A 69,631-nucleotide genomic window follows, 5' to 3' on the forward strand; every position below is an offset into this window, starting at 1 on the left:
ACAGGGCTGTCCCACGTGCCACCGTGGTGTGAGTGGATCCTCGGCGTGAAAGATGAGCCAGTGCAGGGCAAAGAGGTACCTCTGGAATGGACTGAGACATCTGGGGGACTCTTGGAATGGTGGTACGACCATGAAATTCCTCTCGCCTTTCCTGTTGAGAGTGCCTTCCCTTGAGATGCGACGGGAACGCCGGGAATTCGTTCCCGTTGAAAGCAGGGAAAGGATCCCTCATCTCGAGCTACGAGGGGGAAACGGGGCTCCTCTGGATGTGGGCGGGACCATCGTGCTTCCTCTCGAGTGGAGACGGGTATGGCGTTGAACTTCTTGAGTTGCAGCAAGGGTGTGAAAGACCCTTTCGAAGTTCCAGAGGTTAGGTGTCATTAGTCTCCAGACGCCTCATCGGAAATAGGCCTCATCTCGCCTGGAAGGGAGAACTTCCTGGATTTTCTCGAGTTGCGTCAGGTGTTGTCGACTTACGACGGGGACCTCAGGTACCCGCCCTGGTGGCCTCAGGAGAGGCCAGTCCCCATGCGAGTTGCTAGGGGGCCTCTCGGGATTCCTCTCCCGTCGATACCCGGGCCAAAAACCTTGTGTGGAGTCAGGGCCGGAACCGAGGATTCCTCTCAAGGGCTGACATGGATCTTTGGGTACTTGTGGAGTTTCCCCAGGGGAGTCAGGCCTCGTCTCCAGTGGGGGCATGCACGTGTGCTTTCCTTCCAGGCTGTAGCAGCAATGTCACGCTTCCCGTCGCGTGGATCAAAGGATCTGTGGTTTTCCCTCAAGGCTTTCCCTCGAGGCTTTCCCACAGGGCTGTCCCACGTGCCACCGTGGTGTGAGTCGATCCTCGGCGTGAAAGATGAGCCAGTGCAGGGCATAGAGTTTCCTCTGGAATGGACTGAGACATCTGGGGGACTCTTGGAATGGTGGTACGACCATGGAGTTCCTCTCGCCCTTCCTGATGAGAGTGCCTCCTCTTGAGATGCGACGGGAACGCCGGGAATTCTTTCCCGTTGAAAGCAGGGAAAGGATCCCCCTTCTCGAGCTCCGAGGGGGAAACGGGGCTCCTCTGGATGTGGGCGGGACCATCGTGCTTCCTCTCGAGTGGAGACGGGTATGGCGGTGAACTTCTTGAGTTGCAGCAAGGGTGTGAAAGACCCTTTTGAAGTTCCAAAGCTTAGGTGGCATTAGTCTCCAGACTCCTCATCGGAAATAGGCCTCATCTCGCCTGGAAGGGAGAACTTCCTGGATTTTCTCGAGTTGCGGCAGGTGTTCTCGAGTTACGACGGGGACCTCAGGGACCCGCCCTGGTGGCCTCAGGAACGGCCAGTCCCCATGCGAGTTGCTAGGGGGCCTCTCGGGATTCCTCTCCCGTCGATAACGGGGCCAAAAACCATGTGTGGAGTCAGGGCCGGAACCGAGGATTCCTCTCAGGGGCTGACATGGATCTTTGGGTACTTGTGGAGTCACCCCAGGGGAGTCAGGCCTCGTCTCGAGTGGGGGCAAGCACGTGCGCTTTCCTTCCAGGCTGTAGCAGCAATGGCACGCTTCCCGTCGCGTGGATCAAAGGATCTGTGGTTTTCCCTCGAGGCTTTCCCACGATGCTTTCCCACAGGGCTGTCCAACGTGCCACCGTGGTGTGAGTCGATCCTCGGCGTGAAAGATGAGCCAGTGCAGGGCAAAGAGCTTCCTCTGGAATGGACTGAGACATCTGGGGGACTCTTGGAATGGTGGTACGACCATGGAGTTCCTCTCGCCTTTCCTGTTGAGAGTGCCTCCTCTTGAGATGCGACGGGAATGCCAGGAATTCGTTCCCGTTGAAAGCAGGGAAAGAATCCCTCATCTCGAGCTACGAGGGGGAAACGGGGCTCCTCTGGATGTGGGCGGGACCATCGTGCTTCCTCTCGAGTGGAGACGGGTATGGCGGTGAACTTCTTGAGTTGCAGCAAGGGTGTGAAAGACCCTTTCGAAGTTCCAGATGTTAGGTGGCATTAGTCTCCAGACACCTCATCGGAAATAGGCCTCATCTCGCCTGGAAGGGAGAACTTCCTGGATTTTCTCGAGTTGCGGCAGGTGTTCTCGAGTTACGACGGGGACCTCAGGGACCCGCCCTGGTGGCCTCAGGAACGGCCAGTCCCCATGCGAGTTGCTAGGGGGCCTCACGGGATTCCTCTCCCGTCGATAACGGGGCCAAAAACCATGTGTGGCGTCAGGGCCGGAACCGAGGATTCCTCTCAGGGGCTGACATGGATCTTTGGGTACTTGTGGAGTCACCCCAGGGGAGTCAGGCCTCGTCTCGAGTGGGGGCATGCACGTGCGCTTTCCTTCCAGGCTGTAGCAGCAATGGCACGCTTCCCGTCACGTGGATCAAAGGATCTATGGTTTTCCCTCGAGGCTTTCCCTCGAGGCTTTCCCACAGGGCTGTCCCACGTGCCACCGTGGTGTGAGTCGATCCTCGGCGTGAAAGATGAGCCAGTGCAGGGCAAAGAGGTTCCTCTGGAATGGATTGAGACATCTGGGGGAGTCTTGGAATGGTCGTACGACCATGGAGTTCCTCTCGCCTTTCCTGTTGAGAGTGCCTCCTCTTGAGATGCGACGGGAACGCCGGGAATTCTTTCCCGTTGAAAACAGGGAAAGGATCCCTCATCTCGAGCTACGAGGGGTAAACAGGGCTCCTCTGGATGTGGGCGGGACCATCGTGCTTCCTCTCGAGTGGAGACGGGTATGGCGGTGAACTTCTTGAGTTGCAGCAAGGGTGTGAAAGACCCTTTCGACGTTCCAGAGGTTAGGTGGCATTAGTCTCCAGACGCCTCATCGGAAAAAGACCTCATCTCGCCTGGAAGGGAGAACTTCCTGGATTTTCTCGTGTTGCGGCAGGTGTTCTCGAGTTACGACGGGGACCTCAGGAACCCGCCCTGGTGGCCTCAGGAGAGGCTAGTCCCCATGCGAGTTATTAGGGGGCCTCTCGGGATTCCTCTCCCATCGATACCGGGGCCAAAAACCTTGTGTGGAGTCAGGGCCGGAACCGAGGATTCCTCTCAGGGGCTGACATGGATCTTTGGGTACTTCTGGAGTCTCCCCAGGGGAGTCAGGCCTCGTCTCGAGTGGGGGCATGCACGTGCGCTTTCCTTCCAGGCTGTAGCAGCTATGTCACGCTTCCCGTCGCGTGGATCAAAGGATCTGTGGTTTTCCCTCGAGGCTTTCCCTCGAGGCTTTCCCACAGGGCTGTCCCACGTGACACCATGGTGTGAGTCGATCCTCGGCGTGAAAGATGAGCCAGTACAGGGCAAAGAGCTTCCTCTGGAATGGACTGAGACATCTGGGGGACTCTTGGAATGGTGGTACGACCATGGAGTTCCTCTCGCCTTTCCTGTTGAGAGTGCCTCCTCTTGAGATGCGACGGGAACGCCGGGAATTCTTTCCCGTTGAAAGCAGGGAACGGATCCCCCATTTCGAGCTCCAAGGGGGAAACGGGGATCCTCTGGATGTGGGCGGGACCATCGTGCTTCCTCTCGAGTGGAGACGGGTATGGCGGTGAACTTCTTGAGTTGCAGCAAGGGTGTGAAAGACCCTTTCGAAGTTCCAGAGGTTAGGTGTCATTAGTCTCCAGACGCCTCATCGGAAATAGGCCTCATCTCGCCTGGAAGGGAGAACTTCCTGGATTTTCTCGAGTTGCGGCAGGTGTTCTCGAGTTACGACGGGGACCTCAGGGACCCGCCCTGGTGGCCTCAGGAGAGGCCATTCCCCATGCGAGGTGCTAGGGGGCCTCTCGGGATTCCTTTCCGGTAGATACCGGGGCCAAAAACCTTGTGTGGAGTCAGGGCCGGAACCGAGGATTCCTCTCAGGGGCTGACATGGATCTTTGGGTACTTCTGGAGTCTCCCCAGGGGAGTCAGGCCTCGTCTCGAGTGGGGGCATGCACGTGCGCTTTCCTTCCAGGCTGTAGCAGCAATGGCACGCTTCCCGTCGCGTGGATCAAAGGATCTGTGGTTTTCCCTCGAGGCTTTCCTTCGAGGCTTTCCCACAGGGCTGTCCCACGTGCCACCGTGGTGTGAGTCGATCCTCGGCGTGAAAGATGAGCCAGTGCAGGGCAAAGAGGTTTCTCTGGAATGGATTGAGACATCTGGGGGAGTCTTGGATTGGTCGTACGACCATGGAGTTCCTCTCGCCTTTCCTGTTGAGAGTGCCTTCTCTTGAGATGCGACGGGAACGCCGGGAATTCTTTCCCGTTGACAGCAGGGAAAGGATCCCACATCTCGAGCTACGAGGGGGAAACAGGGCTCCTCTGGATGTGGGCGGGACCATCGTGTTTCCTCTCGAGTGGAGACGGGTATGGCGGTGAAATTCTTGAGTTGCAGTAAGGGTGTGAAAGACCCTTTCGAAGTTCCAGAGGTTAGGTGTCATTACTCTCCAGACGCCTCATCGGAAATAGGCCTCATCTCGCCTGGAAGGGAGAACTTCCTGGATTTTCTCGAGTTGCGGCAGGTGTTCTCGAGTTACGACGGGGACCTCAGGGACCCGCCCTGGTGGCCTCAGGAACGGCCAGTCCCCATGCTAGTTGCTAGGGGGCCTCTCGGGATTCCTCTCCCGTCGATACCGGGGCCAAAAACCTTGTGTGGAGTCAGGGCCGGAACCGAGGATTCCTCTCAGGGGCTGACATGGATCTTTGGGTACTTGTGGAGTCTCCCCAGGGGAGTCAGGCCTCGTCTCGAGTGGGGGCATGCACGTGCGCTTTCCTTCCAGGCTGTAGCAGCAATGGCAGGCTTCCCGTCGCGTGGATCAAAGGATCTGTGGTTTTCCCTCGAGGCTTTCCCTCGAGGCTTTCCCACAGGGCTGTCCCACGTGCCACCGTGGTGTGAGTCGATCCTCGGCCTGAAAGATGAGCCAGTGCAGGGCAAAGAGGTTCCTCTGGAATGGATTGAGACATCTGGGGGAGTCTTGGAATGGTGGTACGACCATGGAGTTCCTCTCGCCTTTCCTGTTGAGAGTGCCTTCTCTTGATATGCGACGGGAACGCCGGGAATTCTTTCCCGTTGAAAGCAGGGAAAGGATCCCACATCTCGAGCTACGTGGGGAAACAGGGCTCCTCTGGATGTGGGCGGGACCATCGTGCTTCCTCTCGAGTGGAGACGGGTATGGCGGTGAAATTCTTGAGTTGCAGCAAGGGTGTGAAAGACCCTTTCGACGTTCCAGAGGTTAGGTGGCATTAGTCTCCAGACGCCTCATCGGAAATAGACCTCATCTCGCCTGGAAGGGAGAACTTCCTGGATTTTCTCGAGTTGCGGCAGGTGTTCTCGAGTTAAGACGGGGACCTCAGGGACCCGCCCTGGTGGCCTCAGGAACGGCCAGTCCCCATGCGAGTTGCTAGGGGGCCTCTCAGGATTCCTCTCCCGTCGATACCGGGGCCAAAAACCTTGTGTGGAGTCAGGGCCGGAACCGAGGATTCCTCTCAGGGGCTCACATGGATCTTCGGGTACTTCTGGAGTCTCCCCAGGGGAATCAGGCCTCGTCTCGAGTGGGGGCATGCACGTGCGCTTTTCTTCCAGGCTGTAGCAGCTATGTCACGCTTCCCTTCGCGTGGATCAAAGGATCTGTGGTTTTCCCTCGAGGCTTTCCCTCGAGGCTTTCCCACAGGGCTGTCCCACGTGACACCGTGGTGTGAGTGGATCCTCGGAGTGAAAGATGAGCCAGTGCAGGGCAAAGAGGTTCCTCTGGAATGGACTGAGACATCTGGGGGACTCTTGGAATGGTGGTACGACCATGAAATTCCTCTCGCCTTTCCTGTTGAGAGTGCCTTCCCTTGAGATGCGACGGGAACGCCGGGAATTCGTTCCCGTTGAAAGCAGGGAAAGGATCCCTCATCTCGAGCTACGAGGGGGAAACGGGGCTCCTCTGGATGTGGGCGGGACCATCGTGCTTCCTCTCGAGTGGAGACGGGTATGGCGGTGAACTTCTTGAGTTGCAGCAAGGGTGTGAAAGACCCTTTCGAAGTTCCAGAGGTTACGTGTCATTAGTCTCCAGACGCCTCATCGGAAATAGGCCTCATCTCGCCTGGAAGGGAGAACTTCCTGGATTTTCTCGAGTTGCGGCAGGTGTTCTCGAGTTACGTCGGGGACCTCAGGGACCCGCCCTGGTGGCCTCAGGAGAGGCCAGTCCCCATGCGAGTTGCTAGGGGGCCTCTCGGCATTCCTCTCCCGTCGATACCGGGGCCAAAAACCTTGTGTGGAGTCAGGGCCGGAACCGAGGATTCCTCTCAGGGGCTGACATGGATCTTTGGGTACTTGTGGAGTCTCCCCAGGGGAGTCAGGCCTCGTCTCGAGTGGGGGCATGCACGTGCGCTTTCCTTCCAGGCTGTAGCAGCAATTTCACGCTTCCCTTCGCGTGGATCAAAGGATCAGTGGTTTTCCCTCGAGGCTTTCCCTCGAGGCTTTCCCACAGGGCTGTCCCACGTGCCACCATGGTGTGAGTCGATCCTCGGCCTGAAAGATGAGCCAGTGCAGGGCAAAGAGGTTCCTCTGGAATGGATTGAGACATCTGGGGGAGTCTTGGAATGGTGGTACGACCATGGAGTTCCTCTCGCCTTTCCTGTTGAGAGTGCCTTCTCTTGATATGCGATGGGAACGCCGGGAATTCTTTCCCGTTGAAAGCAGGGAAAGGATCCCACATCTCGAGCTACGAGGGGAAAACAGGGCTCCTCTGGATGTGGGCGGGACCATCGTGCTTCCTCTCGAGTGGAGACGGGTATGGCGGTGAAATTCTTGAGTTGCAGCAAGGGTGTGAAAGACCCTTTCGACGTTCCAGAGGTTAGGTGGCATTAGTCTCCAGACGCCTCATCGGAAATAGACCTCATCTCGCCTGGAAGGGAGAACTTCCTGGATTTTCTCGAGTTGCGGCAGGTGTTCTCGAGTTACGACGGGGACCTCAGGGACCCGCCCTGGTGGCCTCAGGAACGGCCAGTCCCCATGCGAGTTGCTAGGGGGCCTCTCAGGATTCCTCTCCCGTCGATACCGGGGCCAAAAACCTTGTGTGGAGTCAGGGCCGGAACCGAGGATTCCTCTCAGGGGCTGACATGGATCTTTGGGTAATTCTGGAGTCTCCCCAGGGGAGTCAGGCCTCGTCTCGAGTTGGGGCATGCACGTGCGCTTTTCTTCCAGGCTGTAGCAGCTATGTCACGCTTCCCTTCGCGTGGATCAAAGGATCTGTGGTTTTCCCTCGAGGCTTTCCCTCGAGGCTTTCCCACAGGGCTGTCCCACGTGCCACCGTGGTGTGAGTGGATCCTCGGCGTGAAAGATGAGCCAGTGCAGGGCAAAGAGGTTCCTCTGGAATGGACTGAGACATCTGGGGGACTCTTGGAATGGTGGTACGACCATGAAATTCCTCTCGCCTTTCCTGTTGAGAGTGCCTTCCCTTGAGATGCGACGGGAACGCCGGGAATTCGTTCCCGTTGAAAGCAGGGAAAGGATCCCTCATCTCGAGCTACGAGGGGGAAACGGGGCTCCTCTGGATGTGGGCGGGACCATCGTGCTTCCTCTCGAGTGGAGACGGGTATGGCGGTGAACTTCTTGAGTTGCAGCAAGGGTGTGAAAGACCCTTTCGAAGTTCCAGAGGTTACGTGTCATTAGTCTCCAGACGCCTCATCGGAAATAGGCCTCATCTCGCCTGGAAGGGAGAACTTCCTGGATTTTCTCGAGTTGCGGCAGGTGTTCTCGAGTTACGACGGGGACCTCAGGGACCCGCCCTGGTGGCCTCAGGAGAGGCCAGTCCCCATGCGAGTTGCTAGGGGGCCTCTCGGCATTCCTCTCCCGTCGATACCGGGGCCAAAAACCTTGTGTGGAGTCAGGGCCGGAACCGAGGATTCCTCTCAGGGGCTGACATGGATCTTTGGGTACTTGTGGAGTCTCCCCAGGGGAGTCAGGCCTCGTCTCGAGTGGGGGCATGCACGTGCGCTTTCCTTCCAGGCTGTAGCAGCAATGTCACGCTTCCCTTCGCATGGATCAAAGGATCAGTGGTTTTCCCTCGAGGATTTCCCTCGAGGCTTTCCCACAGTGCTGTCCCACGTGCCACCGTGGTGTGAGTCGATCCTCGGCGTGAAAGATGAGCCAGTGCAGGGCATAGAGTTTCCTCTGGAATGGACTGAGACATCTGGGGGACTCTTGGAATGGTGGTACGACCATGGAGTTCCTCTCGCCTTTCCTGTTGAGAGTGCCTCCTCTTGAGATGCGACGGGAACGCCGGAAATTCTTTCCCGTTGAAAGCAGGGAAAGGATCCCTCATCTCGAGCTCCGAGGGGGAAACGGGGCTCCTCTGGATGTGGGCGGGACCATCGTGCTTCCTCTCGAGTGGAGAAGGGTATGGCGTTGAACTTCTTGAGTTGCAGCAAGGGTGTGAAAGACCCTTTCGAAGTTCCAGAGGTTAGGTGTCATTAGTCTCCAGACGCCTCATCGGAAATAGGCCTCATCTCGCCTGGAAGGGAGAACTTCCTGGATTTTCTCGAGTTGCGTCAGGTGTTGTCGACTTACGACGGGGACCTCAGGTACCCGCCCTGGTGGCCTCAGGAGAGGCCAGTCACCATGCGAGTTGCTAGGGGGCCTCTCGGGATTCCTCTCCCGTCGATACCCGGGCAAAAAACCTTGTGTGGAGTCAGGGCCGGAACCGAGGATTCCTCTCAAGGGCTGACATGGATCTTTGGGTACTTGTGGAGTCTCCCCAGGGGAGTCAGGCCTCGTCTCCAGTGGGGGCATGCACGTGTGCTTTCCTTCCAGGCTGTAGCAGCAATGTCACGCTTCCCGTCGCGTGGATCAAAGGATCTGTGGTTTTCCCTCAAGGCTTTCCCTCGAGGCTTTCCCACAGAGCTGTCCCACGTGCCACCGTGGTGTGAGTCAATCCTCGGCGTGAAAGATGAGCCAGTGCAGGGCATAGAGTTTCCTCTGGAATGGACTGAGACATCTGGGGGACTCTTGGAATGGTGGTACGACCATGGAGTTCCTCTCGCCCTTCCTGTTGAGAGTGCCTCCTCTTGAGATGCGACGGGAACGCCGGGAATTCTTTCCCGTTGAAAGCAGGGAAAGGATCCCCCTTCTCGAGCTCCGAGGGGGAAACGGGGCTCCTCTGGATGTGGGCGGGACCATCGTGCTTCCTCTCGAGTGGAGACGGGTATGGCGGTGAACTTCTTGAGTTGCTGCAAGGGTGTGAAAGACCCTTTCGAAGTTCCAAAGCTTAGGTGGCATTAGTCTCCAGACTCCTCATCGGAAATAGGCCTCATCTCGCCTGGAAGGGAGAACTTCCTGGATTTTCTCGAGTTGCGGCAGGTGTTCTCGAGTTACGACGGGGACCTCAGGGACCCGCCCTGGTGGCCTCAGGAACGGCCAGTCCCCATGCGAGTTGCTAGGGGGCCTCTCGGGATTCCTCTCCCGTCGATAACGGGGCCAAAAACCATGTGTGGAGTCAGGGCCGGAACCGAGGATTCCTCTCAGGGGCTGACATGGATCTTTGGGTACTTGTGGAGTCACCCCAGGGGAGTCAGGCCTCGTCTCGAGTGGGGGCATGCACGTGCGCTTTCCTTCCAGGCTGTAGCAGCAATGGCACGCTTCCCGTCGCGTGGATCAAAGGATCTGAGGTTTTCCCTCGAGGCTTTCCCTCGAGGCTTTCCCACAGGGTTGTCCCACGTGCCACCGTGGTGTGAGTCGATCCTCGGCGTGAAAGATGAGCCAGTGCAGGGCAAAGAGGTTCCTCTGGAATGGATTGAGACATTTGGGGGAGTCTTGGAATGGTCGTACGACCATGGAGTTCCTCTCGCCTTTCCTGTTGAGAGTGCCTTCTCTTGAGATGCGACGGGAACGCCGGGAATTCTTTCCCGTTGAAAGCAGGGAAAGGATCCCTCATCTCGAGCTACAAGGGGTAAACAGGGGTCCTCTGGATGTGGGCGGGACCATCGTGCTTCCTCTCGAGTGGAGACGGGTATGGCGGTGAACTTCTTGAGTTTCAGCAAGGGTGTGAAAGACCCTTTCGACGTTCCAGAGGTTAGGTGGCATTAGTCTCCAGACGCCTCATCGGAAATAGACCTCATCTCGCCTGGAAGGGAGAACTTCCTGGATTTTCTCGTGTTGCGGCAGGTGTTCTCGAGTTACGACGGGGACCTCAGGAACCCGCCCTGGTGGCCTCAGGAGAGGCCAGTCCCCATGCGAGTTATTAGGGGGCCTCTCGGGATTCCTCTCCCGTCGATACCGGGGCCAAAAACCTTGTGTGGAGTCAGGGCCGGAACCGAGGATTCCTCTCAGGTGCTGACATGGATCTTTGGGTACTTCTGGAGTCTCCCCAGGGGAGTCAGGCCTCGTCTCGAGTGGGGGCATGCACGTGCGCTTTCCTTCCAGGCTGTAGCAGCTATGTCACGCTTCCCGTCGCGTGGATCAAAGGATCTGTGGTTTTCCCTCGAGGCTTTCCCTCGAGGCTTTCCCACAGGGCTGTCCCACGTGCCACCATGGTGTGAGTCGATCCTCGGCGTGAAAGATGAGCCAGTGCAGGGCAAAGAGCTTCCTCTGGAATGGACTGAGACATCTGGGGGACTCTTGGAATGGTGGTACGACCATGGAGTTCCTCTCGCCTTTCCTGTTGAGAGTGCCTCCTCTTGAGATGCGACGGGAACGCCGGGAATTCTTTCCCGTTGAAAGCAGGGAAAGGATCCCCCATCTCGAGCTCCGAGGGGGAAACGGGGCTCCTCTGGATGTGGGCGGGACCATCGTGCTTCCTCTCGAGTGGAGACGGGTATGGCGGTGAACTTCTTGAGTTGCAGCAAGGGTGTGAAAGACCCTTTCGAAGTTCCAGAGGTTAGGTGGCATTAGTCTCCAGACGCCTCATCGGAAATAGGCCTCATCTCGCCTGGAAGGGAGAACTTCCTGGATTTTCTCGAGTTGCGGCAGGTGTTCTCGAGTTACGACGGGGACCTCAGGGACCCGCCCTGGTGGCCTCAGGAGAGGCCAGTCCCCATGCGAGTTGCCAGGGGCCTCTCGGGATTCCTCTCCCGTCGATACCGGGGCCAAAAACCTTGTGTGGAGTCAGGGCCGGAACCGAGGATTCCTCTCAGGGGCTGACATGGATCTTTGGGTACTTCTGGTGTCTCCCCAGGGGAGTCAGGCCTCGTCTCGAGTGGGGGCATGCACGTGCGCTTTCCTTCCAGGCTGTAGCAGCAATGTCACGCTTCCCTTCGCGTGGATCAAAGGATCTGTGGTTTTCCCTCGAGGCTTTCCCTCGAGGCTTTCCCACAGGGCTGTCCCACGTGCCACCGTGGTGTGAGTCGATCCTCGGCGTGAAAGATGAGCCAGTGCAGGGCAAAGAGGTTTCTCTGGAATGGATTGAGACATCTGGGGGAGTCTTGGATTGGTCGTACGACCATGGAGTTCCTCTCGCCTTTCCTGTTGAGAGTGCCTTCTCTTGAGATGCGACGGGAACTCCGGGAATTCTTTCCCGTTGAAAGCAGGGAAAGGATCCCACATCTCGAGCTATGAGGGGGAAACAGGGCTCCTCTGGATGTGGGCGGGACCATCGTGCTTCCTCTCGAGTGGAGACGGGTATGGCGGTGAACTTCTTGAGTTGCAGCAAGGGTGTGAAAGACCCTTTCGAAGTTCCAGAGGTTAGGTGTCATTAGTCTCCAGACGCCTCATCGGAAATAGGCCTCATCTCGCCTGGAAGGGAGAACTTCCTGGATTTTCTCGTGTTGCGGCAGGTGTTCTCGAGTTACGACGGGGACCTCAGGGACCCGCCCTGGTGGCCTCAGGAACGGCCAGTCCCCATGCGAGTTGCTAGGGGGCCTCTCGGGATTCCTCTCCCGTCGATACCGGGGCCAAAAACCTTGTGTGGAGTCAGGGCCGGAACCGAGGATTCCTCTCAGGGGCTGACATGGATCTTTGGGTACTTGTGGAGTCTCCCCAGGGGAGTCAGGTATCGTCTCGAGTGGGGGCATGCACGTGCGCTTTCCTTCCAGGCTGTAGCAGCAATGGCAGGCTTCCCGTTGCGTGGATCAAAGGATCTGTGGTTTTCCCTCGAGGCTTTCCCTCGAGGCTTTCCCACAGGGCTGTCCCACGTGCCACCGTGGTGTGAGTAGATCCTCGGCGTGAAAGATGAGCCAGTGCAGGGCAAAGAGGTTCCTCTGGAATGGATTGAGACATCTGGGGGAGTCTTGGATTGGTCGTACGACCATGGAGTTCCTCTCGCCTTTCCTGTTGAGAGTGCCTTCTCTTGAGATGCGACGGGAACGCCGGGAATTCTTTCCCGTTGAAAGCAGGGAAAGGATCCCACATCTCGAGCTACGAGGGGGAAACAGGGCTCCTCTGGATGTGGGCGGGACCATCGTGATTCCTCTCGAGTGGAGACGGGTATGGCGGTGAACTTCTTGAGTTGCAGCAAGGGTGTGAAAGACCCTTTCGACGTTCCAGAGGTTAGGTGGCATTAGTCTCCAGACGCCTCATCGGAAATAGACCTCATCTCGCCTGGAAGGGAGAACTTCCTGGATTTTCTCGTGTTGCGGCAGGTGTTCTCGAGTTACGACGGGGATCTCAGGAACCCGCCCTGGTGGCCTCAGGAGAGGCCAGTCCCCATGCGAGTTATTAGGGGTCCTCTCGGGATTCCTCTCCCGTCAATACCGGGGCCAAAAACCTTGTGTGGAGTCAGGGCCAGAACCGAGGATTCCTCTCAGGGGCTGACATGGATCTTTGGGTACTTCTGGAGTCTCCCCAGGGGAGTCAGGCCTCGTCTCGAGTGGGGGCATGCACGTGCGCTTTCCTTCCAGGCTGTAGCAGCTATGTCACGCTTCCCGTCGCGTGGATCAAAGGATCTGTGGTTTTCCCTCGAGGCTTTCCCTCGAAGCTTTCCCACAGGGCTGTCCCACGTGCCACCATGGTGTGAGTCGATCCTCGGCGTGAAAGATGAGCCAGTGCAGGGCAAAGAGGTTCCTCTGGAATGGACTGAGACATCTGGGGGACTCTTGGAATGGTGGTACGACCATGGAGTTCCTCTCGCCTTTCCTGTTGAGAGTGCCTCCTCTTGAGATGCGACGGGAACGCCGGGAATTCTTTCCCGTTGAAAGCAGGGAAAGTTTCCCCCATCTCGAGCTCCGAGGGGGAAACGGGGCTCCTCTGGATGTGGGCGGGACCATCGTGCTTCCTCTCGAGTGGAGACGGGTATGGCGGTGAACTTCTTGAGTTGCAGCAAGGGTGTGAAAGACCCTTTCGAAGTTCCAGAGGTTAGGTGTCATTAGTCTCCAGACGCCTCATCGGAAATAGGCCTCATCTCGCCTGGAAGGGAGAACTTCCTGGATTTTCTCGAGTTGCGGCAGGTGTTCTCGAGTTACGAATGGGACCTCAGGGACCCGCCCTGGTGGCCTCAGGAGAGGCCATTCCACATGCGAGGTGCTAGGGGGCCTCTCGGGATTCCTCTCCCGTCGATACCGGGGCCAAAAACCTTGTGTGGAGTCAGGGCCGGAACCGAGGATTCCTCTCAAGGGCTGACATGGATCTTTGGGTACTTGTGGAGTCTCCCCAGGGGAGTCAGGCCTCGTCTCGAGTGGGGGCATGCACGTGCGCTTTCCTTCCAGGCTGTAGCAGCAATGTCATGCTTCCCGTCGCGTGGATCAAAGGATCTGTGGTTTTCCCTCGAGGCTTTCCCTCGAGGCTTTCCCACAGGGCTGTCCCACGTGCCACCGTGGTGTGAGTCGATCCTCGGCGTGAAAGATGAGCCAGTGCAGGGCAAAGAGCTTCCTCTGGAATGGACTGAGACATCTGGGGGACTCTTGGAATGGTGGTACGACCATGGAGTTCCTCTCGCCTTTCCTGTTGAGAGTGCCTCCTCTTGAGATGCGACGGGAATGCCGGGAATTCTTTCCCGTTGAAAGCAGGGAAAGGATCCCCCATCTCGAGCTCCGAGGGGGAAACGGGGCTCCTCTGGATGTGGGCGGGACCATCGTGCTTCCTCTCGAGTGGAGACGGGTATGGCGGTGAACTTCTTGAGTTGCAGCAAGGGTGTGAAAGACCCTTTCGAAGTTCCAGAGGTTAGGTGTCATTAGTCTCCAGACGCCTCATCGGAAATAGGCCTCATCTCGCCTGGAAGGGAGAACTTCCTGGATTTTCTCGAGTTGCGGCAGGTGTTCTCGAGTTACGACGGGGACCTCAGGGACCCGCCCTGGTGGCCTCAGGAGAGGCCATTCCCCATGCGAGGTGCTAGGGGGCCTCTCGGGATTCCTCTCCCGTCGATACCGGGGCAAAAACCTTGTGTGGAGTCAGGGCCGGAACCGAGGATTCCTCTCAAGGACTGACATGGATCTTTGGGTACTTGTGGAGTCTCCCCAGGGGAGTCAGGCCTCGTCTCGAGTGGGGGCATGCACGTGCGCTTTCCTTCCAGGCTGTAGCAGCAATGTCACGCTTCCCGTCCCGTGGATCAAAGGATCTGTGGTTTTCCCTCGAGGCTTTCCCACGATGCTTTCCCACAGGGCTGTCCAACGTGCCACCGTGGTGTGAGTCGATCCTCGGCGTGAAAGATGAGCCAGTGCAGGGCAAAGAGCTTCCTCTGGAATGGACTGAGACATCTGGGGGACTCTTGGAATGGTGGTACGACCATGGAGTTCCTCTCGCCTTTCCTGTTGAGAGTGCCTCCTCTTGAGATGCGACGGGAATGCCGGGAATTCTTTCCCGTTGAAAGCAGGGAAAGGATCCCCCATCTCGAGCTCCGAGGGGGAAACGGGGCTCCTCTGGATGTGGGCGGGACCATCGTGCTTTCTCTCGAGTGGAGACGGGTATGGCGGTGAACTTCTTGAGTTGCAGCAAGGGTGTGAAAGACCCTTTCCAAGTTCCAGAGGTTAGGTGTCATTAGTCTCCAGACGCCTCATCGGAAATAGGCCTCATCTCGCCTGGAAGGGAGAACTTCCTGTATTTTCTCGAGTTGCGGCAGGTGTTCTCGAGTTACGACGGGGACCTCAGGGACCCGCCCTGGTGGCCTCAGGAGAGGCCATTCCCCATGCGAGTTACTAGGTGGCCTCTCGGGATTCCTCTCCCGTCGATACCGGGGCCAAAAACGTTGTGTGGAGTCAGTGCCGGAAACGAGGATTCCTCTCAAGGGCTGACATGGATCTTTGGGTACTTGTGGAGTCTCCCCAGGGGAGTCAGGCCTCGTCTCGAGTGGGGGCATGCACGTGCGCTTTCCTTCCAGGCTGTAGCAGCAATGTCACGCTTCCCGTCCCGTGGATCAAAGGATCTGTGGTTTTCCCTCGAGGCTTTCCCTCGAGGCTTTCCCACAGGGCTGTCCCACGTGCCACCGTGGTGTGAGTCGATCCTCGGCGTGAAAGATGAGCCAGTGCAGGGCAAAGAGCTTCCTCTGGAATGGACTGAGACATCTGGGGGACTCTTGGAATGGTGGTACGACCATGGAGTTCCTCTCGCCTTTCCTGTTGAGAGTGCCTCCTCTTGAGATGCGACGGGAATGCCGGGAATTCTTTCCCGTTGAAAGCAGGGAAAGGATCCCCCATCTCGAGCTCCGAGGGGGAAACGGGGCTCCTCTGGATGTGGGCGGGACCATCGTGCTTCCTCTCGAGTGGAGACGGGTATGGCGGTGAACTTCTTGAGTTGCAGCAAGGGTGTGAAAGACCCTTTCGAAGTTCCAGAGGTTAGGTGTCATTAGTCTCCAGACGCCTCATCGGAAATAGGCCTCATCTCGCCTGGAAGGGAGAACTTCCTGGATTTTCTCGAGTTGCGGCAGGTGTTCTCGAGTTACGACGGGGACCTCAGGGACCCGCCCTGGTGGCCTCAGGAGAGGCCATTCCCCATGCGAGGTGCTAGGGGGCCTCTCGGGATTCCTCTCCCGTCGATACCGGGGCCAAAACCTTGTGTGGAGTCAGGGCCGGAACCGAGGATTCCTCTCAAGGGCTGACATGGATCTTTGGGTACTTGTGGAGTCTCCCCAGGGGAGTCAGGCCTCGTCTCGAGTGGGGGCATGCACGTGCGCTTTCCTTCCAGGCTGTAGCAGCAATGTCACGCTTCCCGTCCCGTGGATCAAAGGATCTGTGGTTTTCCCTCGAGGCTTTCCCACGATGCTTTCCCACAGGGCTGTCCAACGTGCCACCGTGGTGTGAGTCGATCCTCGGCGTGAAAGATGAGCCAGTGCAGGGCAAAGAGCTTCCTCTGGAATGGACTGAGACATCTGGGGGACTCTTGGAATGGTGGTACGACCATGGAGTTCCTCTCGCCTTTCCTGTTGAGAGTGCCTCCTCTTGAGATGCGACGGGAACGCCGGGAATTCTTTCCCGTTGAAAGCAGGGAAAGGATCCCCCATCTCGAGCTCCGAGGGGGAAACGGGGCTCCTCTGGATGTGGGCGGGACCATCGTGCTTTCTCTCGAGTGGAGACGGGTATGGCGGTGAACTTCTTGAGTTGCAGCAAGGGTGTGAAAGACCCTTTCCAAGTTCCAGAGGTTAGGTGTCATTAGTCTCCAGACGCCTCATCGGAAATAGGCCTCATCTCGCCTGGAAGGGAGAACTTCCTGTATTTTCTCGAGTTGCGGCAGGTGTTCTCGAGTTACGACGGGGACCTCAGGGACCCGCCCTGGTGGCCTCAGGAGAGGCCATTCCCCATGCGAGGTGCTAGGTGGCCTCTCGGGATTCCTCTCCCGTCGATACCGGGGCCAAAAACGTTGTGTGGAGTCAGTGCCGGAAACGAGGATTCCTCTCAAGGGCTGACATGGATCTTTGGGTACTTGTGGAGTCTCCCCAGGGGAGTCAGGCCTCATCTCGAGTGGGGGCATGCACGTGCGCTTTCCTTCCAGGCTGTAGCAGCAATGTCACGCTTCCCGTCCCGTGGATCAAAGGATCTGTGGTTTTCCCTCGAGGCTTTCCCTCGAGGCTTTCCCACAGGGCTGTCCCACGTGCCACCGTGGTGTGAGTCGATCCTCGGCGTGAAAGATGAGCCAGTGCAGGGCAAAGAGCTTCCTCTGGAATGGACTGAGACATCTGGGGGACTCTTGGAATGGTGGTACGACCATGGAGTTCCTCTCGCCTTTCCTGTTGAGAGTGCCTCCTCTTGAGATGCGACGGGAATGCCGGGAATTCTTTCCCGTTGAAAGCAGGGAAAGGATCCCCAATCTCGAGCTCCGAGGGGGAAACGGGGCTCCTCTGGATGTGGGCGGGACCATCGTGCTTCCTCTCGAGTGGAGACGGGTATGGCGGTGAACTTCTTGAGTTGCAGCAAGGGTGTGAAAGACCCTTTCGAAGTTCCAGAGGTTAGGTGTCATTAGTCTCCAGACGCCTCATCGGAAATAGGCCTCATCTCGCCTGGAAGGGAGAACTTCCTGGATTTTCTCGAGTTGCGGCAGGTGTTCTCGAGTTACGACGGGGACCTCAGGGACCCGCCCTGGTGGCCTCAGGAGAGGCCATTCCCCATGCGAGGTGCTAGGGGGCCTCTCGGGATTCCTCTCCCGTCGATACCGGGGCCAAAACCTTGTGTGGAGTCAGGGCCGGAACCGAGGATTCCTCTCAAGGGCTGACATGGATCTTTGGGTACTTGTGGAGTCTCCCCAGGGGAGTCAGGCCTCGTCTCGAGTGGGGGCATGCACGTGCGCTTTCCTTCCAGGCTGTAGCAGCAATGTCACGCTTCCCGTCCCGTGGATCAAAGGATCTGTGGTTTTCCCTCGAGGCTTTCCCACGATGCTTTCCCACAGGGCTGTCCAACGTGCCACCGTGGTGTGAGTCGATCCTCGGCGTGAAAGATGAGCCAGTGCAGGGCAAAGAGCTTCCTCTGGAATGGACTGAGACATCTGGGGGACTCTTGGAATGGTGGTACGACCATGGAGTTCCTCTCGCCTTTCCTGTTGAGAGTGCCTCCTCTTGAGATGCGACGGGAACGCTGGGAATTCTTTCCCGTTGAAAGCAGGGAAAGGATCCCCCATCTCGAGCTCCGAGGGGGAAACGGGGCTCCTCTGGATGTGGGCGGGACCATCGTGCTTTCTCTCGAGTGGAGACGGGTATGGCGGTGAACTTCTTGAGTTGCAGCAAGGGTGTGAAAGACCCTTTCCAAGTTCCAGAGGTTAGGTGTCATTAGTCTCCAGACGCCTCATCGGAAATAGGCCTCATCTCGCCTGGAAGGGAGAACTTCCTGTATTTTCTCGAGTTGCGGCAGGTGTTCTCGAGTTACGACGGGGACCTCAGGGACCCGCCCTGGTGGCCTCAGGAGAGGCCATTCCCCATGCGAGGTGCTAGGTGGCCTCTCGGGATTCCTCTCCCGTCGATACCGGGGCCAAAAACGTTGTGTGGAGTCAGTGCCGGAAACGAGGATTCCTCTCAAGGGCTTACATGGATCTTTGGGTACTTGTGGAGTCTCCCCAGGGGAGTCAGGCCTCGTCTCGAGTGGGGGCATGCACGTGCGCTTTCCTTCCAGGCTGTAGCAGCAATGTCACGCTTCCCGTCCCGTGGATCAAAGGATCTGTGGTTTTCCCTCGAGGCTTTCCCTCGAGGCTTTCCCACAGGGCTGTCCCACGTGCCACCGTGGTGTGAGTCGATCCTCGGCGTGAAAGATGAGCCAGTGCAGGGCAAAGAGCTTCCTCTGGAATGGACTGAGACATCTGGGGGACTCTTGGAATGGTGGTACGACCATGGAGTTCCTCTCGCCTTTCCTGTTGAGAGTGCCTCCTCTTGAGATGCGACGGGAATGCCGGGAATTCTTTCCCGTTGAAAGCAGGGAAAGGATCCCCCATCTCGAGCTCCGAGGGGGAAACGGGGCTCCTCTGGATGTGGGCGGGACCATCGTGCTTCCTCTCGAGTGGAGACGGGTATGGCGGTGAACTTCTTGAGTTGCAGCAAGGGTGTGAAAGACCCTTTCGAAGTTCCAGAGGTTAGGTGTCATTAGTCTCCAGACGCCTCATCGGAAATAGGCCTCATCTCGCCTGGAAGGGAGAACTTCCTGGATTTTCTCGAGTTGCGGCAGGTGTTCTCGAGTTACGACGGGGACCTCAGGGACCCGCCCTGGTGGCCTCAGGAGAGGCCATTCCCCATGCGAGGTGCTAGGGGGCCTCTCGGGATTCCTCTCCCGTCGATACCGGGGCCAAAACCTTGTGTGGAGTCAGGGCCGGAACCGAGGATTCCTCTCAAGGGCTGACATGGATCTTTGGGTACTTGTGGAGTCTCCCCAGGGGAGTCAGGCCTCGTCTCGAGTGGGGGCATGCACGTGCGCTTTCCTTCCAGGCTGTAGCAGCAATGTCACGCTTCCCGTCCCGTGGATCAAAGGATCTGTGGTTTTCCCTCGAGGCTTTCCCACGATGCTTTCCCACAGGGCTGTCCAACGTGCCACCGTGGTGTGAGTCGATCCTCGGCGTGAAAGATGAGCCAGTGCAGGGCAAAGAGCTTCCTCTGGAATGGACTGAGACATCTGGGGGACTCTTGGAATGGTGGTACGACCATGGAGTTCCTCTCGCCTTTCCTGTTGAGAGTGCCTCCTCTTGAGATGCGACGGGAACGCTGGGAATTCTTTCCCGTTGAAAGCAGGGAAAGGATCCCCCATCTCGAGCTCCGAGGGGGAAACGGGGCTCCTCTGGATGTGGGCGGGACCATCGTGCTTTCTCTCGAGTGGAGACGGGTATGGCGGTGAACTTCTTGAGTTGCAGCAAGGGTGTGAAAGACCCTTTCCAAGTTCCAGAGGTTAGGTGTCATTAGTCTCCAGACGCCTCATCGGAAATAGGCCTCATCTCGCCTGGAAGGGAGAACTTCCTGTATTTTCTCGAGTTGCGGCAGGTGTTCTCGAGTTACGACGGGGACCTCAGGGACCCGCCCTGGTGGCCTCAGGAGAGGCCATTCCCCATGCGAGGTGCTAGGTGGCCTCTCGGGATTCCTCTCCCGTCGATACCGGGGCCAAAAACGTTGTGTGGAGTCAGTGCCGGAAACGAGGATTCCTCTCAAGGGCTGACATGGATCTTTGGGTACTTGTGGAGTCTCCCCAGGGGAGTCAGGCCTCGTCTCGAGTGGGGGCATGCACGTGCGCTTTCCTTCCAGGCTGTAGCAGCAATGTCACGCTTCCCGTCCCGTGGATCAAAGGATCTGTGGTTTTCCCTCGAGGCTTTCCCTCGAGGCTTTCCCACAGGGCTGTCCCACGTGCCACCGTGGTGTGAGTCGATCCTCGGCGTGAAAGATGAGCCAGTGCAGGGCAAAGAGCTTCCTCTGGAATGGACTGAGACATCTGGGGGACTCTTGGAATGGTGGTACGACCATGGAGTTCCTCTCGCCTTTCCTGTTGAGAGTGCCTCCTCTTGAGATGCGACGGGAATGCCGGGAATTCTTTCCCGTTGAAAGCAGGGAAAGGATCCCCCATCTCGAGCTCCGAGGGGGAAACGGGGCTCCTCTGGATGTGGGCGGGACCATCGTGCTTCCTCTCGAGTGGAGACGGGTATGGCGGTGAACTTCTTGAGTTGCAGCAAGGGTGTGAAAGACCCTTTCGAAGTTCCAGAGGTTAGGTGTCATTAGTCTCCAGACGCCTCATCGGAAATAGGCCTCATCTCGCCTGGAAGGGAGAACTTCCTGGATTTTCTCGAGTTGCGGCAGGTGTTCTCGAGTTACGACGGGGACCTCAGGGACCCGCCCTGGTGGCCTCAGGAGAGGCCATTCCCCATGCGAGGTGCTAGGGGGCCTCTCGGGATTCCTCTCCCGTCGATACCGGGGCCAAAAACGTTGTGTGGAGTCAGTGCCGGAAACGAGGATTCCTCTCAAGGGCTGACATGGATCTTTGGGTACTTGTGGAGTCTCCCCAGGGGAGTCAGGCCTCGTCTCGAGTGGGGGCATGCACGTGCGCTTTCCTTCCAGGCTGTAGCAGCAATGTCACGCTTCCCGTCCCGTGGATCAAAGGATCTGTGGTTTTCCCTCGAGGCTTTCCCTCGAGGCTTTCCCACAGGGCTGTCCCACGTGCCACCGTGGTGTGAGTCGATCCTCGGCGTGAAAGATGAGCCAGTGCAGGGCAAAGAGCTTCCTCTGGAATGGACTGAGACATCTGGGGGACTCTTGGAATGGTGGTACGACCATGGAGTTCCTCTCGCCTTTCCTGTTGAGAGTGCCTCCTCTTGAGATGCGACGGGAATGCCGCGAATTCTTTCCCGTTGATAGCAGGGAAAGGATCCCCCATCTCGAGCTCCGAGGGGGAAACGGGGCTCCTCTGGATGTGGGCGGGACCATCGTGCTTCCTCTCGAGTGGAGACGGGTATGGCGGTGAACTTCTTGAGTTGCAGCAAGGGTGTGAAAGACCCTTTCGAAGTTCCAGAGGTTAGGTGTCATTAGTCTCCAGACGCCTCATCGGAAATAGGCCTCATCTCGCCTGGAAGGGAGAACTTCCTGGATTTTCTCGAGTTGCGGCAGGTGTTCTCGAGTTACGACGGGGACCTCAGGGACCCGCCCTGGTGGCCTCAGGAGAGGCCATTCCCCATGCGAGGTGCTAGGGGGCCTCTCGGGATTCCTCTCCCGTCGATACCGGGGCCAAAACCTTGTGTGGAGTCAGGGCCGGAACCGAGGATTCCTCTCAAGGGCTGACATGGATCTTTGGGTACTTGTGGAGTCTCCCCAGGGGAGTCAGGCCTCGTCTCGAGTGGGGGCATGCACGTGCGCTTTCCTTCCAGGCTGTAGCAGCAATGTCACGCTTCCCGTCCCGTGGATCAAAGGATCTGTGGTTTTCCCTGGAGGCTTTCCCTCGAGGCTTTCCCACAGGGCTGTCCAACGTGCCACCGTGGTGTGAGTCGATCCTCGGCGTGAAAGATGAGCCAGTGCAGGGCAAAGAGCTTCCTCTGGAATGGACTGAGACATCTGGGGGACTCTTGGAATGGTGGTACGACCATGGAGTTCCTCTCGCCTTTCCTGTTGAGAGTGCCTCCTCTTGAGATGCGACGGGAATGCCGGGAATTCTTTCCCGTTGAAAGCAGGGAAAGGATCCCCCATCTCGAGCTCCGAGGGGGAAACGGGGCTCCTCTGGATGTGGGCGGGACCATCGTGCTTCCTCTCGAGTGGAGACGGGTATGGCGGTGAACTTCTTGAGTTGCAGCAAGGGTGTGAAAGACCCTTTCCAAGTTCCAGAGGTTAGGTGTCATTAGTCTCCAGACGCCTCATCGGAAATAGGCCTCATCTCGCCTGGAAGGGAGAACTTCCTGTATTTTCTCGAGTTGCGGCAGGTGTTCTCGAGTTACGACGGGGACCTCAGGGACCCGCCCTGGTGGCCTCAGGAGAGGCCATTCCCCATGCGAGGTGCTAGGTGGCCTCTCGGGATTCCTCTCCCGTCGATACCGGGGCCAAAAACGTTGTGTGGAGTCAGTGCCGGGAACGAGGATTCCTCTCAAGGGCTGACATGGATCTTTGGGTACTTGTGGAGTCTCCCCAGGGGAGTCAGGCCTCGTCTCGAGTGGGGGCATGCACGTGCGCTTTCCTTCCAGGCTGTAGCAGCAATGTCACGCTTCCCGTCCCATGGATCAAAGGATCTGTGGTTTTCCCTCGAGGCTTTCCCTCGAGGCTTTCCCACAGGGCTGTCCCACGTGCCACCGTGGTGTGAGTCGATCCTCGGCGTGAAAGATGAGCCAGTGCAGGGCAAAGAGCTTCCTCTGGAATGGACTGAGACATCTGGGGGACTCTTGGAATGGTGGTACGACCATGGAGTTCCTCTCGCCTTTCCTGTTGAGAGTGCCTCCTCTTGAGATGCGACGGGAATGCCGGGAATTCTTTCCCGTTGAAAGCAGGGAAAGGATCCCTCATCTCGAGCTCCGAGGGGGAAATGGGGCTCCTCTGGATGTGGGCGGGACCATCGTGCTTCCTCTCGAGTGGAGACGGGTATGGCGGTGAACTTCTTGAGTTGCAGCAAGGGTGTGAAAGACCCTTTCGAAGTTCCAGAGGTTAGGTGTCATTAGTCTCCAGACGCCTCATCGGAAATAGGCCTCATCTCGCCTGGAAGGGAGAACTTCCTGGATTTTCTCGAGTTGCGGCAGGTGTTCTCGAGTTACGACGGGGACCTCAGGGACCCGCCCTGGTGGCCTCAGGAGAGGCCATTCCCCATGCGAGGTGCTAGGGGGCCTCTCGGGATTCCTCTCCCGTCGATACCGGGGCCAAAACCTTGTGTGGAGTCAGGGCCGGAACCGAGGATTCCTCTCAAGGGCTGACATGGATCTTTGGGTACTTGTGGAGTCTCCCCAGGGGAGTCAGGCCTCGTCTCGAGTGGGGGCATGCACGTGCTCTTTCCTTCCAGGCTGTAGCAGCAATGTCACGCTTCCCGTCCCGTGGATCAAAGGATCTGTGGTTTTCCCTCGAGGCTTTCCCACGATGCTTTCCCACAGGGCTGTCCAACGTGCCACCGTGGTGTGAGTCGATCCTCGGCGTGAAAGATGAGCCAGTGCAGGGCAAAGAGCTTCCTCTGGAATGGACTGAGACATCTGGGGGACTCTTGGAATGGTGGTACGACCATGGAGTTCCTCTCGCCTTTCCTGTTGAGAGTGCCTCCTCTTGAGATGCGACGGGAACGCCGGGAATTCTTTCCCGTTGAAAGCAGGGAAAGGATCCCCCATCTCGAGCTCCGAGGGGGAAACGGGGCTCCTCTGGATGTGGGCGGGACCATCGTGCTTTCTCTCGAGTGGAGACGGGTATGGCGGTGAACTTCTTGAGTTGCAGCAAGGGTGTGAAAGACCCTTTCCAAGTTCCAGAGGTTAGGTGTCATTAGTCTCCAGACGCCTCATCGGAAATAGGCCTCATCTCGCCTGGAAGGGAGAACTTCCTGTATTTTCTCGAGTTGCGGCAGGTGTTCTCGAGTTACGACGGGGACCTCAGGGACCCGCCCTGGTGGCCTCAGGAGAGGCCATTCCCCATGCGAGGTGCTAGGTGGCCTCTCGGGATTCCTCTCCCGTCGATACCGGGGCCAAAAACGTTGTGTGGAGTCAGTGCCGGAAACGAGGATTCCTCTCAAGGGCTGACATGGATCTTTGGGTACTTGTGGAGTCTCCCCAGGGGAGTCAGGCCTCGTCTCGAGTGGGGGCATGCACGTGCGCTTTCCTTCCAGGCTGTAGCAGCAATGTCACGCTTCCCATCGCGTGGATCAAAGGATCTGTGGTTTTCCCTCGAGGCTTTCCCTCGAGGCTTTCCCACAGGGCTGTCCCACGTGCCACCGTGGTGTGAGTCGATCCTCGGAGTGAAAGATGAGCCAGTGCAGGGCAAAGAGCTTCCTCTGGAATGGACTGAGACATCTGGGGGACTCTTGGAATGGTGGTAGGACCATGGAGTTCCTCTCGCCTTTCCTGTTGAGAGTGCCTCCTCTTGAGATGCGACGGGAACGCCGGGAATTCTTTCCCGTTGAAAGCAGGGAAAGCATCCCCCATCTCGAGCTCCGAGGGGGAAACGGGGCTCCTCTGGATGTGGGCGGGACCATCGTGCTTCCTCTCGAGTGGAGACGGGTATGGCGGTGAACTTCTTGAGTTGCAGCAAGGGTGTGAAAGACCCTTTCGACGTTCCAGAGGTTAGGTGGCATTAGTCTCCAGACGCCTCATTGGAAATAGACCTCATCTCGCCTGGAAGGGAGAACTTCCTGGATTTTCTCGAGTTGCGGGAGGTGTTCTCGAGTTACGACGGGGACCTCAGGAACCCGCCCTGGTGGCCTCAGGAGAGGCCAGTCCCCATGCGAGTTATTAGGGGGCCTCTCGGGATTCCTCTCCCGTCGATACCGGGGCCAAAACCTTGTGTGGAGTCAGGGCCGGAACCGAGGATTCCTCTCAGGGGCTGACATGGATCTTTGGGTACTTCTGGAGTCTCTCCAGGAGAGTCAGGCCTCGTCTCGAGTGGGGGCATGCACGTGCGATTTCCTTCCAGGCTGTAGCAGCTATGTCACGCTTCCCGTCGCGTGGATCAAAGGATCTGTGGTTTTCCCTCGAGGCTTTCCCTCGAGGCTTTCCCACCGGGCTGTCCCACGTGCCACCATTGTGTGAGTCGATCCTCGGCGTGAAAGATGAGCCAGTGCAGTGCAAAGACCTTCCTCTGGAATGGACTGAGACATCTGGGGGACCCTTGGAATGGTGGTACGACCATGGAGTTCCTCTCGCCTTTCCTGTTGAGAGTGCCTCCTCTTGAGATGCGACGGGAACGCCGGGAATTCTTTCCCGTTGAAAGCAGGGAAAGGATCCCCCATCTCGAGCTCCGAGGGGGAAACGGGGCTCCTCTGGATGTGGGCGGGACCATCGTGTTTCCTCTCGAGTGGAGACGGGTATGGCGGTGAACTTCTTGAGTTGCAGCAAGGGTGTGAAAGACCCTTTCCAAGTTCCAGAGGTTAGGTGTCATTAGTCTCCAGACGCCTCATCGGAAATAAGCCTCATCTCGCCTGGAAGGGAGAACTTCCTGGATTTTCTCGAGTTGCGGCAGGTGTTCTCGAGTTACGACGGGGACCTCAGGGACCCGCCCTGGTGGCCTCAGGAGAGGCCATTCCCCATGCGAGGTGCTAGGGGGCCTCTCGGGATTCCTCTCCGGTAGATACCGGGGCCAAAAACCTTGTGTGGAGTCAGGGCCGGAACCGAGGATTCCTCTCAAGGGCTGACATGGATCTTTGGGTACTTGTGGAGTCTCCCCAGGGGAGTCAGGCCTCGTCTCGAGTGGGGGCATGCACGTGCGCTTTCCTTCCAGGCTGTAGCAGCAATGTCATGCTTCCCGTCGCGTGGATCAAAGGATCTGTGGTTTTCCCTCGAGGCTTTCCCTCGAGGCTTTCCCACAGGGCTGTCGCACGTGACACCGTGGTGTGAGTCGATCCTCGGCGTGAAAGATGAGCCAGTGCAGGGCAAAGAGTTTCCTCTGGAATGGACTGAGACATCTGGGGGACTCTTGGAATGGTGGTACGACCATGGAGTTCCTCTCGCCTTTCCTGTTGAGAGTGCCTCCTCTTGAGATGCGAAGGGATCGCCGGGAATTCTTTCCCGTTGAAAGCAGGGAAAGGATCCCTCATCTCGAGCTCCGAGGGGGAAACGGGGCTCCTCTGGATGTGGGCGGGACCATCGTGCTTCCTCTCGAGTGGAGACGGGTATGGGGTGAACTTTTTGAGTTGCAGCAAGGGTGTGAAAGACCCTTTCGAACTTCCAGAGGTTAGGTGTCATTAGTCTCCAGACGCCTCATCAGAAATAGGCCTCATCTCGCCTGGAAGGGAGAACATCCTGGATTTTCTCGAGTTGCCGCAGGTGTTCTCGAGTTACGACGGGGACCTCAGGGACCCGCCCTGGTGGCCTCAGGAGAGGCCAGTCCCCATGCGAGTGGCTAGGGGGCCTCTCGGGATTCCTCTCCCGTCGATACCGGGGCCAAAAACCTTGTGTGGAGTCAGGGCCGGAATCGAGGATTCCTCTCAGGGGCTGATATGGATCTTTGGGTACTTCTGGAGTCTCGCCAGGGGAGACAGGCCTCGTCTCGAGTGGGGGCATGCACGTGCGCTTTCCTTCCAGGCTGTAGCATTAATGTCACGCTTCCCGTCGCGTGGATCAAAGGGTCTGTTGTTTTCCCTCGAGGCTTTCCCTCGAGGCTTTCCCACAGGGCTGTCCCACGTGCCACCGTGGTGTGAGTCGATCCTCGGCGTGAAAGATGAGCCAGTGCAGGGCAAAGAGGTTCCTCTGGAATGGACTGAGACCTCTGGGGGACTCTTCGAATGGTGGTATGACCATGGAGTTCCTCTCGCCTTTCCTGTTGAGAGTGCCTCCTCTTGAGATGCGACGGGAACGCCAGGAATTCTTTCCCGCTGAAAGCAGGGAAAGGATCCCTAATCTCAAGCTACGAGGGGGAAACGGGGCTCCTCTTGATGTGGGCGGGACCATCATGCTTCATCTCGAGTGGAGACGGGTATGGCGGTGAACTTCTTGAGTTGCAGCAAGGGTGTGAAAGACCCTTTCGAAGTTCTAGAGGTTAGGTGTCATTAGTCTCCAGACACCTCATCGGAAATAGGCCTCATCTCGCCTGGAAAGGAGAACTTCCTGGATTTTCTCGAGTTGCGGCAGGTGTTCTCGATTTACGACGGGGACCTCAGGGACCCGCCCTGGTGGCCTCAGGAGAGGCCAGTCCCCATGCGAGTTGCTAGGGGGCCTCTCGGGATTCCTCTCCCGTCGATACCGGGGCCAAAATCCTTGTGTGGAGTCAGGGCCAGAACCGAGGATTCCTCTCAGGGGCTGACATGGATCTTTGGGTACTTCTGGAGTCTCCCCAGGGGAGTCAGGCCTCGTCTCGAGTGGGGGCATGCACGTGCGCTTTCCTTCCAGGCTGTAGCAGCAATGTCACGCTTCCTGTCGCGTGGATCAAAGGATCTGTGGTTTTCCCTCGAGGCTTTCCCTCGAGGCTTTCCCACAGGGCTGTCCCACTTGTCACCGTGGTGTGAGTCGATCCTCGGCGTGAAAGATGAGCCAGTGCAGGGCAAAGAGGTTCCTCTGGAATGGACTGAGACATCTAGGGGACTCTTGGAATGGTGGTACGACCATGGAGTTCCTCTCGCCTTTCCTGTTGAGAGTGCCTCCTCTTGAGATGCGACGGGAACGCCGGGAATTCTTTCCCGTTGAAAGCAGGGAAAGGATCCCTCATCTCGAGCTACGAGGGGGAAACGGGGCTCCTCTGAATGTGGGCGGGACCATCGTGCTTCCTCTCGAGTGGAGACGGGTATGGCGGTGAACTTCTTGAGTTGCAGCAAGGGTGTGAAAGACCCTTTCGAAATTCCAGAGGTTAGGTGTCATTAGTCTCCAGACGCCTCATCGGAAATAGGCCTCATCTCGCCTGGAAGGGAGAACTTCCTGGATTTTCTCGAGTTGCGGCAGGTGTTCTCGAGTTACGACGGGGACCTCAGGGACCCGCCCTGGTGGCCACAGAGGAGGCCAGTCCGCATGCGAGTTGCTAGCGGGCCTCTCGCGATTCCTATCCCGTTGATACCGGGGCCAAAAACCTTGTGTGGAGTCAGGGCCGGAACCGAGGATTCCTCTCAGGGGCTGACATGGATCTTTGGGTACTTCTGGAGTCTCCCCAGGGGAGTCAGGCCTCGTCTCGAGTGGGGGCATGCACGTGCGCTTTCCTTCCAGGCTGTAGCAGCAATGTCACGCTACCCGTGGCGTGGATCAAAGGATCTGTGGTTTTCCCTCGAGGCTTTCCCTCGAGGCTTTCCCACAGGGCTGTCCCACGTGCCACCGTGGTGTGAGTCGATCCTCGGGGTGAAAGATGAGCCAGTGCAGGGCAAACATGTTCCTCTGGAATGGACTGAGACATCTGGAGGACTCTTGGAATGGTGGTACGACCATGGAGTTCCTCTCGCCTTTCCTGTTGAGAGTGCCTCCTCTTGAGATGCGACGGGAACGCCGGGAATACTTTCCCGTTGAAAGCAGGGAAAGGATCCCTCATCTCGAGCTACGAGGGGGAAACGGGGCTCCTCTGGATGTGGGCGGGACCATCGTTCTTCCTCTCGAGTAGAGACGGGTATGGAGGGGAACTTCTTGAGTCGCAGCAAGGGTGTGAAAGACCCTTTCGAAGTTCCAGAGGTTAGGTGTCATTAGTCTCCAGATGCCTCATCGGAAATAGGCCTCATCTCGCCTGGAAGGGAGTACTTCCTGGATTTTCTCGAGTTGCGGCAGGTGTTCTCGAGTTACGACGGGGACCTCAGGGAACCGCCCTGGTGGCCTCAGGAGAGGCCAGTCCCCATGCGAGTTGCTAGGGGGCCTCTCGGGATTCCTCTCCCGTCGATACCGGGGCCAAAAACCTTGTGTGGAGTCAGGGCCGGAACCGAGGATTCCTCTCAGGGGCTGACATGGATCTTTGGGTACTTCTGGAGTCTCCCTAGGGGAGTCAGGCCTCGTCTCGAGTGGGGGCATGCACGTGCGCTTTCCTTCCAGGCTGTAGCAGCAATGTCACGCTTCCCGTCGCGTGGATCAAAGGATCTGTGGTTTTCCCTCGAGGCTTTCCCTCGAAGCTTTCCCACAGGGCTGTCCCACGTGCCACCGTGGTGTGAGTCGATCCTCGGCGTGAAAGATGAGCCAGTGCAGGGCAAGCAGGTTCCTCTGGAATGGACTGAGACATCTGGAGGACTCTTGGAATGGTGGTACGACCATGGAGTTCCTCTCTCCTTTTCTGTTGAGAGTGCCTCCTCTTGAGATGCGACGGGAACGCCGGGAATTCTTTCCCGTTGAAAGCAGGGAAAGGATCCCTCATCTCGAGCTACGAGGGGGAAACGGGGCTCCTCTGGATGTGGGCGGGACCATCGTGCTTCCTCTCGAGTGGAGTCGGGTATGGCGGTGAACTTCTTGAGTTGCAGCAAGGGTGTGAAAGACCCTTTCGAAGTTCCAGAGGTTAGGTGTCATTAGTCTCCAGACGCCTCATCGGAAATAGGCCTCATCTCGCCTGGAAGGGAGAACTTCCTGGATTTTCTCGAGTTGCGGCAGGTGTTCTCGAGTTACGACGGGGACCTCAGGGACCCGCCCTGGTGGCCACAGGAGAGGCCAGTCCCCATGCGAGATGCTAGCGGGCCTCTCGGGATTCCTATCTCGTCGATACCGGGGCCAAAAACCTTGTGTGGAGTCAGGGCCGGAACCGAGGATTCCTCTCAGGGGCTGACATGGATCTTTGGGTACTTCTGGAGTCTCCCCAGGGGAGTCAGGCCTCGTCTCGAGTGGGGGCATGCACGTGCGCTTTCCTTCCAGGCTGTAGCAGCAATGTCACGCTTCCCGTCGCGTGGATCAAAGGATCTGTGGTTTTCCCTCGAGGCTTTCCCTCGAGGCTTTCCCACAGGGCTGTCCCACGTGCCACCGTGGTGTGAGTCGATCCTCGGGGTGAAAGATGAGCCAGTGCAGGGCAAACAGGTTCCTCTGGAATGGACTGAGACATCTGGAGGACTCTTGGAATGGTGGTACGACCATGGAGTTCCTCTCTCCTTTTCTGTTGAGAGTGCCTCCACTTGAGATGCGACGGGAACGCCTGGAATACTTTCCCGTTGAAAGCAGGGAAAGGATCCCTCATCTCGAGCTATGAGGGGGAAACGGGGCTCCTCTGGATGTGGGCGGGACCATCGTGCTTCCTCTCGAGTGGAGACGGGTATGGCGGGGAACTTCTTGAGTCGCAGCAAGGGTGTGAAAGACCCTTTCGAAGTTCCAGAGGTTAGGTGTCATTAGTCTCCAGACGCCTCATCGGAAATAGGCCTCAACTCGCCTGGAAGGGAGAACTTCCTGGATTTTCTCGAGTTGCGGCAGGTGTTCTCGAGTTACCACGGGGACCTCAGGGACCCGCCCTGGTGGCCACAGGTGAGTCCAGTCCCCATGCGAGTTGCTAGGGGGCCTCTTGGGATTCCTCTCCCGTCGATACCGGGGCCAAAAACCTTGTGTGGAGTCAGGGCCGGAACCGAGGATTCCTCTCAGGGGCTGACATGGATCTTTGGGTACTTCTGGAGTCTCCCCAGGGGAGTCAGGCCTTGTCTCGAGTGGGGGCATGCACGTGCGCTTTCCTTCCAGGCTGTAGCAGCAATGTCACGCTTCCCGTCACGTGGATCAAAGGATCTGTGGTTTTCCCTCGAGGCTTTCCCTCGAGGCTTTCCCACAGGGCTGTCCCACGTGCCACCGTGGTGTGAGTCGATCCTCGGAGTGAAAGATGAGCCACTGCAGGGCAAAGAGGTTCCTCTGGAATGGACTGAGACATCTGGGGGACTCTTTGAATGGTGGTACGACCATGGAGTTCCTCTCGCCTTTCCTGTTGAGAGTGCCTCCCCTTGAGATGCGACGGGAACACCGGGAATTCTTTCCCGTTGAAAGCAGGGAAAGGATCCCTCATCTCGAGCTCCGAGGGGGAAACGGGGCTCCTCTGGATGTGGACGGGACCATCGTGCTTCCTCTCGAGTGGAGACGGGTATGGCGGTGAACTTCTTGAGTTGCAGCAAGGGTGTGAAAGACCCTTTCGAAGTTCCAGAGGTTAGGTGTCATTAGTCTCCAGACGCCTCATCGGAAATAGGCCTCATCTCGCCTGGAAGGGAGAACTTCCTGGATTTTCTCGAGTTGTGGCAGGTGTTCTCGAGTTTCGACGGGGACCTCAGGGACCCGCCCTGGTGGCCTAAGGAGAGGCCAGTCCCCATGCGAGTGGCTAGGGGGCCTCTCGGGATTCCTCTCCCGTCGATACCGGGGCCAAAATCCTTGTGTGGAATAGGCCCGGAACCGAGGATTCCTCTCAGGGGCTGACATGGATATTTGGGTACTTCTGGAATCTCCCCAGGGGCGTCTGGCCTCGTCTCGAGTGGGGGCATGCACGTGCGCTTTCCTTCCAGACTGTAGCAGCAATGTCACGCTTCCTGTCGCGTGGATCAAACGATATGTGGTTTTCCCTCGAGGCTTTCCCTCGAGGCTTTCCCACAGGGCTGTCCCACGTGCCACCGTGGTGTGAGTCGATCCTCGGAGTGAAAGATGAGCCAGTGCAGGGCAAAGAGGTTCCTCTGGAATGGACTGAGACATCTGGGGGACTCTTGGAATGGTGGTACGACCATGGAGTTCCTCTCGCCTTTCCTGTTGAGAGTGCCTCCTCTTGAGATGCGAAGGGATCGCCGGGAATTCTTTCCCGTTTAAAGCAGGGAAAGGATCCCTCATCTCGAGCTCCGAGGGGGAAACGGGGCTCCTCTGGATGTGGGCGGGACCATCGTGCTTCCTCTCGAGTGGAGACGGGTATGGGGTGAACTTCTTGAGTTGCAGCAAGGGTGTGAAAGACCCTTTCGAAGTTCCAGAGGTTAGGTGTCATTAGTCTCCAGACACCTCATCGGAAATAGGCCTCATCTCGCCTGGAAAGGAGAACTTCCTGGATTTTCTCGAGTTGCGGCAGGTGTTCTCGAGTTAAGACGGGGACCTCAGGGACCCGCCCTGGTGGCCTCAGGGGAGGCCAGTCCCCATGAGAGTTGCTGGGGGGCCTTTCGGGATTCCTCTCCCGTCGATACCGGGGCCAAAATCCTTGTGTGGAGTCAGGGCCAGAACCGAGCATTCCTCTCAGGGGCTGACATGGATCTTTGGGTACTTCTGGAGTCTCCCCAGGGGAGTCAGGCCTCGTCTCGAGTGGGGGCATGCACGTGCGCTTTCCTTCCAGGCTGTAGCAGCAATGTCACGCTTCCTGTCGCATGGATCAAAGGATCTGTGGTTTTCCCTCGAGGCTTTCCCTCGAGGCTTTCCCACAGGGCTGTCCCACCTGCCACCGTGGTGTGAGTCGATCCTCGGCGTGAAAGATGAGCCAGTGCAGGGCAGAGAGGTTCCTCTGGAATGGACTGAGACATCTGGGGGACTCTTGGAATGGTGGTACGACCATGGAGTTCCTCTCGCCTTTCCTGTTGAGAGTGCCTCCTCTTGAGATGCGACGGGAACGCCGGGAATCCTTTCCCGTTGAAAGCAGGGAAAGGATCCCTCAACTCGAGCTACGAGGGGGAAACGGGGCTCCTCTGGATGTGGGCGGGACCATCGTGCTTCCTCTCGAGTGGAGACGGGTATGGCGGTGAACTTCTTGAGTTGCAGCAAGGGAGTGAAAGACCCTTTCGAAGTTCCAGAGGTTAGGTGTCATTAGTCTCCAGACGCCTCATCCGAAATAGGCCTCATCTCGCCTGGAAGGGAGAACTTCCTGGATTTTCTCGAGTTGCGGCAGGTGTTCTCGAGTTACGACGGGGACCTCAGGGACCCGCCCTGGTGGCCACAGGAGAGGCCAATCCCCATGCGAGTTGCTAGCGGGCCTCTCGTGATTCCTCTCCCGTCGATACCGGGGCCAAAAACCTTGTGTGGAGTCAGGGCCGGAACCGAGGATTCCTCTCAGGGGCTGACATGGATCTTTGGGTACTTCTGGAGTCTCCCCAGGGGAGTCAGGCCTCGTCTCGAGTGGGGGCATGCACGTGCGCTTTCCTTCCAGGCTGTAGCAGCAATGTCACGCTTCCCGTCGCGTGGATCAAAGGATCTGTGGTTTTCCCTCGAGCCTTTCCCACAGGGCTGTCCCACGTGCCACCGTGGTGTGAGTCGATCCTCGGCGTGAAAGATGAGCCAGTGCAGGGCAAATAGGTTCCTCTGGAATGGACTGAGACATCTGGAGGACTCTTGGAATGGTGGTACGACCACGGAGTTCCTCTCGCCTTTCCTGTTGAGAGTGCCTCCCCTTGAGATGCGACGGGAACGCCGGGAATTCTTTCCCGTTGAAAGCAGGGAAAGGATCCCTCATCTCGAGCTCCGAGGGGGAAACGGGGCTCCTCTGGATGTGGACGGGACCATCGTGCTTCCTCTCGAGTGGAGACGGGTATGGCGGTGAACTTCTTGAGTTGCAGCAAGGGTGTGAAAGACCCTTTCGAAGTTCCAGAGGTTAGGTGTCATTAGTCTCCAGACGCCTCATCGGAAATAGGCCTCATCTCGCCTGGAAGGGAGAACTTCCTGGATTTTCTCGAGTTGTGGCAGGTGTTCTCGAGTTTCGACGGGGACCTCAGGGACCCGCCCTGGTGGCCTAAGGAGAGGCCAGTCCCCATGCGAGTGGCTAGGGGGCCTCTCGGGATTCCTCTCCCGTCGATACCGGGGCCAAAATCCTTGTGTGGAATAGGGCCGGAACCGAGGATTCCTCTCAGGGGCTGACATGGATATTTGGGTACTTCTGGAATCTCCCCAGGGGCGTCAGGCCTCGTCTCGAGTGGGGGCATGCACGTGCGCTTTCCTTCCAGACTGTAGCAGCAATGTCACGCTTCCTGTCGCGTGGATCAAACGATATGTGGTTTTCCCTCGAGGCTTTCCCTCGAGGCTTTCCCACTGGGCTGTCCCACGTGCCACCGTGGTGTGAGTCGATCCTCGGAGTGAAAGATGAGCCAGTGCAGGGCAAAGAGGTTCCTCTGGAATGGACTGAGACATCTGGGGGACTCTTGGAATGGTGGTACGACCATGGAGTTCCTCTCGCCTTTCCTGTTGAGAGTGCCTCCTCTTGAGATGCGAAGGGATCGCCGGGAATTCTTTCCCGTTGAAAGCAGGGAAAGGATCCCTCATCTCGAGCTCCGAGGGGGAAACGGGGCTCCTCTGGATGTGGGCGGGACCATCGTGCTTCCTCTCGAGTGGAGACGGGTATGGCGGTGAACTTCTTGAGTTGCAGCAAGGGTGTGAAAGACCCTTTTGACGTTCCAGAGGTTAGGTGGCATTAGTCTCCAGACGCCTCATCGGAAATAGACCTCATCTCGCCTGGAAGGGAGAACTTCCTGGATTTTCTCGTGTTGCGGCAGGTGTTCTCGAGTTACGACGGGGACCTCAGGAACCCGCCCTGGTGGCCTCAGGAGAGGCCACTCCCCATGCGAGTTATTAGGGGGCCTCTCGGGATTCCTCTCCCGTCGATACCGGGGCCAAAAACCTTGTGTGGAGTCAGGGCCGGAACCGAGGATTCCACTCAGGTGCTGACATGGATCTTTGGGTACTTCTGGAGTCTCCCCAGGGGAGTCAGGCCTCGTCTCGAGTGGGGGCATGCACGTGCGCTTTCCTTCCAGGCTGTAGCAGCTATGTCACGCTTCCCGTCGCGTGGATCAAAGGATCTGTGGTTTTCCCTCGAGGCTTTCCCTCGAGGCTTTCCCACAGGGCTGTCCCACGTGCCACCATGGTGTGAGTCGATCCTCGGCCTGAAAGATGAGCCAGTGCAGGGCAAAGAGGTTCCTCTGGAATGGATTGAGACATCTGGGGGAGTCTTGGAATGGTGGTACGACCATGGAGTTCCTCTCGCCTTTCCTGTTGAGAGTGCCTTCTCTTGATATGCGACGGGAACGCCGGGAATTCTTTCCCGTTGAAAGCAGGGAAAGGATCCCACATCTCGAGCTACGAGGGGGAAACAGGGCTCCTCTGGATGTGGGCGGGACCATCGTGCTTCCTCTCGAGTGGAGACGGGTATGGCGGTGAAATTCTTGAGTTGCAGCAAGGGTGTGAAAGACCCTTTCGACGTTCCAGAGGTTAGGTGGCATTAGTCTCCAGACGCCTCATCGGAAATAGACCTCATCTCGCCTGGAAGGGAGAACTTCCTGGATTTTCTCGAGTTGCGGCAGGTGTTCTCGAGTTACGACGGGGACCTCAGGGACCCGCCCTGGTGGCCTCAGGAACGGCCAGTCCCCATGCGAGTTGCTAGGGGGCCTCTCAGGATTCCTCTCCCGTCGATACCGGGGCCAAAAACCTTGTGTGGAGTCAGGGCCGGAACCGAGGATTCCTCTCAGGGGCTGACATGGATCTTTGGGTAATTCTGGAGTCTCCCCAGGGGAGTCAGGCCTCGTCTCGAGTTGGGGCATGCACGTGCGCTTTTCTTCCAGGCTGTAGCAGCTATGTAACGCTTCCCTTCGCGTGGATCAAAGGATCTGTGGTTTTCCCTCGAGGCTTTCCCTCGAGCCTTTCCCACAGGGCTCTCCCACGTGCCACCGTGGTGTGAGTGGATCCTCGGCGTGAAAGATGAGCCAGTGCAGGGCAAAGAGGTTCCTCTGGAATGGACTGAGACATCTGGGGGACTCTTGGAATGGTGGTACGACCATGAAATTCCTCTCGCCTTTCCTGTTGAGAGTGCCTTCCCTTGAGATGCGACGGGAACGCCGGGAATTCGTTCCCGTTGAAAGCAGGGAAAGGATCCCTCATCTCGAGCTACGAGGGGGAAACGGGGCTCCTCTGGATGTGGGCGGGACCATCGTGCTTCCTCTCGAGTGGAGACGGGTATGGCGGTGAACTTCTTGAGTTGCAGCAAGGGTGTGAAAGACCCTTTCGAAGTTCCAGAGGTTACGTGTCATTAGTCTCCAGACGCCTCATCGGAAATAGGCCTCATCTCGCCTGGAAGGGAGAACTTCCTGGATTTTCTCGAGTTGCGGCAGGTGTTCTCGAGTTGCGACGGGGACCTCAGGGACCCGCCCTGGTGGCCTCAGGAGAGGCCAGTCCCCATGCGAGTTGCTAGGGGGCCTCTCGGCATTCCTCTCCCGTCGATACCGGGGCCAAAAACCTTGTGTGGAGTCAGGGCCGGAACCGAGGATTCCTCTCAGGGGCTGACATGGATCTTTGGGTACTTGTGGAGTCTCCCCAGGGGAGTCAGGCCTCGTCTCGAGTGGGGGCATGCACGTGCGCTTTCCTTCCAGGCTGTAGCAGCAATGTCACGCTTCCATTCGCGTGGATCAAAGGATCAGTGGTTTTCCCTCGAGGATTTCCCTCGAGGCTTTCCCACAGTGCTGTCCCACGTGCCACCGTGGTGTGAGTCGATCCTCGGCGTGAAAGATGAGCCAGTGCAGGGCATAGAGTTTCCTCTGGAATGGACTGAGACATCTGGGGGACTCTTGGAATGGTGGTACGACCATGGAGTTCCTCTCGCCTTTCCTGTTGAGAGTGCCTCCTCTTGAGATGCGACGGGAACGCCGGGAATTCTTTCCCGTTGAAAGCAGGGAAAGGATCCCTCATCTCGAGCTCCGAGGGGGAAACGGGGCTCCTCTGGATGTGGGCGGGACCATCGTGCTTCCTCTCGAGTGGAGAAGGGTATGGCGTTGAACTTCTTGAGTTGCAGCAAGGGTGTGAAAGACCCTTTCGAAGTTCCAGAGGTTAGGTGTCATTAGTCTCCAGACGCCTCATCGGAAATAGGCCTCATCTCGCCTGGAAGGGAGAACTTCCTGGATTTTCTCGAGTTGCGTCAGGTGTTGTCGACTTACGACGGGGACCTCAGGTACCCGCCCTGGTGGCCTCAGGAGAGGCCAGTCCCCATGCGAGTTGCTAGGGGGCCTCTCGGGATTCCTCTCCCGTCGATACCCGGGCCAAAAACCTTGTGTGGAGTCAGGGCCGGAACCGAGGATTCCTCTCAAGGGCTGACATGGATCTTTGGGTACTTGTGGAGTCTCCCCAGGGGAGTCAGGCCTCGTCTCCAGTGGGGGCATGCACGTGCGCTTTCCTTCCAGGCTGTAGCAGCAATGTCACGCTTCCCGTCTCGTGGATCAAAGGATCTGTGGTTTTCCCTCAAGGCTTTCCCTCGAGGCTTTCCCACAGGGCTGTCCCACGTGCCACCGTGGTGTGAGTCGATCCTCGGCGTGAAAGATGAGCCAGTGCAGGGCATAGAGTTTCCTCTGGAATGGACTGAGACATCTGGGGGACTCTTGGAATGGTGGTACGACCATGGAGTTCCTCTCGCCCTTCCTGTTGAGAGTGCTTCCTCTTGAGATGCGACGGGAACGCCGGGAATTCTTTCCCGTTGAAAGCAGGGAAAGGATCCCCCTTCTCGAGCTCCGAGGGGGAAACGGGGCTCCTCTGGATGTGGGCGGGACCATCGTGCTTCCTCTCGAGTGGAGACGGGTATGGCGGTGAACTTCTTGAGTTGCAGCAAAGGTGTGAAAGACCCTTTCGAAGTTCCAAAGGTTAGGTGGCATTAGTCTCCAGACTCCTCATCGGAAATAGGCCTCATCTCGCCTGGAAGGGAGAACTTCCTGGATTTTCTCGAGTTGCGGCAGGTGTTCTCGAGTTACGACGGGGACCTCAGGGACCCGCCCTGGTGGCCTCAGGAACGGCCAGTCCCCATGCGAGTTGCTAGGGGGCCTCTCGGGATTCCTCTCCCGTCGATAACGGGGCCAAAAACCATGTGTGGAGTCAGGGCCGGAACCGAGGATTCCTCTCAGGGGCTGACATGGATCTTTGGGTACTTGTGGAGTCACCCCAGGGGAGTCAGGCCTCGTCTCGAGTGGGGGCATGCACGTGCGCTTTCCTTCCAGGCTGTAGCAGCAATGGCACGCTTCCCGTCGCGTGGATCAAAGGATCTGTGGTTTTCCCTCGAGGCTTTCCCTCTAGGCTTTCCCACAGGGTTGTCCCACGTGCCACCGTGGTGTGAGTCGATCCTCGGCGTGAAAGATGAGCCAGTGCAGGGCAAAGAGGTTCCTCTGGAATGGATTGAGACATCTGGGGGAGTCTTGGAATGGTCGTACGACCATGGAGTTCCTCTCGCCTTTCCTGTTGAGAGTGCCTTCTCTTGAGATGCGACGGGAACGCCGGGAATTCTTTCCCGTTGAAAGCAGGGAAAGGATCCCTCATCTCGAGCTACGAGGGGTAAACAGGGCTCCTCTGGATGTGGGCGGGACCATCGTGCTTCCTCTCGAGTGGAGACGGGTATGGCGGTGAACTGCTTGAGTTTCAGCAAGGGTGTGAAAGACCCTTTCGACGTTCCAGAGGTTAGGTGGCATTAGTCTCCAGACGCCTCATCGGAAATAGACCTCATCTCGCCTGGAAGGGAGAACTTTCTGGATTTTCTCGTGTTGCGGCAGGTGTTCTCGAGTTACGACGGGGACCTCAGGAACCCGCCCTGGTGGCCTCAGGAGAGGCCAGTCCCCATGCGAGTTATTAGGGGGCCTGTCGGGATTCCTCTCCCGTCGATACCGGGGCCAAAAACCTTGTGTGGAGTCAGGGCCGGAACCGAGGATTCCTCTCAAGGGATGACATGGATCTTTGGGTACTTGTGGAGTCTCCCCAGGGGAGTCAGGCCTCGTCTCGAGTGGGGGCATGCACGTGCGCTTTCCTTCCAGGCTGTAGCAGCAATGTCATGCTTCCCGTCGCGTGGATCAAAGGATCTGTGGTTTTCCCTCGAGGCTTTCCCTCGAGGCTTTCCCACAGGGCTGTCCCACGTGCCACCGTGGTGTGAGTCGATCCTCGGCGTGAAAGATGAGCCAGTGCAGGGCAAAGAGGTTCCTCTGGAATGGACTGAGACATCTGGGGGACTCTTGGAATGGTGGTACGACCATGGAGTTCCTCTCGCCTTTCCTGTTGAGAGTGCCTCCTCTTGAGATGCGACGGGAACGCCGGGAATTCTTTCCCGTTGAAAGCAGGGAAAGGATCCCCCATCTCGAGCTCCGAGGGGGAAACGGGGCTCCTCTGGATGTGGGCGGGACCATCGTGCTTCCTCTCGAGTGGAGACGGGTATGGCGGTGAACTTCTTGAGTTTCAGCAAGGGTGTGAAAGACCCTTTCGACGTTCCAGAGGTTAGGTGGCATTAGTCTCCAGACGCCTCATCGGAAATAGACCTCATCTCGCCTGGAAGGGAGAACTTCCTGGATTTTCTCGTGTTGCGGCAGGTGTTCTCGAGTTACGACGGGGACCTCAGGAACCCGCCCTGGTGGCCTCAGGAGAGGCCAGTCCCCATGCGAGTTATTAGGGGGCCTCTCGGGATTCCTCTCCCGTCGATACCGGGGCCAAAAACCTTGTGTGGAGTCAGGGCCGGAACCGAGGATTCCTCTCAGGTGCTGACATGGATCTTTGGGTACTTCTGGAGTCTCCCCAGGGGAGTCAGGCCTCGTCTCGAGTGGGGGCATGCACGTGCGCTTTCCTTCCAGGCTGTAGCAGCTATGTCACGCTTCCCGTCGCGTGGATCAAAGGATCTGTGGTTTTCCCTCGAGGCTTTCCCTCGAGGCTTTCCCTCAGGGCTGTCCCACGTGCCACCATGGTGTGAGTCGATCCTCGGCGTGAAAGATGAGCCAGTGCAGGGCAAAGAGCTTCCTCTGGAATGGACTGAGACATCTGGGGGACTCTTGGAATGGTGGTACGACCATGGAGTTCCTCTCGCCTTTCCTGTTGAGAGTGCCTCCTCTTCAGATGCGACGGGAACGCCGGGAATTCTTTCCCGTTGAAAGCAGGGAAAGGATCCCCCATCTCGAGCTCCGAGGGGGAAACGGGGCTCCTCTGGATGTGGTCGGGACCATCGTGCTTCCTCTCGAGTGGAGACGGGTATGGCGGTGAACTTCTTGAGTTGCAGCAAGGGTGTGAAAGACCCTTTCGAAGTTCCAGAGGTTAGGTGTCATTAGTCTCCAGACGCCTCATCGGAAATAGGCCTCATCTCGCCTGGAAGGGAGAACTTCCTGGATTTTCTCGAGTTGCGGCAGGTGTTCTCGAGTTACGACGGGGACCTCAGGGACCCGCCCTGGTGGCCTCAGGAGAGGCCATTCCCCATGCGAGGTGCTAGGGGGCCTCTCGGGATTCCTCTCCCGTCGATACCGGGGCCAAAAACCTTGTGTGGAGTCAGGGCCGGAACCGAGGATTCCTCTCAAGGGATGACATGGATCTTTGGGTACTTGTGGAGTCTCCCCAGGGGAGTCAGGCCTCGTCTCGAGTGGGGGCATGCACGTGCGCTTTCCTTCCAGGCTGTAGCAGCAATGTCATGCTTCCCGTCGCGTGGATCAAAGGATCTGTGGTTTTCCCTCGAGGCTTTCCCTCGAGGCTTTCCCACAGGGCTGTCCCACGTGCCACCGTGGTGTGAGTCGATCCTCGGCGTGAAAGATGAGCCAGTGCAGGGCAAAGAGGTTCCTCTGGAATGGACTGAGACATCTGGGGGACTCTTGGAATGGTGGTACCACCATGGAGTTCCTCTCGCCTTTCCTGTTCAGAGTGCCTCCTCTTGAGATGCGACGGGAACGCCGGGAATTCTTTCCCGTTGAAAGCAGGGAAAGGATCCCCCATCTCGAGCTCCGAGGGGGAAACGGGGCTCCTCTGGATGTGGGCGGGACCATCGTGCTTCCTCTCGAGTGGAGACGGGTATGGCGGTGAACTTCTTGAGTTGCAGCAAGGGTGTGAAAGACCCTTTCGAAGTTCCAGAGGTTAGGTGTCATTAGTCTCCAGACGCCTCATCGGAAATAGGCCTCATCTCGCCTGGAAGGGAGAACTTCCTGGATTTTCTCGAGTTGCGGCAGGTGTTCTCGAGTTACGACGGGGACCTCAGGGACCCGCCCTGGTGGCCTCAGGAGAGGCCATTCCCCATGCGAGGTGCTAGGGGGCCTCTCGGGATTCCTCTCCCGTCGATACCGGGGCCAAAAACCTTGTGTGGAGTCAGGGCCGGAACCGAGGATTCCTCTCAAGGGATGACATGGATCTTTGGGTACTTGTGGAGTCTCCCCAGGGGAGTCAGGCCTCGTCTCGAGTGGGGGCATGCACGTGCGCTTTCCTTCCAGGCTGTAGCAGCAATGTCATGCTTCCCGTCGCGTGGATCAAAGGATCTGTGGTTTTCCCTCGAGGCTTTCCCTCGAGGCTTTCCCACAGGGCTGTCCCACGTGCCACCGTGGTGTGAGTCGATCCTCGGCGTGAAAGATGAGCCAGTGCAGGGCAAAGAGGTTCCTCTGGAATGGACTGAGACATCTGGGGGACTCTTGGAATGGTGGTACGACCATGGAGTTCCTCTCGCCTTTCCTGTTGAGAGTGCCTCCTCTTGAGATGCGACGGGAACGCCGGGAATTCTTTCCCGTTGAAAGCAGGGAAAGGATCCCCCATCTCGAGCTCCGAGGGGGAAACTGGGCTCCTCTGGATGTGGGCGGGAACATCGTGCTTCCTCTCGAGTGGAGACGGGTATGGCGGTGAACTTCTTGAGTTGCAGCAAGGGTGTGAAAGACCCTTTCGAAGTTCCAGAGGTTAGGTGTCATTAGTCTCCAGACGCCTCATCAGAAATAGGCCTCATCTCGCCTGGAAGGGAGAACTTCCTGGATTTTCTCGAGTTGCGGCAGGTGTTCTCGAGTTACGACGGGGACCTCAGGGACCCGCCCTGGTGGCCTCAGGAGAGGCCAGTCCCCATGCGAGTTGCCAGGGGCCTCTCGGGATTCCTCTCCCGTCGATACCGGGGCCAAAAACCTTGTGTGGAGTCAGGGCCGGAACCGAGGATTCCTCTCAGGGGCTGACATGGATCTTTGGGTACTTCTGGTGTCACCCCAGGGGAGTCAGGCCTCGTCTCGAGTGGGGGCATGCACGTGCGCTTTCCTTCCAGGCTGTAGCAGCAATGTCACGCTTCCCTTCGCATGGATCAAAGGATCTGTGGTTTTGCCTCGAGGCTTTCCCTCGAGGCTTTCCCACAGGGCTGTCCCACGTGCCACCGTGGTGTGAGTCGATCCTCGGCGTGAAAGATGAGCCAGTTCAGGGCAAAGAGGTTTCTCTGGAATGGATTGAGACATCTGGGGGAGTCTTGGATTGGTCGTACGACCATGGAGTTCCTCTCGCCTTTCCTGTTGAGAGTGCCTTCTCTTGAGATGCGACGGGAACTCCGGGAATTCTTTCCCGTTGAAAGCAGGGAAAGGATCCCACATCTCGAGCTATGAGGGGGAAACAGGGCTCCTCTGGATGTGGGCGGGACCATCGTGCTTCCTCTCGAGTGGAGACGGGTATGGCGGTGAACTTCTTGAGTTGCAGCAAGGGTGTGAAAGACCCTTTCGAAGTTCCAGAGGTTAGGTGTCATTAGTCTCCAGACGCCTCATCGGAAATAGGCCTCATCTCGCCTGGAAGGGAGAACTTCCTGGATTTTCTCGAGTTGCGGCAGGTGTTCTCGAGTTACGACGGGGACCTCAGGGACCCGCCCTGGTGGCCTCAGGAACGGCCAGTCCCCATGCGAGTTGCTAGGGGGCCTCTCGGGATTCCTCTCCCGTCGATACCGGGGCCAAAAACCTTGTGTGGAGTCAGGGACGGAACCGAGGATTCCTCTCAGGGGCTGACATGGATCTTTGGGTACTTGTGGAGTCTCCCCAGGGGAGTCAGGTATCGTCTCGAGTGGGGGCATGCACGTGCGCTTTCCTTCCAGGCTGTAGCAGCAATGGCAGGCTTCCCGTTGCGTGGATCAAAGGATCTGTGGTTTTCCCTCGAGGCTTTCCCTCGAGGCTTTCCCACAGGGCTGTCCCACGTGCCACCGTGGTGTGATTCGATCCTCGGCGTGAAAGATGAGCCAGTGCAGGGCAAAGAGGTTCCTCTGGAATGGATTGAGACATCTGGGGGAGTCTTGGATTGGTCGTACGACCATGGAGTTCCTCTCGCCTTTCCTGTTGAGAGTGCCTTCTCTTGAGATGCGACGGGAACGCCGGGAATTCTTTCCCGTTGAAAGCAGGGAAAGGATCCCACATCTCGAGCTACGAGGGGGAAACAGGGCTCCTCTGGATGTGGGCGGGACCATCGTGCTTCCTCTCGAGTGGAGACGGGTATGGCGGTGAACTTCTTGAGTTGCAGCAAGGGTGTGAAAGACCCTTTCGACGTTCCAGAGGTAGGGTGGCATTAGTCTCCAGACGCCTCATCGGAAATAGACCTCATCTCGCCTGGAAGGGAGAACTTCCTGGATTTTCTCGTGTTGCGGCAGGTGTTCTCGAGTTACGACGGGGACCTCAGGAACCCGCCCTGGTGGCCTCAGGAGAGGCCAGTCCCCATGCGAGTTATTAGGGGTCCTCTCGGGATTCCTCTCCCGTCAATACCGGGGCCAAAAACCTTGTGTGGAGTCAGGGCCAGAACCGAGGATTCCTCTCAGGGGCTGACATGGATCTTTGGGTACTTCTGGAGTCTCCCCAGGGGAGTCAGGCCTCGTCTCGAGTGGGGGCATGCACGTGCGCTTTCCTTCCAGGCTGTAGCAGCTATGTCACGCTTCCCGTCGCGTGGATCAAAGGATATGTGGTTTTCCCTCGAGGCTTTCCCTCGAAGCTTTCCCACAGGGCTGTCCCACGTGCCACCATGGTGTGAGTCGATCCTCGGCGTGAAAGATGAGCCAGTGCAAGGCAAAGAGGTTCCTCTGGAATGGACTGAGACATCTGGGGGACTCTTGGAATGGTGGTACGACCATGGAGTTCCTCTCGCCTTTCCTGTTGAGAGTGCCTCCTCTTGAGATGCGACGGGAACGCCGGGAATTCTTTCCCGTTGAAAGCAGGGAAAGGATCCCCCATCTCGAGCTCCGAGGGGGAAACGGGGCTCCTCTGGATGTGGGCGGGACCATCGTGCTTCCTCTCGAGTGGAGACGGGTATGGCGGTGAACTTCTTGAGTTGCAGCAAGGGTGTGAAAGACCCTTTCCAAGTTCCAGAGGTTAGGTGTCATTAGTCTCCAGACGCCTCATCGGAAATAGGCCTCATCTCGCCTGGAAGGGAGAACTTCCTGGATTTTCTCGAGTTGCGGCAGGTGTTCTCGAGTTACGACGGGGACCTCAGGGACCCGCCCTGGTGGCCTCAGGAGAGGCCATTCCCCATGCGAGGTGCTAGGGGGCCTCTCGGGATTCCTCTCCGGTAGATACCGGGGCCAAAAACCTTGTGTGGAGTCAGGGCCGGAACCGAGGATTCCTCTCAAGGGCTGACATGGATCTTTGGGTACTTGTGGAGTCTCCCCAGGGGAGTCAGGCCTCGTCTCGAGTGGGGGCATGCACGTGCGCTTTCCTTCCAGGCTGTAGCAGCAATGTCATGCTTCCCGTCGCGTGGATCAAAGGATCTGTGGTTTTCCCTCGAGGCTTTCCCTCGAGGCTTTCCCACAGGGCTGTCGCACGTGACACCGTGGTGTGAGTCGATCCTCGGCGTGAAAGATGAGCCAGTGCAGGGCAAAGAGTTTCCTCTGGAATGGACTGAGACATCTGGGGGACTCTTGGAATGGTGGTACGACCATGGAGTTCCTCTCGCCTTTCCTGTTGAGAGTGCCTCCTCTTGAGATGCGAAGGGATCGCCGGGAATTCTTTCCCGTTGAAAGCAGGGAAAGGATCCCTCATCTCGAGCTCCGAGGGGGAAACGGGGCTCCTCTGGATGTGGGCGGGACCATCGTGCTTCCTCTCGAGTGGAGACGGGTATGGGGTGAACTTTTTGAGTTGCAGCAAGGGTGTGAAAGACCCTTTCGAAGTTCCAGAGGTTAGGTGTCATTAGTCTCCAGACGCCTCATCAGAAATAGGCCTCATCTCGCCTGGAAGGGAGAACATCCTGGATTTTCTCGAGTTGCCGCAGGTGTTCTCGAGTTACGACGGGGACCTCAGGGACCCGCCCTGGTGGCCTCAGGAGAGGCCAGTCCCCATGCGAGTGGCTAGGGGGCCTCTCGGGATTCCTCTCCCGTCGATACCGGGGCCAAAAACCTTGTGTGGAGTCAGGGCCGGAAACGAGGATTCCTCTCAGGGGCTGATATGGATCTTTGGGTACTTCTGGAGTCTCGCCAGGGGAGACAGGCCTCGTCTCGAGTGGGGGCATGCACGTGCGCTTTCCTTCCAGGCTGTAGCATTAATGTCACGCTTCCCGTCGCGTGGATCAAAGGGTCTGTTGTTTTCCCTCGAGGCTTTCCCTCGAGGCTTTCCCACAGGGCTGTCCCACGTGCCACCGTGGTGTGAGTCGATCCTCGGCGTGAAAGATGAGCCAGTGCAGGGCAAAGAGGTTCCTCTGGAATGGACTGAGACCTCTGGGGGACTCTTCGAATGGTGGTATGACCATGGAGTTCCTCTCGCCTTTCCTGTTGAGAGTGCCTCCTCTTGAGATGCGACGGGAACGCCAGGAATTCTTTCCCGCTGAAAGCAGGGAAAGGATCCCTAATCTCAAGCTACGAGGGGGAAACGGGGCTCCTCTTGATGTGGGCGGGACCATCATGCTTCCTCTCGAGTGGAGACGGGTATGGCGGTGAACTTCTTGAGTTGCAGCAAGGGTGTGAAAGACCCTTTCGAAGTTCTAGAGGTTAGGTGTCATTAGTCTCCAGACACCTCATCGGAAATAGGCCTCATCTCGCCTGGAAAGGAGAACTTCCTGGATTTTCTCGAGTTGCGGCAGGTGTTCTCGAGTTACGACGGGGACCTCAGGGACCCGCCCTGGTGGCCTCAGGAGAGGCCAGTCCCCATGCGAGTTGCTAGGGGGCCTCTCGGGATTCCTCTCCCGTCGATACCGGGGCCAAAATCCTTGTGTGGAGTCAGGGCCAGAACCGAGGATTCCTCTCAGGGGCTGACATGGATCTTTGGGTACTTCTGGAGTCTCCCCAGGGGAGTCAGGCCTCGTCTCGAGTGGGGGCATGCACGTGCGCTTTCCTTCCAGGCTGTAGCAGCAATGTCACGCTTCCTGTCGCGTGGATCAAAGGATCTGTGGTTTTCCCTCGAGGCTTTCCCTCGAGCCTTTCCCACAGGGCTGTCCCACCTGTCACCGTGGTGTGAGTCGATCCTCGGCGTGAAAGATGAGCCAGTGCAGGGCAAAGAGGTTCCTCTGGAATGGACTGAGACATCTAGGGGACTCTTGGAATGGTGGTACGACCATGGAGTTCCTCTCGCCTTTCCTGTTGAGAGTGCCTCCTCTTGAGATGCGACGGGAACGCCGAGAATTCTTTCCCGTTGAAAGCAGGGAAAGGATCCCTCATCTCGAGCTACGAGGGGGAAACGGGGCTCCTCTGAATGTGGGCGGGACCATCGTGCTTCCTCTCGAGTGGAGACGGGTATGGCGGTGAACTTCTTGAGTTGCTGCAAGGGTGTGAAAGACCCTTTCGAAATTCCAGAGGTTAGGTGTCATTAGTCTCCAGACGCCTCATCGGAAATAGGCCTCATCTCGCCTGGAAGGGAGAACTTCCTGGATTTTCTCGAGTTGCGGCAGGTGTTCTCGAGTTACGACGGGGACCTCAGGGACCCGCCCTGGTGGCCACAGAGGAGGCCAGTCCGCATGCGAGTTGCTAGCGGGCCTCTCGCGATTCCTATCCCGTTGATACCGGGGCCAAAAACCTTGTGTGGAGTCAGGGCCGGAACCGAGGATTCCTCTCAGGGGCTGACATGGATCTTTGGGTACTTCTGGAGTCTCCCCAGGGGAGTCAGGCCTCGTCTCGAGTGGGGGCATGCACGTGCGCTTTCCTTCCAGGCTGTAGCAGCAATGTCACGCTACCCGTGGCGTGGATCAAAGGATCTGTGGTTTTCCCTCGAGGCTTTCCCTCGAGGCTTTCCCACAGGGCTGTCCCACGTGCCACCGTGGTGTGAGTCGATCCTCGGGGTGAAAGATGAGCCAGTGCAGGGCAAACAGGTTCCTCTGGAATGGACTGAGACATCTGGAGGACTCTTGGAATGGTGGTACGACCATGGAGTTCCTCTCGCCTTTCCTGTTGAGAGTGCCTCCTCTTGAGATGCGACGGGAACGCCGGGAATACTTTCCCGTTGAAAGCAGGGAAAGGATCCCTCATCTCGAGCTACGAGGGGGAAACGGGGCTCCTCTGGATGTGGGCGGGACCATCGTTCTTCCTCTCGAGTAGAGACGGGTATGGAGGGGAACTTCTTGAGTCGCAGCAAGGGTGTGAAAGACCCTTTCGAAGTTCCAGAGGTTAGGTGTCATTAGTCTCCAGATGCCTCATCGGAAATAGGCCTCATCTCGCCTGGAAGGGAGTACTTCCTGGATTTTCTCGAGTTGCGGCAGGTGTTCCCGAGTTACGACGGGGACCTCAGGGACCCGCCCTGGTGGCCTCAGGAGAGGCCAGTCCCCATGCGAGTTGCTAGGGGGCCTCTCGGGATTCCTCTCCCGTCGATACCAGGGCCAAAAACCTTGTGTGGAGTCAGGGCCGGAACCGAGGATTCCTCTCAGGGGCTGACATGGATCTTTGGGTACTTCTGGAGTCTCCCTAGGGGAGTCAGGCCTCGTCTCGAGTGGGGGCATGCACGTGCGCTTTCCTTCCAGGCTGTAGCAGCAATGTCACGCTACCCGTGGCGTGGATCAAAGGATCTGTGGTTTTCCCTCGAGGCTTTCCCTCGAAGCTTTCCCACAGGGCTGTCCCACGTGCCACCGTGGTGTGAGTCGATCCTCGGCGTGAAAGATGAGCCAGTGCAGGGCAAGCAGGTTCCTCTGGAATGGACTGAGACATCTGGAGGACTCTTGGAATGGTGGTACGACCATGGAGTTCCTCTCTCCTTTTCTGTTGAGAGTGCCTCCTCTTGAGATGCGACGGGAACGCCGGGAATTCTTTCCCGTTGAAAGCAGGGAAAGGATCCCTCATCTCGAGCTACGAGGGGGAAACGGGGCTCCTCTGGATGTGGGCGGGACCATCGTGCTTCCTCTCGAGTGGAGACGGGTATGGCGGTGAACTTCTTGAGTTGCAGCAAGGGTGTGAAAGACCCTTTCGAAGTTCCAGAGGTTAGGTGTCATTAGTCTCCAGACGCCTCATCGGAAATAGGCCTCATCTCGCCTGGAAGGGAGAACTTCCTGGATTTTCTCGAGTTGCGGCAGGTGTTCTCGAGTTACGACGGGGACCTCAGGGACCCGCCCTGGTGGCCTCAGGAGAGGCCAGTCCCCATGCGAGTGGCTAGGGGGCCTCTCGGGATTCCTCTCCCGTCGATACCGGGGCCAAAAACCTTGTGTGGAGTCAGGGCCGGAAACGAGGATTCCTCTCAGGGGCTGATATGGATCTTTGGGTACTTCTGGAGTCTCGCCAGGGGAGACAGGCCTCGTCTCGAGTGGGGGCATGCACGTGCGCTTTCCTTCCAGGCTGTAGCATTAATGTCACGCTTCCCGTCGCGTGGATCAAAGGGTCTGTTGTTTTCCCTCGAGGCTTTCCCTCGAGGCTTTCCCACAGGGCTGTCCCACGTGCCACCGTGGTGTGAGTCGATCCTCGGCGTGAAAGATGAGCCAGTGCAGGGCAAAGAGGTTCCTCTGGAATGGACTGAGACCTCTGGGGGACTCTTCGAATGGTGGTATGACCATGGAGTTCCTCTCGCCTTTCCTGTTGAGAGTGCCTCCTCTTGAGATGCGACGGGAACGCCAGGAATTCTTTCCCGCTGAAAGCAGGGAAAGGATCCCTAATCTCAAGCTACGAGGGGGAAACGGGGCTCCTCTTGATGTGGGCGGGACCATCATGCTTCCTCTCGTGTGGAGACGGGTATGGCGGTGAACTTCTTGAGTTGCAGCAAGGGTGTGAAAGACCCTTTCGAAGTTCTAGAGGTTAGGTGTCATTAGTCTCCAGACACCTCATCGGAAATAGGCCTCATCTCGCCTGGAAAGGAGAACTTCCTGGATTTTCTCGAGTTGCGGCAGGTGTTCTCGAGTTACGACGGGGACCTCAGGGACCCGCCCTGGTGGCCTCAGGAGAGGCCAGTCCCCATGCGAGTTGCTAGGGGGCCTCTCGGGATTCCTCTCCCGTCGATACCGGGGCCAAAATCCTTGTGTGGAGTCAGGGCCAGAACCGAGGATTCCTCTCAGGGGCTGACATGGATCTTTGGGTACTTCTGGAGTCTCCCCAGGGCAGTCAGGCCTCGTCTCGAGTGGGGGCATGCACGTGCGCTTTCCTTCCAGGCTGTAGCAGCAATGTAACGCTTCCTGTCGCGTGGATCAAAGGATCTGTGGTTTTCCCTCGAGGCTTTCCCTCGAGCCTTTCCCACAGGGCTGTCCCACCTGTCACCGTGGTGTGAGTCGATCCTCGGCGTGAAAGATGAGCCAGTGCAGGGCAAAGAGGTTCCTCTGGAATGGACTGAGACATCTAGGGGACTCTTGGAATGGTGGTACGACCATGGAGTTCCTCTCGCCTTTCCTGTTGAGAGTGCCTCCTCTTGAGATGCGACGGGAACGCCGAGAATTCTTTCCCGTTGAAAGCAGGGAAAGGATCCCTCATCTCGAGCTACGAGGGGGAAACGGGGCTCCTCTGAATGTGGGCGGGACCATCGTGCTTCCTCTCGAGTGGAGACGGGTATGGCGGTGAACTTCTTGAGTTGCTGCAAGGGTGTGAAAGACCCTTTCGAAATTCCAGAGGTTAGGTGTCATTAGTCTCCAGACGCCTCATCGGAAATAGGCCTCATCTCGCCTGGAAGGGAGAACTTCCTGGATTTTCTCGAGTTGCGGCAGGTGTTCTCGAGTTACGACGGGGACCTCAGGGACCCGCCCTGGTGGCCACAGAGGAGGCCAGTCCGCATGCGAGTTGCTAGCGGGCCTCTCGCGATTCCTATCCCGTTGATACCGGGGCCAAAAACCTTGTGTGGAGTCAGGGCCGGAACCGAGGATTCCTCTCAGGGGCTGACATGGATCTTTGGGTACTTCTGGAGTCTCCCCAGGGGAGTCAGGCCTCGTCTCGAGTGGGGGCATGCACGTGCGCTTTCCTTCCAGGCTGTAGCAGCAATGTCACGCTACCCGTGGCGTGGATCAAAGGATCTGTGGTTTTCCCTCGAGGCTTTCCCTCGAGGCTTTCCCACAGGGCTGTCCCACGTGCCACCGTGGTGTGAGTCGATCCTCGGGGTGAAAGATGAGCCAGTGCAGGGCAAACAGGTTCCTCTGGAATGGACTGAGACATCTGGAGGACTCTTGGAATGGTGGTACGACCATGGAGTTCCTCTCGCCTTTCCTGTTGAGAGTGCCTCCTCTTGAGATGCGACGGGAACGCCGGGAATACTTTCCCGTTGAAAGCAGGGAAAGGATCCCTCATCTCGAGCTACGAGGGGGAAACGGGGCTCCTCTGGATGTGGGCGGGACCATCGTTCTTCCTCTCGAGTAGAGACGGGTATGGAGGGGAACTTCTTGAGTCGCAGCAAGGGTGTGAAAGACCCTTTCGAAGTTCCAGAGGTTAGGTGTCATTAGTCTCCAGATGCCTCATCGGAAATAGGCCTCATCTCGCCTGGAAGGGAGTACTTCCTGGATTTTCTCGAGTTGCGGCAGGTGTTCCCGAGTTACGACGGGGACCTCAGGGACCCGCCCTGGTGGCCTCAGGAGAGGCCAGTCCCCATGCGAGTTGCTAGGGGGCCTCTCGGGATTTCTCTCCCGTCGATACCAGGGCCAAAAACCTTGTGTGGAGTCAGGGCCGGAACCGAGGATTCCTCTCAGGGGCTGACATGGATCTTTGGGTACTTCTGGATTCTCCCCAGGGGAGTCAGGCCTCGTCTCGAGTGGGGGCATGCACGTGCGCTTTCCTTCCAGGCTGTAGCAGCAATGTCACGCTTCCCGTCGCGTGGATCAAAGGATCTGTGGTTTTCCCTCGAGGCTTTCCCTCGAGCCTTTCCCACAGGGCTGTCCCACGTGCCACCGTGGTGTGAGTCGATCCTCGGCGTGAAAGATGAGCCAGTGCAGGGCAAAGAGGTTCCTCTGGAATGGCCTGAGACATCTGGGGGACTCTTGGAATGGTGGTACGACCATGGAGTTCCTCTCGCCTTTCCTGTTGAGAGTGCCTCCTCTTGAGATGCGACGGGAACGCCGGGAATTCTTTCCCGTTGAAAGCAGGGAAAAGATCCCTCATTTCGAGCTACGAGGGGGCAACGGGGCTCCTCTGGATGTGGGCGGGACCATCGTGCTTCCTCTCGAGTGGAGACCGGTATGGCGGTGAACTTCTTGAATTGCAGCAAGGGTTTGAAAGACGCTTTCGAAGTTCCAGAGGTTAGGTGTCATTAGTCTCCAGACGCCTCGTCGGAAATAGGCCTCATCTCGCCTGGAAGGGAGAACTTCCTGGATATTCTCGAGTTGCGGCAGGTGTTCTCGAGTTTCGACGGGGACCTCAGGGACCCGCCCTGGTGGCCTCAGGAGAGGCCAGTCGCCATGCGAGTTGTTAGGTGCCTCTCGGGATTCCTCTCCCGTCGATACCGGGGCCAAAAACCTTGTGTGGAGTCAGGGCCGGAACCGAGGATTTCTCTCAGGGGCTGACATGTATCTTTGGATACTTCTGGAGTGTCTCCAGGGGAGTCAGGCCTCGTCTCGAGTGGGGGCATGCACGTGCGCTTTCCTTCCAGGCTGTAGCAGCAATGTCACGCTTCCCGGCGCATGGATCAATGGATCTGTGGTTTTCCCTCGAGGCTTTCCCTCGAGGCTTTCCCACAGGGCTGTCCCACGTGCCACCGTAGTGTGAGTCGATCCTCGGCGTGAAAGATGAGCCAGTGCAGGGCAAAGAGTTTCCTCTGGAATGGACTGTGACATCTGGGGGACTCTTGGGATGGTGGTACGACCATGGAGTTCCTCTCGCCTTTCCTGTTGAGAGTGCCTGCTCTTGAGATGCGACGGGAATGCCGGGAATTCTTTCCCGTTGAAAGCAGGTAAAGTATCCCTCATCTCGAGCTACGAGGGGGAAACGGGGCTCCTGTGGATGTGGGCGGGACCATCGTGCTTCCTCTCGAGTGCAGACGGGTATGGCGGTGAACTTCTTGAATTGCAGCAAGGGTGTGAAAGATGCTTTCGAAGTTCCAGAGGTTAGGAGTCATTAGTCTCCAGACGCCTCATCGGAAATAGGCCTCACCTCGCCTGGAAGGGAGAACTTCCTGGATTTTCTCGAGTTGCGGCAGGAGTTCTCGAGTTACGACTGAGACCACATGGACCCGCCCTGGTGGCCTCAGGAGAGGCCAGTTCCCATGCGAGTTGCTAGGGGGCCTCTCGGGATTCCTCTTCCGTAGATACCGGGGACAAAAACCTTGTGTGCAGTCAGGGCCGGAACCGAGGTTTCCTCACAGGAGCTGACATGAATCTTTGGGTACTTCTGGAGTCTCCCCAGGGGAGTCAGGCCTCGTCTCGAGTGGGGGCATGCACGTTTGCTTTCCTTCTAGGCTGTAGCAGCAATGTCACGCTTCCCGTCCCGTGGATCAAAGGATCTGTGGTTTTCCCTCGAGGCTTTCCCTCGAGGCTTTCCCACAGGTCTGTCCCACGTGCCACCGTGGTGTGAGTCGATCCTCGACGTGAAAGATGAGCCAGTGCAGGGCAAAGAGTGTCCTCTGGAATGGATTGAGACATCTGGGGGACTCTTGGCATGGTGGTACGACCATGGAATTCCTCTCCCCTTTCTTGTTGAGAGTGCCTCCTCTTGAGATGCGACGGGAATGCCGGGAATTCTTTCCCGTTGAAAGCAGGGAAAGGATCCCTCATCTCGAGCTACGAGGGGGAAACGGGGCTCCTCTGGAGGTGGGCGGGACCATCGTGCTTCCTCTCGAGTGGAGACGGGTATGGCGGTGAACATCTAGAGTTGCAGCAAGGTGTGAAAGACCCATTCGAAGTTGCAGAGGTTAGGTGTCATTAGTCTCCAGACGCCTCATCGGAAATAGGCCTCATCTCGCCTGGAAGGGAGAACTTCCTGGATGTTCTCGAGTTGCCCCAGGTGTTCTCGAGTTACGACGGGGACCTCAGGCACCCGCCCTGGTGGCCTCAGGAGAGGCCAGTCGCCATGCGAGTTGCTAGGGGGCCTCTCGGGATTCCTCTCCCGTCGATACTGGGGCCAAAAACCTTGTGTGGAGTCAGGGCCGGAACCGAGGATTCCTCTCAGGGGCTGACATGGATCTTTGGGTACTTCTGGAGTCTCCCCAGGGGAGTCAGGCCTCGTCTCGAGTGGGAGCATGCATGTGCGCTTTCCTTCCAGGCTGTAGCAGCAATGTCACGCTGCCCGTTGCGTGGATCAAAGGATCTGTGGTTTTCCCTCGAGGCTTTCCCTCGAGCCTTTCCCACAGGGCTGTCCCACGTGCCACCGTGGTGTGAGTCGATCCTCGGCGTGAAAGATGAGCCAGTGCAGGGCAAAGAGCTTCCTCTGCAATGGACTGAGACAGCTGAGGGACTCTTGGAATGGTGGTACGACCATGGAGTTCCTCTCGCCTTTCCTGTTGAGAGTGCCTCCTCTTGAGATGCGACGGGAACGCCGGGAATTCTTTTCCGTTGAAAGCAGGGAAAAGATCCCTCATCTCGAGCTACGAGGGGGAAACGGGGCTCCTCTGGATGTGGGCGGGACCATCGTGCTTCCTCTCGAGTGGAGACGGGTATGGCGGTGAACTTCTTGAATTGCAGCAATGGTTTGAAAGACGCTTTCGAAGTTCCAGAGGTTAGGTGTCATTAGTCTCCAGACGCCTGTTCGGAAATAGGCCTCAACTCGCCTGGAAGGGAGAACTTCCTGGATTTTCTCGAGTTGCGGCAGGTATTCTCGAGTTACCACGGGGACCTCAGGGACCCGCCCTGGTGGCCACAGGTGAGGCCAGTCCCCATGCGAGTTGCTAGGGGGCCTCTTGGGATTCCTCTCCCGTCGATACCGGGGCCAAAAACCTTGTGTGGACTCAGGGCCGGAACCGAGGATTCCTCTCAGGGGCTGACATGGATCTTTGGGTACTTCTGGAGTCTCCCCAGGGGAGTCAGGCCTTGTCTCGAGTGGGGGCATGCACGTGCGCTTTCCTTCCAGGCTGTAGCAGCAATGTCACGCTTCCCGTCACGTGGATCAAAGGATCTGTGGTTTTCCCTCGAGGCTTTCCCTCGAGGCTTTCCCACAGGGCTTTCCCACGTGCCACCGTGGTGTGAGTCGATCCTCGGCCTGAAAGATGAGCCAGTGCAGGGCAAAGAGGTTCCTCTGGAATGGACTGAGACATCTGGAGGACTCTTGGAATGGTGGTACGACCATGGAGTTCCTCTCTCCTTTTCTGTTGAGAGTGCCTCCTCTTGAGATGCGACGGGAACCCCGGGAATTCTTTCCCGTTGAAAGCAGGGATAGGATCCCTCATCTCGAGCTACGAGGGGGAAACGGGGCTCCTCTGGATGTGGGCGGGACCATCGTGCTTCCTCTCGAGTGGAGACGGGTATGGCGGTGAACTTCTTGAGTTGCAGCAAGGGTGTGAAAGACCCTTTCGAAGTTCCAGAGGTTAGGTGTCATTAGTCTCCAGACCCCTCATCCGAAATAGGCCTCATCTCGCCTGGAAGGGAGAACTTCCTGGATTTTCTCGAATTGCGGCAGGTGTTCTCGAGTTACGACGGGGACCTCAGGGACCCGCCTGGTGGCCTCAGGAGAGGCCAGTCCCCAAGCGAGGTGCTAGGGGGCCTCTCGGGATTCCTCTCCCGTCGATACCGGGGCCAAAAACCTTGTGTGGAGTCAGGGCCGGAACCGAGGATTCCTCTCAGGGGCTGACATGGATCTTTGGGTACTTCTGGAGTCTCCCCAGGGGAGTCAGGCCTCGTCTCGAGTGGGGGCCTGCACGTGCGCTTTCCTTCCGGGCTGTAGCAGCAATGTCACGCTTCCCATCGCGTGGATAAAAGGATCTGCGGTTTTCCCTCGAGGCTTTCCCACAGGGCTGTCCCACCTGCCACCGTGGTGTGAGTCGATCCTCGGCGTGAAAGATGAGCCAGTGCAGGGCAAAGAGGTTCCTCTGGAATGGACTGAGACATCGGGGGGACTCTTGGAATGGTGGTACGACCATGGAGTTCCTCTCGCCTTTCCTGTTGAGAGTGCCTCCTCTTGAGATGCGACGGGAACGCCGGGAATCCTTTCCCGTTGAAAGCAGGGAAAGGATCCCTCAACTCGAGCTACGAGGGGGAAACGGGGCTCCTCTGGATGTGGGCGGGACCATCGTGCTTCCTCTCGAGTGGAGACGGGTATGGAGGTGAACTTTTTGAGTTGCAGCAAGGGTGTGAAAGACCCTTTCGAAGTTCCAGATGTTAGGTGTCATTAGTCTCCAGACGCCTCATCGGAAATAGGCCTCATCTCGCCTGGAAGGGAGAACTTCCTGGATTTTCTCGAGTTGCGGCAGGTGTTCTCGAGTTACGACGGGGACCTCAGGGACCCGCCCTGGTGGCCTCAGGAGAGGCCAGTCCCCATGCGAGTTGCTAGGGGGCCTCTCGGCATTCCTCTCCCGTCGATACCGGGGCCAAAAACCTTGTGTGGAGTCAGGGCCGGAACCGAGGATTCCTCTCAGGGGCTGACATGGATCTTTGGGTACTTCTGGAGTCTCCCCAGGGGAGTCAGGCCTCGTCTCGAGTGGGGGCCTGCACGTGCGCTTTCCTTCCAGGCTGTAGCAGCAATGTCACGCTTCCCGTCGCGTGGATCAAAGGATCTGTGGTTTTCCCTCGAGGCTTTCCCTCGAGGCTTTCCCACAGGGCTGTCCCACGTGCCACCGTGGTGTGAGTCGATCCTCGGCGTGAAAGATGAGCCAGTGCAGGGCAAAGAGGTTCCTCTGGAATGGACTGAGACATCTGGGGGACTCTTGGAATGGTGGTACGACCATGGAGTTCCTCTCGCCTTTCCTGTTGAGAGTGCCTCCCCTTGAGATACGACGGGAACGCCGGGAATTCTTTCCCGTTGAAAGCAGGGAAAGGATCCCTCATCTCGAGCTCCGAGGGGGAAACGGGTCTCCTCTGGATGTGGACGGGACCATCGTGCTTCCTCTCGAGTGGAGACGGGTATGGCGGTGAACTTCTTGAGTTGCAGCAAGGGTGTGAAAGACCCTTTCGAAGTTCCAGAGGTTAGGTGTCATTAGTCTCCAGACGCCTCATCGGAAATAGGCCTCATCTCGCCTGGAAGGGAGAACTTCCTGGATTTTCTCGAGTTGTGGCAGGTGTTCTCGAGTTTCGACGGGGACCTCAGGGACCCGCCCTGGTGGCCTAAGGAGAGGCCAGTCCCCATGCGAGTGGCTAGGGGGCCTCTCGGGATTCCTCTCCCGTCGATACCGGGGCCAAAATCCTTGTGTGGAATAGGGCCGGAACCGAGGATTCCTCTCAGGGGCTGACATGGATATTTGGGTACTTCTGGAATCTCCCCAGGGGCGTCAGGCCTCGTCTCGAGTGGGGGCATGCACGTGCGCTTTCCTTCCAGACTGTAGCAGCAATGTCACGCTTCCTGTCGCGTGGATCAAACGATATGTGGTTTTCCCTCGAGGCTTTCCCTCGAGGCTTTCCCACTGGGCTGTCCCACGTGCCACCGTGGTGTGAGTCGATCCTCGGAGTGAAAGATGAGCCAGTGCAGGGCAAAGAGGTTCCTCTGGAATGGACTGAGACATCTGGGGGACTCTTGGAATGGTGGTACGACCATGGAGTTCCTCTCGCCTTTCCTGTTGAGAGTGCCTCCTCTTGAGATGCGAAGGGATCGCCGGGAATTCTTTCCCGTTGAAAGCAGGGAAAGGATCCCTCATCTCGAGCTCCGAGGGGGAAACGGGGCTCCTCTGGATGTGGACGGGACCATCGTGCTTCCTCTCGAGTGGAGACGGGTATGGCGGTGAACTTCTTGAATTGCAGCAATGGTTTGAAAGACGCTTTCGAAGTTCCAGAGGTTAGGTGTCATTAGTCTCCAGACGCCTGTTCGGAAATAGGCCTCAACTCGCCTGGAAGGGAGAACTTCCTGGATTTTCTGGAGTTGTGGCAGGTGTTCTCGAGTTTCGACGGGGACCTCAGGGACCCGCCCTGGTGGCCTAAGGAGAGGCCAGTCCCCATGCGAGTGGCTAGGGGGCCTCTCGGGATTCCTCTCCCGTCGATACCGGGGCCAAAATCCTTGTGTGGAATAGGGCCGGAACCGAGGATTCCTCTCAGGGGCTGACATGGATATTTGGGTACTTCTGGAATCTCCCCAGGGGCGTCAGGCCTCGTCTCGAGTGGGGGCATGCACGTGCGCTTTCCTTCCAGACTGTAGCAGCAATGTCACGCTTCCTGTCGCTTGGATCAAACGATATGTGGTTTTCCCTCGAGGCTTTCCCTCGAGGCTTTCCCACTGGGCTGTCCCACGTGCCACCGTGGTGTGAGTCGATCCTCGGAGTGAAAGATGAGCCAGTGCAGGGCAAAGAGGTTCCTCTGGAATGGACTGAGACATCTGGGGGACTCTTGGAATGGTGGTACGACCATGGAGTTCCTCTCGCCTTTCCTGTTGAGAGTGCCTCCTCTTGAGATGCGAAGGGATCGCCGGGAATTCTTTCCCGTTGAAAGCAGGGAAAGGATCCCTCATCTCGAGCTCCGAGGGGGAAACGGGGCTCCTCTGGATGTGGGCGGGACCATCGTGCTTCCTCTCGAGTGGAGACGGGTATGGGGTGAACTTCTTGAGTTGCAGCAAGGGTGTGAAAGACCCTTTCGAAGTTCCAGAGGTTAGGTGTCATTAGTCTCCAGACACCTCATCGGAAATAGGCCTCATCTCGCCTGGAAAGGAGAACTTCCTGGATTTTCTCGAGTTGCGGCAGGTGTTCTCGAGTTAAGACGGGGACCTCAGGGACCCGCCCTGGTGGCCTCAGGGGAGGCCATTCCCCATGCGAGTTGCTAGGGGGCCTCTCGGGATTCCTCTCCCGTCGATACCGGGGCCAAAATCCTTGTGTGGAGTCAGGGCCATAACCGAGGATTCCTCTCAGGGGCTGACATGGATCTTTGGGTACTTCTGGAGTCTCCCCAGGGGAGTCAGGCCTCTTCTCGAGTGGGGGCATGCACGTGCGCTTTCCTTCCAGGCTGTAGCAGCAATGTCACGCTTCCTGTCGCGTGGATCAAAGGATCTGTGGTTTTCCCTCGAGGCTTTCCCTCGAGGCATTCCCACAGGGCTGTCCCACCTGCCACCGTGGTGTGAGTCGATCCTCGGCGTGAAAGATGAGCCAGTGCAGGGCAAAGAGGTTCCTCTGGAATGGACTGAGACATCTGGGGGACTCTTGGAATGGTGGTACGACCATGGAGTTCCTCTCGCCTTTCCTGTTGAGAGTGCCTCCTCTTGAGATGCGACGGGAACGCCGGGAATCCTTTCCCGTTGAAAGCAGGGAAAGGATCCCTCATCTCGAGCTACGAGGGGGAAACGGGGCTCCTCTGGATGTGGGCGGGACCATCGTGCTTCCTCTCGAGTGGAGACGGGTATGGCGGTGAACTTCTTGAGTTGCAGCAAGGGAGTGAAAGACCCTTTCGAAGTTCCAGAGGTTAGGTGTCATTAGTCTCCAGACGCCTCATCCGAAATAGGCCTCATCTCGCCTGGAAGGGAGAACTTCCTGGATTTTCTCGAGTTGCGGCAGGTGTTCTCGAGTTACGACGGGGACCTCAGGGACCCGCCCTGGTGGCCACAGGAGAGGCCAATCCCCATGCGAGTTGCTAGCGGGCCTCTCGGGATTCCTCTCCCGTCGATACCGGGGCCAAAAACCTTGTGTGGAGTCAGGGCCGGAACCGAGGATTCCTCTCAGGGGCTGACATGGATCTTTGGGTACTTCTGGAGTCTCCCCAGGGGAGTCAGGCCTCGTCTCGAGTGGGGGCATGCACGTGCGCTTTCCTTCCAGGCTGTAGCAGCAATGTCACGCTTCCCGTCGCGTGGATCAAAGGATCTGTGGTTTTCCCTCGAGGCTTTCCCTCGAGCCTTTCCCACAGGGCTGTCCCACGTGCCACCGTGGTGTGAGTCGATCCTCGGCGTGAAAGATGAGCCAGTGCAGGGCAAAGAGGTTCCTCTGGAATGGCCTGAGACATCTGGGGGACTCTTGGAATGGTGGTACGACCATGGAGTTCCTCTCGCCTTTCCTGTTGAGAGTGCCTCCTCTTGAGATGCGACGGGAACGCCGGGAATTCTTTCCCGTTGAAAGCAGGGAAAAGATCCCTCATTTCGAGCTACGAGGGGGCAACGGGGCTCCTCTGGATGTGGGCGGGACCATCGTGCTTCCTCTCGAGTGGAGACCGGTATGGCGGTGAACTTCTTGAATTGCAGCAAGGGTTTGAAAGACGCTTTCGAAGTTCCAGAGGTTAGGTGTCATTAGTCTCCAGACGCCTCGTCGGAAATAGGCCTCATCTCGCCTGGAAGGGAGAACTTCCTGGATATTCTCGAGTTGCGGCAGGTGTTCTCGAGTTTCGACGGGGACCTCAGGGACCCGCCCTGGTGGCCTCAGGAGAGGCCAGTCGCCATGCGAGTTGTTAGGTGCCTCTCGGGATTCCTCTCCCGTCGATACCGGGGCCAAAAACCTTGTGTGGAGTCAGGGCCGGAACCGAGGATTTCTCTCAGGGGCTGACATGTATCTTTGGATACTTCTGGAGTGTCTCCAGGGGAGTCAGGCCTCGTCTCGAGTGGGGGCATGCACGTGCGCTTTCCTTCCAGGCTGTAGCAGCAATGTCACGCTTCCCGGCGCATGGATCAATGGATCTGTGGTTTTCCCTCGAGGCTTTCCCTCGAGGCTTTCCCACAGGGCTGTCCCACGTGCCACCGTAGTGTGAGTCGATCCTCGGCGTGAAAGATGAGCCAGTGCAGGGCAAAGAGTTTCCTCTGGAATGGACTGTGACATCTGGGGGACTCTTGGGATGGTGGTACGACCATGGAGTTCCTCTCGCCTTTCCTGTTGAGAGTGCCTGCTCTTGAGATGCGACGGGAATGCCGGGAATTCTTTCCCGTTGAAAGCAGGTAAAGTATCCCTCATCTCGAGCTACGAGGGGGAAACGGGGCTCCTGTGGATGTGGGCGGGACCATCGTGCTTCCTCTCGAGTGCAGACGGGTATGGCGGTGAACTTCTTGAATTGCAGCAAGGGTGTGAAAGATGCTTTCGAAGTTCCAGAGGTTAGGAGTCATTAGTCTCCAGACGCCTCATCGGAAATAGGCCTCACCTCGCCTGGAAGGGAGAACTTCCTGGATTTTCTCGAGTTGCGGCAGGAGTTCTCGAGTTACGACTGAGACCACATGGACCCGCCCTGGTGGCCTCAGGAGAGGCCAGTTCCCATGCGAGTTGCTAGGGGGCCTCTCGGGATTCCTCTCCCGTAGATACCGGGGACAAAAACCTTGTGTGGAGTCAGGGCCGGAACCGAGGTTTCCTCACAGGAGCTGACATGAATCTTTGGGTACTTCTGGAGTCTCCCCAGGGGAGTCAGGCCTCGTCTCGAGTGGGGGCATGCACGTTTGCTTTCCTTCTAGGCTGTAGCAGCAATGTCACGCTTCCCGTCCCATGGATCAAAGGATCTGTGGTTTTCCCTCGAGGCTTTCCCTCGAGGCTTTCCCACAGGTCTGTCCCACGTGCCACCGTGGTGTGAGTCGATCCTCGACGTGAAAGATGAGCCAGTGCAGGGCAAAGAGGGTCCTCTGGAATGGATTGAGACATCTGGGGGACTCTTGGCATGGTGGTACGACCATGGAATTCCTCTCCCCTTTCTTGTTGAGAGTGCCTCCTCTTGAGATGCGACGGGAATGCCGGGAATTCTTTCCCGTTGAAAGCAGGGAAAGGATCCCTCATCTCGAGCTACGAGGGGGAAACGGGGCTCCTCTGGAGGTGGGCGGGACCATCGTGCTTCCTCTCGAGTGGAGACGGGTATGGCGGTGAACATCTAGAGTTGCAGCAAGGTGTGAAAGACCCATTCGAAGTTGCAGAGGTTAGGTGTCATTAGTCTCCAGACGCCTCATCGGAAATAGGCCTCATCTCGCCTGGAAGGGAGAACTTCCTGGATGTTCTCGAGTTGCCCCAGGTGTTCTCGAGTTACGACGGGGACCTCAGGCACCCGCCCTGGTGGCCTCAGGAGAGGCCAGTCGCCATGCGAGTTGCTAGGGGGCCTCTCGGGATTCCTCTCCCGTCGATACTGGGGCCAAAAACCTTGTGTGGAGTCAGGGCCGGAACCGAGGATTCCTCTCAGGGGCTGACATGGATCTTTGGGTACTTCTGGAGTCTCCCCAGGGGAGTCAGGCCTCGTCTCGAGTGGGGGCATGCATGTGCGCTTTCCTTCCAGGCTGTAGCAGCAATGTCACGCTGCCCGTTGCGTGGATCAAAGGATCTGTGGTTTTCCCTCGAGGCTTTCCCTCGAGCCTTTCCCACAGGGCTGTCCCACGTGCCACCGTGGTGTGAGTCGATCCTCGGCGTGAAAGATGAGCCAGTGCAGGGCAAAGAGCTTCCTCTGCAATGGACTGAGACAGCTGAGGGACTCTTGGAATGGTGGTACGACCATGGAGTTCCTCTCGCCTTTCCTGTTGAGAGTGCCTCCTCTTGAGATGCGACGGGAACGCCGGGAATTCTTTTCCGTTGAAAGCAGGGAAAAGATCCCTCATCTCGAGCTACGAGGGGGAAACGGGGCTCCTCTGGATGTGGGCGGGACCATCGTGCTTCCTCTCGAGTGGAGACGGGTATGGCGGTGAACTTCTTGAATTGCAGCAATGGTTTGAAAGACGCTTTCGAAGTTCCAGAGGTTAGGTGTCATTACTCTCCAGACGCCTGTTCGGAAATAGGCCTCAACGCGCCTGGAAGGGAGAACTTCCTGGATTTTCTCGAGTTGCGGCAGGTGTTCTCGAGTTACCACGGGGACCTCAGGGACCCGCCCTGGTGGCCACAGGTGAGGCCAGTCCCCATGCGAGTTGCTAGGGGGCCTCTTGGGATTCCTCTCCCGTCGATACCGGGGCCAAAAACCTTGTGTGGACTCAGGGCCGGAACCGAGGATTCCTCTCAGGGGCTGACATGGATCTTTGGGTACTTCTGGAGTCTCCCCAGGGGAGTCAGGCCTTGTCTCGAGTGGGGGCATGCACGTGCGCTTTCCTTCCAGGCTGTAGCAGCAATGTCACGCTTCACGTCACGTGGATCAAAGGATCTGTGGTTTTCCCTCGAGGCTTTCCCTCGAGGCTTTCCCACAGGGCTTTCCCACGTGCCACCGTGGTGTGAGTCGATCCTCGGCCTGAAAGATGAGCCAGTGCAGGGCAAAGAGTTTCCTCTGGAATGGACTGAGACATCTGGAGGACTCTTGGAATGGTGGTACGACCATGGAGTTCCTCTCTCCTTTTCTGTTGAGAGTGCCTCCTCTTGAGATGCGACGGGAACCCCGGGAATTCTTTCCCGTTGAAAGCAGGGATAGGATCCCTCATCTCGAGCTACGAGGGGGAAACGGGGCTCCTCTGGATGTGGGCGGGACCATCGTGCTTCCTCTCGAGTGGAGACGGGTATGGCGGTGAACTTCTTGAGTTGCAGCAAGGGTGTGAAAGACCCTTTCGAAGTTCCAGAGGTTAGGTGTCATTAGTCTCCAGACCCCTCATCCGAAATAGGCCTCATCTCGCCTGGAAGGGAGAACTTCCTGGATTTTCTCGAATTGCGGCAGGTGTTCTCGAGTTACGACGGGGACCTCAGGGACCCGCCTGGTGGCCTCAGGAGAGGCCAGTCCCCAAGCGAGGTGCTAGGGGGCCTCTCGGGATTCCTCTCCCGTCGATACCGGGGCCAAAATCCTTGTGTGGAATAGGGCCGGAACCGAGGATTCCTCTCAGGGGCTGACATGGATATTTGGGTACTTCTGGAATCTCCCCAGGGGCGTCAGGCCTCGTCTCGAGTGGGGGCATGCACGTGCGCTTTCCTTCCAGACTGTAGCAGCAATGTCACGCTTCCTGTCGCGTGGATCAAACGATATGTGGTTTTCCCTCGAGGCTTTCCCTCGAGGCTTTCCCACTGGGCTGTCCCACGTGCCACCGTGGTGTGAGTCGATCCTCGGAGTGAAAGATGAGCCAGTGCAGGGCAAAGAGGTTCCTCTGGAATGGACTGAGACATCTGGGGGACTCTTGGAATGGTGGTACGACCATGGAGTTCCTCTCGCCTTTCCTGTTGAGAGTGCCTCCTCTTGAGATGCGAAGGGATCGCCGGGAATTCTTTCCCGTTGAAAGCAGGGAAAGGATCCCTCATCTCGAGCTCCGAGGGGGAAACGGGGCTCCTCTGGATGTGGGCGGGACCACCGTGCTTCCTCTCGAGTGGAGACGGGTATGGGGTGAACTTCTTGAGTTGCAGCAAGGGTGTGAAAGACCCTTTCGAAGTTCCAGAGGTTAGGTGTCATTAGTCTCCAGACACCTCATCGGAAATAGGCCTCATCTCGCCTGGAAAGGAGAACTTCCTGGATTTTCTCGAGTTGCGGCAGGTGTTCTCGAGTTAAGACGGGGACCTCAGGGACCCGCCCTGGTGGCCTCAGGGGAGGCCAGTCCCCATGCGAGTTGCTAGGGGGCCTCTCGGGATTCCTCTCCCGTCGATACCAGGGCCAAAATCCTTGTGTGGAGTCAGGGCCATAACCGAGGTTTCCTCTCAGGGGCTGACATGGATCTTTGGGTACTTCTGGAGTCTCCCCAGGGGAGTCAGGCCTCGTCTCGAGTGGGGGCATGCACGTGCGCTTTCCTTCCAGGCTGTAGCAGCAATGTCACGCTTCCTGTCGCGTGGATCAAAGGATCTGTGGTTTTCCCTCGAGGCTTTCCCTCGAGCCTTTCCCACAGGGCTGTCCCACCTGCCACCGTGGTGTGAGTCGATCCTCGGCGTGAAAGATGAGCCAGTGCAGGGCAAAGAGGTTCCCCTGGAATGGACTGAGACATCTGGGGGACTCTTGGAATGGTGGTACGACCATGGAGTTCCTCTCGCCTTTCCTGTTGAGAGTGCCTCCTCTTGAGATGCGACGGGAACGCCGGGAATCCTTTCCCGTTGAAAGCAGGGAAAGGATCCCTCAACTCGAGCTACGAGGGGGCAACGGGGCTCCTCTGGATGTGGGCGGGACCATCGTGCTTCCTCTCGAGTGGAGACGGGTATGGCGGTGAACTTCTTGAGTTGCAGCAAGGGAGTGAAAGACCCTTTCGAAGTTCCAGAGGTTAGGTGTCATTAGTCTCCAGACGCCTCATCCGAAATAGGCCTCATCTCGCCTGGAAGGGAGAACTTCCTGGATTTTCTCGAGTTGCGGCAGGTGTTCTCGAGTTATGACGGGGACCTCAGGGACCCGCCCTGGTGGCCACAGGAGAGGCCAATCCCCATGCGAGTTGCTAGCGGGCCTCTCGGGATTCCTCTCCCGTCGATACCGGGGCCAAAAACCTTGTGTGGAGTCAGGGCCGGAACCGAGGATTCCTCTCAGGGGCTGACATGGATCTTTGGGTACTTCTGGAGTCTCCCCAGGGGAGTCAGGCCTCGACTCGAGTGGTGCATGCACGTGCGCTTTCCTTCCAGGCTGTAGCAGCAATGTCACGCTTCCCGTCGCGTGGATCAAAGGATCTGTGGTTTTCCCTCGAGGCTTTCCCTCGAGGCTTTCCCACAGGGCTGTCCCACGTGCCACCGTGGTGTGAGTCGATCCTCGGCGTGAAAGATGAGCCAGTGCAGGGCAAACAGGTTCCTCTGGAATGGACTGAGACATCTGGAGGACTCTTGGAATGGTGGTACGACCATGGAGTTCCTCTCGCCTTTCCTGTTGAGAGTGCCTCCTCTTGAGATGCGACGGGAACGCCGGGAATTCTTTCCGGTTGAAAGCAGGGAAAGGATCCCTCATCTCGAGCTACGAGGGGGAAACGGGGCTCCTCTGGATGTGGGCGGGACCATCGTGCTTCCTCTCGAGTGGAGACGGGTATGGCGGGGAACTTCTTGAGTCGCAGCAAGGGTGTGAAAGACCCTTTCGAAGTTCCAGAGGTTAGGTGTCATTAGTCTCCAGATGCCTCATCAGAAATAGGCCTCATCTCGCCTGGAAGGGAGTACTTCCTGGATTTTCTCGAGTTGCGGCAGGTGTTCTCGAGTTACGACGGGGACCTCAGGGAACCGCCCTGGTGGCCTCAGGAGAGGCCAGTCCCCATGCGAGTTGCTAGGGGGCCTCTCGGGATTCCTCTCCCGTCGATACCGGGGCCAAAAACCTTGTGTGGAGTCAGGGCCGGAACCGAGGATTCCTCTCAGGGGCTGACATGTAACTTTGGGTACTTCTGGAGTCTCCCCAGGGGAGTCAGGCCACGTCTCGAGTGGGGCCATGCACGTGCGCTTTCCTTCCAGGCTGTAGCAGCAATGTCACGCTTCCCGTCGCGTGGATCAAAGGATCTGTGGGTTTCCCTCGAGGCTTTTCCACAGGGCTGTCCCACGTGCCACCGTGGTGTGAGTCGATCCTCGGCGTGAAAGATGAGCCAGTGCAGGGCAAAGAGGTTCCTCTGGAATGGACTGAGACATCTGGGGGACTCTTGGAATGGTGGTACGACCATGGAGTTCCTCTCGCCTTTCCTGTTGAGAGTGCCTCCTCTTGAGATGCGACCGGAACGCCGGGAATTCTTTCCCGTTGAAAGCAGGGAAAGGATCCCTCATCTCGAGCTACGAGGGGGAAACGGGGCTCCTCTGGATGTGGGCGGGACCATCGTGCTTCCTCTCGAGTGGAGACGGGTATGGCGGTGAACTTCTTGAATTGCAGCAAGGGTTTGAAAGACGCTTTCGAAGTTCCAGAGGTTAGGTGTCATTAGTCTCCAGACGCCTCATCGGAAATAGGCCTCACCTCGCCTGGAAGGGAGAACTTCCTGGATTTTCTCGAGTTTCGGCAGGTGTTCTCGAGTTACGACGGGGACCTCAGGCACCCGCCCTGGTGGCCTCAGGAGAGGACAGTCGCCATGCGAGTTGCTAGGGGGCCTCTCGGGATTCCTCTCCCGTCGATACTGGGGCCAAAAACCTTGTGTGGAGTCAGGGCCGGAACCGAGGATTCCTCTCAGGGTCCGACATGGATCTTTGGGTACTTCTGGAGTCTCCCCAGGGGAGTCAGGCCTCGTCTCGAGTGGGGGCATGCACGTGCGCTTTCCTTCCAGGCTGTAGCAGCAATGTCACGCTTCCCGTCGCGTGGATCAAAGGATCTGTGGTTTTCAATCGAGGCTTTCCCTCGGGGCTTTCCCACAGGGCTGTCCCACGTGCCACCGTGGTGTGAGTCGATCCTCGGGGTGAAAGATGAGCCAGTGCAGGGCAAAGAGTTTCCTCTGGAATGGACTGAGACATCTGGGGGACTCTTGGCATGGTGGTACGACCATGGAGTTCCTCTCGCCTTTCTTGTTGAGAGTGCCTCCTCTTGAGATGCGACGGGAATGCCGGGAATTCTTTCCCGTTGAAAGCAGGGGAAGGATCCCTCATCTCGAGCTACGAGGGGGAATCGGGGCTCCTCTGGATGTGGGCGGAACCATCGTGCTTCCTCTCGAGTGGAGACGGGTATGGCGGTGAACTTCTTGAATTGAAGCAAGGGTGTGAAAGACCCTTTCAAAGTTCCAAAGGTTAGGTGTCATTAGTCTCCAGACGCCTCATCGGAAATAGGCCTCATCTCGCCTGGAATGGAGAACTTCCTGGATTTTCTCGAGTTGCGGCAGGTGTTTTCGAGTTACGACGGGGACTTCAGGCACCCGGCCGGGGGCCTCAGGAGAGGCCAGTCCCCATGCGAGTTGCTAGGCGGCCTCTCGGGATTCCTCTCTCGTCGATACCGGGGCCAAAAACCTTGGGCGGAGTCAGGGCCGGAACCGAGGATTCCTCTCAGGGGCTGACATGGAACTTTGGGTACTTCTGGAGTGTCCCCAGGGGAGTCAGGCCTCGTCTCGAGTGGGGGCATGCACGTGCGCTTTCCTTCCAGGCTGTAGCAGCAATGTCACGCTTCCCGTCGCATGGATCAATGGATCTGTGGTTTTCCCTCGAGGCTTTCCCTCGAGGCTTTCCCACAGGGCTGTCCCACGTGCCACCGTAGTGTGAGTCGATCCTCGGCGTGAAAGATGAGCCAGTGCACGGCAAAGAGGTTCCTCTGTTATGGACTGAGACATCTGGGGGACTCTTGGCATGGTGGGACGACCATGGAATTCCTCTCCCCTTTCTTGTTGAGAGTGCCTCCTCTTGAGATGCGACGGGAATGCCGGGAATTCTTTCCCGTTGAAAGCAGGGAAAGGATCCCTCATCTCGAGCTACGAGGGGGAAACGGGGCTCCTCTGGAGGTGGGCGGGACCATCGTGCTTCCTCTCGAGTGGAGACGGGTATGGCGGTGAACATCTAGAGTTGCAGCAGGGTGTGAAAGACCCATTCGAAGTTGCAGAGGTTAGGTGTCATTAGTCTCCAGACGCCTCATCGGAAATAGGCCTCATCTCGCCTGGAAGGGAGAACTTCCTGGATGTTCTCGAGTTGCCCCAGGTGTTCTCGAGTTACGACGGGGACCTCAGGCACCCGTCCTGGGGGCCTCAGGAGAGGCCAGTCCCCATGCGAGTTGCTAGGCGGCCTCTCGGGATTCCTCTCCCGTCGATACCGGGGCCAAAAACCTTGGGTGGAGTCAGGGCCGGTACCGAGGATTCCTCTCAGGGGCTGACATGGATCTTTGGGTACTTCTGGAGTCTCCCCAGGGGAGTCAGGCCTCGTCTCGAGTGGGGGCATGCACGTGCGCTTTCCTTCCAGGCTGTAGCAGCAATGTCACGCTTCCCGTCGCATGGATCAAAGGATCTGTGGTTTTCCCTCGAGGCTTTCCCTCGAGGCTTTCCCACAGGGCTGTCCCACGTGCCACCGTGGTGTGAGTCGATCCTCGGCGTGAAAGATGAGCCAGTGCAGGGCAAAGAGGTTCCTCTGGAATGGACTGTGATATCTGGGGAACTCTTGGGATGGTGGTACGACCATGGAGTTCCTCTCGCCTTTCCTGTTGAGAGTGCCTCCTCTTGAGATGCGACGGGAATGCCGGGAATTCTTTCCCGTTGAAAGCAGGGAAAGGATCCCTCATCTCGAGCTACGAGGGGGAAACGGGGCTCCTCTGGATGTGGGCGGGACCATCGTGCTTCCTCTCGAGTGGAGACGGGTATGGCGGTGAACTTCTTTAATTGCAGCAATGGTTTGAAAGACGCTTTCGAAGTTCCAGAGGTTAGGTGTCATTAGTCTCCAGACGCCTGTTCGGAAATAGCCCTCATCTCGCCTGGAAGGGAGAACTTCCTGGATTTTCTCGAGTTGCGGCAGGTGTTCTCGAGTTACGACGGGGACCTCAGGGACCCGCCCTGGTGGCCTCAGGAGAGTCCAGTCCCCATGCGATTTGCTAGGTGGCCTCTCGGGATTCCTCTCCCGTCGATACCGGGGCCAAAAACCTTGTGTGGAGTCAGGGCCGGAACCGAGGATTCCTCTCAGGGGATGACATGGATCTTTGGGTACTTCTGGAGTCTCCCCAGGGGAGTCAGGCCTCGTCTCGAGTGGGGGCATGCACGTTCGCTTTCCTTCTAGGCTGTAGCAGCAATGTCACGCTTCCCGTTGCGTGGATCAAAAGATCTGTTTTTTTCCCTCGAGGCTTTCCCTCGAACCTTTCCCACAGGGCTGACCCACGTGCCACCGTGGTGTGAGTCGATCCTCGGCGTGAAAGATGAGCCAGTGCAGTGCAAAGAGGTTCCTCTGGAATGGACTGAGACATCTGGGGGACTCTTGGAATGGTGGTACGACCATGGAGTTCCTCTCGCCTTTCCTGTTGAGAGTGCCTCCTCTTGAGATGCGACGGTAACGCCGGGAATTCTTTCCCGTTGAAAGCAGGAAAAGATCCCTCATCTCGAGCTACGAGGGGGAAACGGGGCTCCTCTGGATGTGGGCGGGACCATCTTGCTTCCTCTCGAGTGGAGACGGGTATGGCGGTGAACTTCTTGAATTGCAGCAAGGGTTTGAAAGACGCTTTCGAAGTTCCAGAGGTTAGGTGTCATTAGTCTCCAGACGCCTCATCGGAAATAGGCCTCACCTCGCCTGGAAGGGAGAACTTCCTGGATTTTCTCGAGTTTCGGCAGGTGTTCTCGAGTTACGACGGGGACCTCAGGGACCCGCCCTGGTGGCCTCAGGAGAGGCCAGCCGCCATGCGAGTTGCTAGGGGGCCTCTCGGGATTCCTCTCCCGTCGATACTGAGGCCAAAAACCTTGTGTGGAGTCAGGGCCGGAACCGAGGATTCCTCTCAGGGCTGACATGGATCTTTGGGTACTTCTGGAGTCTCCCCAGGGGAGTCAGGCCTCGTCTCGAGTGGGGGCATGCATGTGCGCTTTCCTTCCAGGCTGTAGCAGCAATGTCACGCTTCCCGTCGCGTGAATCAAAGGATCTGTGGGATTCCCTCGAAGCTTTCCCTCGAGGCTTTCCCACAGGGCTGTCCCACGTGCCACCGTGGTGTGAGTCGATCCCCGGCGTGAAAGATGAGCCAGTGCAGGGCAAAGAGTTTCCTCTGGAATGGACTGAGGCATCTGGGGTACTCTTGGGATGGTGGTACGACCATGGAGTTCCTCTCGCCTTTCCTGTTGAGAGTGCCTCCTCTTGAGATGCGACGGGAATGCCGGGAATTCTTTCCCGTTGAAAGCAGGGAAAGGATCCCTCATCTCGAGCTACGAGGGGGAAACGGGGCTCCTCTGGATGTGGGCGGGACCATCGTGCTTCCTCTCGAGTGGAGACGGGTATGGCGGTGAACTTCTTGAGTTGCAGCAAGGGTGTGAAAGACCCTTTCGAAGTTCCAGAGGTTAGGTGTCATTAGTCTCCAGACGCCTCATCGGAAAAAGGCCTCATCTCGCCTGGAAGGGAAAACTTCCTGGATTTTCTCGAGTTGCGGCAGGTGTTCTCGAGTTACGACGGGGACCACAGGGACCCGCCCTGGTGGCCTCAGGAGAGGCCAGTCCCCATGCGAGTTGCTAGGGGGCCTCTAGGGAT

Source organism: Capricornis sumatraensis, unplaced genomic scaffold (assembly GCF_032405125.1).
Source record: "Capricornis sumatraensis isolate serow.1 unplaced genomic scaffold, serow.2 scaffold7, whole genome shotgun sequence".
Lineage (NCBI taxonomy): Eukaryota > Metazoa > Chordata > Mammalia > Artiodactyla > Bovidae > Capricornis > Capricornis sumatraensis.